The 72089-nt window shown below is 34.4% G+C and overlaps 4 protein-coding genes and 4 long non-coding RNA genes across 8 annotated transcripts; 2 read left to right on the forward strand and 6 right to left on the reverse strand.

Annotated features, from left to right (window-relative positions):
- Positions 1–4584: 4584 nt before the first annotated feature.
- Positions 4585–5323, reverse strand: LOC146733803 (uncharacterized). Its single transcript, XR_014926724.1, has 2 exons — positions 5174–5323; positions 4585–5035 (listed from the first exon to the last, which is right to left on the reverse strand). It is a non-coding gene; the product is annotated as an uncharacterized LOC146733803 (long non-coding RNA).
- Positions 5324–5700: 377 nt separating this feature from the next.
- Positions 5701–6467, reverse strand: LOC144345470 (uncharacterized). Its single transcript, XM_078006899.1, has 3 exons — positions 6333–6467; positions 6091–6219; positions 5701–5877 (listed from the first exon to the last, which is right to left on the reverse strand). The coding sequence occupies exons 1-3, from the start codon at positions 6465–6467 to the stop codon at positions 5701–5703; spliced, it is 441 nt and encodes a 146-aa protein (XP_077863025.1).
- A 3484-nt stretch (positions 6468–9951) lies between these two features.
- LOC146733804 (uncharacterized) lies at positions 9952–10718 on the forward strand. Its single transcript, XM_085490966.1, has 3 exons — positions 9952–10086; positions 10200–10328; positions 10542–10718. The coding sequence occupies exons 1-3, from the start codon at positions 9952–9954 to the stop codon at positions 10716–10718; spliced, it is 441 nt and encodes a 146-aa protein (XP_085347092.1).
- Positions 10719–11085: 367 nt separating this feature from the next.
- LOC146733805 (uncharacterized) lies at positions 11086–11825 on the forward strand. The gene is made up of 2 exons (XR_014926726.1): positions 11086–11235; positions 11375–11825. It is a non-coding gene; the product is annotated as an uncharacterized LOC146733805 (long non-coding RNA).
- A 9858-nt stretch (positions 11826–21683) lies between these two features.
- On the reverse strand, positions 21684–22306 carry LOC146733806 (uncharacterized). The gene is made up of 3 exons (XR_014926743.1): positions 22244–22306; positions 22002–22130; positions 21684–21788 (listed from the first exon to the last, which is right to left on the reverse strand). It is a non-coding gene; the product is annotated as an uncharacterized LOC146733806 (long non-coding RNA).
- A 1757-nt stretch (positions 22307–24063) lies between these two features.
- On the reverse strand, positions 24064–24686 carry LOC144361212 (uncharacterized). The gene is made up of 3 exons (XR_013422362.1): positions 24624–24686; positions 24382–24510; positions 24064–24168 (listed from the first exon to the last, which is right to left on the reverse strand). It is a non-coding gene; the product is annotated as an uncharacterized LOC144361212 (long non-coding RNA).
- Positions 24687–31279: 6593 nt separating this feature from the next.
- LOC144361205 (uncharacterized) lies at positions 31280–33058 on the reverse strand. The gene is made up of 5 exons (XM_085491601.1): positions 32959–33058; positions 32295–32423; positions 32003–32119; positions 31699–31852; positions 31280–31584 (listed from the first exon to the last, which is right to left on the reverse strand). The coding sequence occupies exons 1-5, from the start codon at positions 33040–33042 to the stop codon at positions 31487–31489; spliced, it is 582 nt and encodes a 193-aa protein (XP_085347727.1). The 5' UTR covers positions 33043–33058; the 3' UTR covers positions 31280–31486.
- A 6467-nt stretch (positions 33059–39525) lies between these two features.
- On the reverse strand, positions 39526–41319 carry LOC146733807 (uncharacterized). Its single transcript, XM_085491602.1, has 5 exons — positions 41211–41319; positions 40541–40669; positions 40249–40365; positions 39945–40098; positions 39526–39830 (listed from the first exon to the last, which is right to left on the reverse strand). The coding sequence occupies exons 1-5, from the start codon at positions 41292–41294 to the stop codon at positions 39733–39735; spliced, it is 582 nt and encodes a 193-aa protein (XP_085347728.1). The 5' UTR covers positions 41295–41319; the 3' UTR covers positions 39526–39732.
- Between the last annotated feature and the right edge of the window lie 30770 nt (positions 41320–72089).

Raw genomic sequence — 72089 nt, forward strand, 5'->3', positions numbered from 1 at the left:
CCAGGTAAGTTTAAATTGCTTTAAATTTATGTGATACGGTTTGAAAGTTGTCCATGTATGTAGTAATATGATGGCGGCCATATTTGATTTCTCAGTAAAGAGTAGTAGTCAGTCTTTGAGCTGTAGCGCAAAATTGAACTGATAATGACCTCAAACATATGTGAATGATATGTAGAAAAACATGTGTGAAGGTAATTGACAACCACTCGACTAAACAGATTTGTTATTCCATTTACGTAATGTATGTCCCAGTGTTGATATTGCCATGACCAGAACGCAGCTGTGTTACAATATATGTACTTGCTGATGAGTACATTTATAACTAAGTGCCCCCATAGGACATTCCCATAGCATAACGAATGATCTAGCCATCAGTTTGTTTGATTTTATAACTGCTTACTATGTCTTTAAAGAACTACAACGTAACACGTACTTTGTTTGCACTTGAAGTACATACGACCATAAAGCATTATAACATTTATTGTGGCGTATATTGCCCCGCCTATTAGAGTTGTATCCTCCTTTATATTACTTAAATAATAAATCAGCTCCCACCTTAGTAGGTGATTTGCCGTCCGATGTCGTTTAACACGTATAGGATGCAGACGTAACGTTCACAGCAACAATCGATTGCATTACAACTTGTACATACTTTTGGCGGGCTCCCTGGTCATGTGTACATTTCGAGAAGATATTATTTTTAGCTAATGTTTATGGCAAATATTGGCATTTCCGATAGTTACACTTGGACGGGTTTTACAGATTTGTTCATTTCTTGGCAACATCATTATATGTCATCAGATTGTTTTCAACTGTCAGGTCACCTGTCAATATAGTTTTGTATGTATATAGAGTTGCTATGGCAATGGAAGAGTCTAAAGGATGTAACGCTGCCACTGAGTAACATGCATTATTCAGAAACAGAATCACCTTGTTATTAAAGCTAGTTGATACGAATGATGTCATGGCTAGGACTACTGTGAATCTATGAATAATTGATATTAGGTGTTAACTTTTTTTCATCACATGACCAATTTGAATATCAAAACGATGGGGTAATTGTTAATTTATATATTATTCACATGCAAAATTATGTTTTTCATGTATCCCTATCAACTGCTACCATATTCATAATAGTGAGATTTCATTAGCTTATTGGCACAAGCCGAATATTTCGGCTTGCAGCTGAATTTAAACAAATCGGTGACTGGGAAATAATAACAAGAGGCACATTCTTAGTTAGACACCTAACCGAATTATTCAGTTCAACACAGCGAAATAAGGATGCAGTCACAAAGCAAAATTCACGTTAATTACTTTTATAGAATAAATGCATTAACTAATCTAATTCACTAAATAGTAAAATTACAAAATATAGTGTTACATAAATAGAAAAAAAAAACATTTAAAGAAGTTTTACTATATCCTGCAAACTATTGATTATTATTTTCACATACATGCGTCGTTTATTGCAACCCCAAAATTCGAAAAATCCTTGATTGGTGTTCCATTGACGCTATGATACATTTCCTTACTGCTACCTTTTCCTGTAAATGAAGGAAAAACACTATAAAATATGAGTCCTACAGTTGTATTTACAATATGATGATATGAATTGCAAGCTGTATTAGATATTGAACATTGACTGAGATTATGATTATGAGATTGTGTCCTTGCCATTACAGGTTAAAAGTACATCTCGAATAATAACAAAAATGTGACATGAGGGCACGAGAAACGGCCATCGAGATGAAATAAACGTATATTTCGACTGCCGCGCTTTAACTGGTCGTTGTAGCTATGTGTTCTGCTTGTACCAACTTTTAACTTCTTTCTACAGAAGGTACGGGATAATCGTAAACATACTAAACCTATTGAGCAACCACTCCTGCATGCCGACATCAAACTGAGAATAAATATCGAAGGCTTATTTATATGTATTCATTTAATTGCGCCCCTAAGCTTCAAAATCTATCTTACTACTTCAGAAGTATTCAAACCAACAAATGTGTGTCGCTGTACCAGAAACTACTGTACGTAAATAAAATGCACAACATAATGACTATGAAATATAACACACTGCTGCCTTCATTAAACATTTTACGGTGTGTGTATTTTATACAAATCAACAATAACAACTTCAAACATTTGGTTTATGTCGATATCGTACGGCGTCTGCTACGTGGCGTCTGCTCTTACATGTAGAATCCAATGTAATTTTTGAAGACCCCGATCTGTGAAATAGACTACGAACTTACAGAGAAATAAATGACTAGAAGATGAATGATTTCCTATCATTACTAAAATTACAATTCTGTTTTAATTGTACAGTTATGTTTGATATAATAGAATAAGCACCAAATACGTCGCAGATATAATTTGATATCATAATATCACAAACTTGACTCTGTGTTGGTGACCTTCTAGCCTTGCCTTAAGATATTAAACCCAATTTCCACATAATAAGTTAGTCAGGGCATACGGTCTTAAAATCCTTGCACCAACTCTACCTCACATGTGAGATATTACCTGATAAAAGCAACCTTTACGTTTATTTAAATATGTATATATTTGATTTGGGTAAGATTTTAAACTACATTCGGTTGTGAAGTCTATGGACTTAAGAATAAGGTTATCCTTTGCCACAACAACCTCCAGGTCACCCTTGGGCAAGGTGTAGGTACCTGTCAGCCTTGGATGCCAACTTCCCACATAACAAGTTTGGTTGACGTCAGTAAAGTCATACGGTCGTAAAATTCCTGCACAAACAGATCCGCATAGGTGGACAATATTTCATGTAAATGTGTATATATATGTTTCAGTTTTCCTTAGTATTTGGCAGGGGGGTCGTAACCTCTTGTATTGAAAACCAGTGTGACTGGCCTGCCTACGGGATGCTAAGGTTTTTATAGTAAAAGTTATCAGTCACATCCGTTAATGTAATTTCGTTTTACTTATTCATAAATCAAAAATCACTATAATGTTATACAGCCGAATTGAAGATTGCGGGGAATTTGCTATAAATCTTGTGACATACTGCCAACCTGGTATGTTCACTCGCAATATAAATATTAATATACAACTTAGTGATTGATATGTAAATCACATTTGAAACTCTATGTATTTGAAAGACACATTAACTCTTCGAACTTGGACGTTAATGTTAAATACACGTACTTAATGTCACCATGTCTCACACAGTCGTGATAGATTATAGTGTGACGCGGATTCCCGGCATAAATGAAGAACATCAGTGAAATAATGTATTCTAGATCTAAAATTGTACGTATAACTGTTATTGACTGAGTTACACGACTAACAAATAAGTTGATAATGTCTTTCCAAGACTTTGCAAAATCAAATTTATTACATAACAATTGCACTGTGGCGTTAATTGTTATCCCGAGTTGGTTCACATTGAATCGAATAACTAGAACTAAAACATGATCGGAGCAAATTAAGTGAGTATCAAATATTGGTAAAAGTAGGCGTTTTGATAGCTTCAATCATGATTTGATATACATGATAAGAATAACGATAAAATGTTGGAAATTGAACTAATTATAACTATTCCTCATTATTCCTCATTAAACAATGTACAAATACTGAAAGGCTGAATAATTACAGATATAAATTATAAAAGCAAAAAATAAATATACCACAATGTAACATTACACGCCGTTGCACAGGAAGAGATCTAGACCTGAGTAGAGGAATTTCACTTCCGGTCGCATAGCGTTGCTGGGGAGTCGAGAAGAGAACAGAGGTAGACTACTCTATATGTTACAACTGCAAAGTGGATTATTATAGACAATCTAATTGCAATAAATTTGACATAGTTGATTTGTGTAAAAGAGTTTAGTTTTACTAACGAAAACAAGACAAGAGTGTACAATGAGTGTACAAGGAATAACTCAGTACCGATGCAGAACCTTCGTTATATGGGTATTGAATAAATGATAATAAAAGTGGAGGTCGCCAACTGCTCGTCAGAATAGCCTTTTGATTTTATTAGATTTTATTTGCTGTCTTTATCAGTCGGTATTTTCGTCACTGTAGATTAATAGATCGCCTGGTTAATATCTCCAATCATATTATAGAGTAGGTCACAACCTTTCATACTTAGTGGAACGTGTAGGTGTGCTTTGATTACAAATTTCCTGGGGTCTTTAACAAATTTGGGAACGTAATAATAACAGAAAACCATGTACTCGCCCTGGCAGGTAATTTATATTAATGAGGGAGATATTTTATGCAAGTTATTACATTAAAAATAGTGTGAACATTTGTACTTTTTAAAATTATTTGTGTTGCACAAATCACTTTGAGCGCTATGAAGGTGACAGTACGCTTTAATTTCCTATACGAATTTTGATTGGGTAGAATGAATTTTCCAGCGTAGCTGCCGAGGTGTTTTCAAGAAATAGGCAAGGGATGCGATGTTCACCAAATTATTTATATTCTAAATCCACATAATACTACGCCAAAATTAATTTTGAGTAATCCAATGTAATATCATGTAAAAAGGCTTGTATTTGTCATAATAGTCACTCCCATTGAAGTTAAATAATAAACTGATCCAAGTTATATGTAGTTTATAATATCTTTATTGTGAAATAGATCAAGAAACTATTTTATCTGAACGTGCGTAGCAATGAAATTTACATGTATGCTAATATTTTCAATTGATAACGATGTAAATAGAATTTAAAAAATATTAATGAGGAAATGAATTATAACAAAATAATACATACAGGTCTCTAAAATTCAACAACAAATCTAGTACGAATGGTAGGTGTGCTATATTAACTAGAATTATTCATTGAAAAATGAATACAGTTTTATTCTTGACTATTACAAATAGAGCATCAAATTAATGTGTCTACATTAGCTAATCGGTGACTGACATGGGAACACAACTGCTATGGAGTATTTGATCAGCAAAAGTAAATACACCCACAGCTTCTGACCCAAAAAAACAGGAAACGAGTCCACCAACATGTATACAAATATCTGCAACTCCGCTTCATCATATCTAGAGAAAAAAGTACATAGAAACACATTGACGTAATTTACATTTCATCTTGAAAATAATTAGTTATATTTGCAAAAGAGGGGCGCAATCAACATCTCGAATTTTACATACAAGTAACACCAGAGAATGTTCTCTCACCTCCGTCAGCATGGTTTACAATGTCCAGCCAGTACATTTCCCTTCCTAAACATGCGTCGTTTATTGTAACCCCAAAGCCGGAAAAGTCTTTGATTGGTGCCCCATTGGCACTGTAATGCATTTCCTCTTCGTTTCCATACTCTGCTACTTTTTTCTTTGAAGGAAGTTAAAAAAACAATATACATTATGAATTCTACAGCTGTATTTACGGTTACTGTAGTGATTCGCAAGCCGTATTATGTATTACAGATTGACTGACACTATGACAAAAAAGTGAATTGATGTACACTAGAATCCGAAAATATTTGTGACCATAATCAAATGTACATCATCCATATGTATATTTGCTGTTACAGATTAAAATACATCTCGAATAATAACAAACGAACATCGAGATAAAATAACACATATTTAAATGTAATTAATTTATGAGTATCAACAGTACTTGTGTTTCATTATTAACATTTACAAGAGCCGTAATTAACTAGACAGTCGAAACATAAGGTAGGTAACAAAAGCAACATTTTTCAAGCATGGTTGCAATTGACGTTCGCATAGATATCCAAACATAAATGTATATCACATACCTCTTCTTCCTCTTGTAATATAATTTTCTTCAATTTAGACGGTTCTTGCTCAGTTTCTATGTTCAGTGTGGTAGCATAACACTTGTTCCCAATAGCAGGGGCAATCACTTTAATTCTCTGCAATAAAAAATGTTTTTTGGTGATTGTGTTAGTAGAAGTATGAATAAATCATGAATAAAGTCCATTTGTGAAATGAATAAAAAATGGGCGAAAAAATGAGCGTGGTTTCCTACGTGAGTAAGTTCAATTGGCTGTTTTAAAATCGTTGATGACTATAAATAGAAGAATTAAATACAAATCGTTAGAAACCATGTATATAAAGCACTTTACCAGGTTAAAATTATCGATGATTAAAGCATCGTCAGCGTATGTTGAGTGGAAGACTTCAGTATTTTTCTCTTCGTCAATGACGATGTCCTGCTCATCATCGCCAAGTTGTATCTTGAAATTCACCGCCGACTGTGATGAATTGAAAACAAATACTAGCAGTAAACACATTATATTCTGTACTTAGAAAAGGGAAAAAATGGATTTGAATTGATGATAGATCTGAAAGTGAGGAGCGAACTTACACTCGTTGTTTCGTTAGCAGGAGCTGACGCAACCAAGTTGGCTACCAAACCGAGTAGTAGTATAGTAATCTTCATCTTCAGTGCTTGTGGAGTCTTCGTATTAGAGACAAAGTGAAGAAACATTTGACAGACCATGCTTATATAGGTTTACCATTACCTTCTATGTGTATACATTTCAATAAAATACATCCTTGAAACTTGTCAATACATGCACTTCTAGGGTACTCGAATCCAAATTAGTTTGCAACTCGAATTTTTACTTTATATTTCCTTATGACATATATCAATATCCCAAAGTGGTTTGTGACAGTGAAACAATGGGTACAATAATACATTTGGATAGGAAACTTAAAATTATAGATTGCCTTTTTCATAATTTGAAAACTTATAAATATTTTTGTAAATTCGTTAGTTTTAGGAAAACATTCTCAAAAAACATTAATATTTACAATATAGAATTTGCCACAGACTCGTGTTTTAATTTTTTCCAATATATGTTCCTGGTTCACAGGGTCACGCACAAAGCGTCTTTCCTGGTTCAACATAACTGACATTGTATAATTTATCATATCATATAGTTTGACGGACACTTTGACCAGCCCAAGACGGAAACTCGTGAAACAGATGAGAATTTATTTTGCGAATTTTTAAAATGTACTCTTTACCTATATTCACCTAAATTAAAAAGACAGTCTCGTAAGCGTATTTGCCATGGGTGTATTTCCTACAAATGAACAGTAAAAACATCAAACATTCGATTTATGTCTATATCGTGCTACGCGGCGTCTGCTTTTATGGACATAACCGAATTTAAAGACTACAAATCACAAATAGTCTTAAAATATAGGGGAATGAATGTATAGAAGAAGAATGACTCCCAATTATAAATGAAAATTGCAATTCCACTGTTTTTATATTTGGTTAGAGCTGAAGCATTACTGACAACAATTATACAATCCGCTCCAATGATGAAATATGTCTGTATATGTGTTCTCTGTTCTACAATTATGTACTCAGTACGTCGCAGATTTGTTAGTTGTTGACATCGTACTACAATGATATTACAGCCGTCTTGTACGCTGTGCGGAATTTGGCTGTGGAGTGCAAGTGAATCAACATATTGTCAGTAGATGCATCTGTTTGAATTTCACTACTGTCGTTAGTTATTTCTATCTATAGTGTAACCTCGAGCAAGTTGTTCTCCTGATGAACTCCATGAAAGAGGTTGGCGTCGGCACATTTCCACTGTCGAATAAATATATGATACAATTGTAAACATTCTTGCTGTTATTAGATTTCACTGTTTTTCTTGATACTGGCGCCTGCTCCTACAGGCGGGACCCTATTATATTTTAATGACTGTAAATCTGATAAGGAAATAAATAAAGGAGAAGAAAGGACTATATTTGCAACTCCGTTTTAGTCTATCAGCCTATGGAACCATATTACATTTTTAAATATTTCATAATATCTCTAGTAATATGGAAAAAAACCGTGTCAATTGGTGCTTACTGTTACTAAAGTAATCTTTTCGCTGGTAATTCCGTAGAATATTGAAATATTTGACGATTTATTGCACTGACAAAATCAATATATTCCTATTTGATTGATATCATTTCTTCTCAACTAAATAACAAAATATATGCGAGTAGCCAACATGGTAGCAATTAAAGTGTCGAAGGGGAAGGAGATGGGTTGACATTTTCAATCAGCATGACACTAAGCAAACATTATTTTCATTTAATCAATGTCTATATTTCATGGCGGTCATTCACTTCGACAGTGTGATCTATTGTTATGATAGGGTTATTTATTATATGTATATTTTCGTATTCATGTAATTATCATATTTCCTTGCATGTATGTATGTGTGATATTTAAGAGCATTGACATAAATTATTTTATCAAATCATAAATGGAACAAATAGGCGAGCTTGATGATTTATTTTATAAATCAATACAAATCTAGTACAGACAATTTCATGAAGTTTATTATTAATAATTATGCACTAAATGGTATATATAGCATGAATACCTGGTTTATTGAAACATGCATATCATTAATCACATATGTGTCTTCAGTGTCTGCATACTCTAAATTAAGATAGATGAACTTACTCAGAACCAAAACCAGCCAATACGACTAGACAACAACCTTCCTTCATCATTTCTACCAAAAAATGATATTTAAATAACTCGCATTATGTACTGAGAAATATTGTTAATAATAACAACATCCTAACTATCGAACTCATGTATCACAACAAATGTTTTCTCACGTCCATCTACATGGTTTACACTATTTAGCCAGTACATGACCCTTCCAGTATCAATTGTCACTTGTTAAAACGTCCCATCACCGTCAGTTCTTGAGACTATAGACAAGGTGAACAAAAACTGGAAAGGCCGTGCTTATAGATTTATATTTTGTTTATGTGTACTTGATGGAATGCAGGATTTGTTTCCAAAAATATTCACAACATTGATTGTATAACAGAACACATATACAGATACATTTCGTAATTGGAGCGAATTGTATAATTTTTTTCAGTAATATTTCAACTCTTAAACAAATTATGGTAACCAACTATAAAAGCAGTAGAAATGAAAATTTCATTTATAGTTAGAAATCATTCTTATTTGATACATTCATTTCCCTATATTTTAAGCCTATTTGTGATTTGTAGTCTTTAAATTCGGTTATGTCCATACAAGCAGACGTCACGTAGTACGATATAGACATAAATACAATGTTTGATGTTTTTATTGTTCATTTGAAGGAGATACACCCATGGCAAATACGCACATGTTTTAACGGAAGGCAGAGTTGTGTCTTTTAAAAAAGTCGAGTTTTTTTGTGTGCATGTACATACTAATTGCGTAAAGAAAGTGCAGTTTAAACTAAATAATTACAAGACCTGTTCAAGACCTAATTTTGCCTTTATAAATAAAATTACAAAAAGCCTATGTAAATACACTTTGTTGTAGCAATACAACAGGATTGAGGCATTAGAAAATATAATCAATTCAGGTGACAATCGTTTTGCGAATACGAGAATGCCTTTTGAATTTAAGTGAATATTGGTAATAAATAAATTTTAAAAGTTTGCAAAACAAATTCTCATCTCTTTATTACGAGTTTGCGTCTTCGCCTGTTCAAAGTGTCCTTCAAACTATATGGCCATTGCTATTATAAATTATACAATGCCAATTATGTTGAACCAGGAAAGACGCTCTGTGTGTGACCCTGTGAACCAGGAACATATATTGGAATAAATAAAAACACCTATGCACGAGTCTGTTGTTCGTTTTTTGAGAAAATAGTCCCAAAACTACGAATCCTATAAAATACACAACACCAGTTTTCAAATTATGAAAAAGGCAATCTATAATTTCATGTTTAACGCTATTCAAATGTATTATTGTACCCATTGTTCCACTGTCGCAAACCACTTTGGGATATTGATATATTATATGTCATAAGGAAATATAAAGTAAAAGTTTGGGTTGTAAACTATTTTTGATTCGAGTACCCTAGAAGTGCATGTACTGACAAGTTTCAAGGTTGTTTTTTATTAAGATGTACATACATAGAAAGTGGTGTCAACCCTATATAAGCATGGTCTGTCAAATGTTTCTTCACTTTGTCTCTAATCCGAAGACTCCACAAGAACTGACGATGAAGATTACTATACTACTACTCGGTTTGGTAGCCAACTTGGTTGCGTCAGCTCCTGCTGAAGAAACAACGAGTGTAAGTTCGCTCCTCACTTTCAGATCTATCATCAATTCAAATCCATTTTTTTCCTTTTCTAAGTACAGAATATAATGTGTTTACTGCTAGTATTTGTTTTCAATTCATCACAGTCGGCGGTGAATTTCAAGATACAACTTGGCGATGATGAGCAGGACATCATTATCGACGAAGAGAAGAATACTGAAGTCTTCTACTCAACATACGCTGACGACGCTTTAATCATCGATAATTTTAATCTGGTAAAGTGCTTTATATACATGGTTTATAACGATTTGTATTTAATTTTTCAATTTATATTCATCAATAATCTTACAACAGCCAATTAAACTTAGTCACGTGGGAAATCACGCTCATTTTCTCGCCCATTTTTGATTCATTCCACAAATGGGTTTTCGTCATTATTTATTCATACTTCTACTAACACACTTATTATTTTACAATTATTATTGCAGAGAATTAAAGTGATTGCCCCTGCTATTGGGAACAAGTGTTATGTTACCACACTAAACACAGAATCTGAGCAAGAACCGTCCAAATTGAAGGAAATTCTATTACAAGAGGAAGAAGAGGTATGTAATATACAAGTATGTTTGGATATCTATGCGAACGTCAATTGCAACCGTGCTTGATAAATGTTGCTTTTGTTACCTACCCTACGTTTCGACTGTCTGGTAAAGGCTCTTGTAAAGTTAATAATGAAACATAAATACTGCTGATACTCACAAATTAATTACATTTAAATATGTGTTATTTCATCTCGTTTTCACATGTATTTTTGTTATTATACGATATGTATTTGTTAACTGTAAAGGCAAGAAAACATATGGATGATGTACAGTTGATTATGGTTCTAGATATCTTACATCAATTCACTTTTTTGTCATAGTGTCAGTCAAACTGTAATACATAATACGGCTTGCGAATCACTACAGTAACCGTAAATACAGCTGTAGAATTCATAATGTATATTGTTTTTTAAACTTCCTTCAAAGAAAAAAGTAGCAGAGTATGGAAACGAAGAGGAAATGCATTACAGTGCCAATGGGGCACCAATCAAAGACTTTTCCGGCTTTGGGGTTACAATAAACGACGCATGTTCAGGAAGGGAAATGTACTGGCTGGATATTGTAAATCATGCTGACGGAGGTGAGAACAAATTCTCTAGTGTTACTTGAATCTAAAATTCAAGATGTTGATTGCGCCCCTGTTCTGCTAATATAGCTAACTATTTTCAAGATGAAATATACATTATTTCATTGTGTTTCTATGTTCTTTTTTTCTCTAGATATGATGAAGAGGGGTTGCAGATATTTGCATACTTGTTGGTGGGCTCGTTTCCTGTTTTTTTGGGTCAGAGTCTGTGGTTGGATTTACATTTGCTGATCAAATACTCCATAACAGTTGTTTTCCCATGTCAGTGAACAAATAGCGAATGTAGACACATTAATTTGATGCTCTATTTGTGTTAGTCAAGAAATCAACTGTATTCATTTTTCATAGAATAATTCTAATTAATAGCACACCTTGCCATTCGTACTAGATTTGTTGTTGAATTTTAGTGACATTCATGTATTATTTTATTATAATTCATTTCCTCAATTAATATTCGTAAAATCTATTTACTTCTTTATCAAATGAAAAAATTAGCATACATGTAAATTTCACGTAAATTTCACATTCAGATAAAATAATGTCTTGTTCTATTTCACAATAAAGATATTATAAACTACATATAACTTTGAATCAGTTTATTATTTAACTTCAATGGGAGTGACTATTATGACAAATACATGCCACCTTACATGTTATTACAATGGATTTACTCAAAATTAATCAAGGCGTAGTATTATGTGGATTTAGTCAAAACCCCTCGGCAGCTACGCTAGAAAATTCATTCTACCTACCCTGTATTCGTATAGAAAACTCGAATTAAAGCGTGTTGTCACGTTTATAACGCTGAAAGTGATTTATGCAACCCAATTAATTAAACGAGGTGCAATCAATTATAGCAATAGCACTGCAAATGACTATAATTCTAAAACTACGATTTTGATGGCAATCTCTATTTTGAATAAAATAGCTTTCATAAAATAACTCTCACATTAAATAAATATTATGCAAATATAAAAAATACATAGTTAAGTGCAGATTACTATGACAGAATTCACGGCCTGGCCTGACGTGTGTTGAGTGTGGAAGGTATAAGTTATATCATAAAATGCTGTATGGATACACTGTATCACCCGAATCGAGTTTATCGTTTGTGTTCTTGCACATATTGCCTGACCTGGGGTCAACAAACCGGATGGAAGATCATATTTTGAACGTTCCAAGCGCGCAGAGTCGCAGTGCATAGAACATCACAGTTACCAATTAAAAAATTGCACACTATTCTGCCTAAGCAAGAATAACGAACATGCAAATTATCTTTGGCTATATTTTCATATTTTTTGCGGGTATTTTGGGAGTTGAAAAGCTATGTCACGGTCATATTTTACTCACACGTGTATATTTCATTGTATGTATGTGCTTACGACATTTAAGATCATTGACTTAAGGTAGAAGCCTACTCATAAAACCAAATTGGTCATTAATTGCATAAAAATGTTAATTAGTTTACTATGTAAAATCATTTCAAATACACACGAACCATCTCTATTTCAGTCCATTTTCTCTGAAAAATCATCTTTTTCAACTGGAAATCCACGTTCCCTACCTGTCTTAAATAGCTCTTCTAGCTGCCTTCGTCTGTCTGTACCCACATTCACTCACTCCGTTATCTTTAAAAAAAAAACATGTTTAAAATATGCCGCTAACTTCTTCCGGGCTGCATGTCTACCGGTGCTATTTTGACTTTTTATATTTTAATCCTACCCTCGCCGGTGTTACGCATGCGCAAATATAATAACATCGCGTCTGATTGTAATTCAGGAATCGGAAATTCGTGTGGCAATTGTTTTGCGAGTACGAGATAGATTTATTAATTTAACTATTAAATATTGACAAAGAATACATGTGACATATGCCCATCAATACTTTGCCTCTTGTGCTGGTCAATATGTCCTTCAAACTATATGGTCATTCTCATGATTTATGATACAATGTCAATGTTGAACCAGGAAAGTCGCTATTTGACCCTGCAACATGTGATTAGAATAAATTTACTGTGGTAATTGCAGTTGCTATCTTGTTAATATTAATGTATTTTAAACAATCATCTTAACTAAGGAATCGTGCATACCATAAAACACAAATAAAATCTTGTATCTGGTCACAAATCTATAAGTTTGTCGATGTACAAATTTACGATCATACTTATTGCATCAGTTATACATCGAAATTTCAAACATATAACTTATGCCCTATTTATATAACTATCGATTATATATTATTTTCTCTGTTTTTTTATATTTTATGACACATAAGTGATTATGGCTTTGATTCTCATTACAAAGAGTGTGTATTGACTTTTCGATGTTTTCATTTTTTTAATCGATTTTTTTACTTACCCATATTGTATCTTTCGTCGCGTTAAAAAAAAGAATACTTAACCACGCTTGAACTGTTTACTCCATGTAACTGTTTCATAAATGTAACTTTATTTATCACCGTTTATTATTATTATTTATGTTAATCAGATTTTGTTTGTTAATTGAATTTTTTACTTACTCATATTGTATTTCTCTTAGCATTAAAAAAAGAAATATTTAACTATGCTATAAATGCATACTCCATGTAAGTATTTTATAAATTTTTACTCCCCATAATCTACGCTAATTTATGTACGAATTCTATTGTGGCGTCATAATTATTCAAGTGTCATATTCAAATTATTATATAATGTTCCCTTAACTACTTATGATTTTTGCATAAAAACGAAAACAAATCACAATGTCGAAAATGTAATGTCTTTATCGCAGTGTTATTGTTTAGTGACCCTTTAAATAAACATTACCCGAAATCACCAATTTAATATTCTATGTCGACAAAACATACCTACATACATTTACTGTAAACAAAAAATACTGTAACAAAATTATCATTTTCGTAAATATTTAACTTGTTAAAGAACAGAAACGTGAGAACTAGTGATAAACTACAATTATACTTCATATAGACAGTCCAAACAAAGTTCATTAATTTGATCGTCACCTGATCATTATACCATGACAGAATTCACCGTCGAGGGCGCAAAGGCGCGGACTCTAGTGCGTTGCCATGGTAAAACAAACATGAGGTCAAGTGTTGTATAGCGTGTTCCTGTTAAATCGAACAAGATGTCAAGTGTCGTGACGAGTTTCGATGGGAATTCGAATGCGAAGTTGCGTATTATTTGGTTAAACTATGACATGATGTAAAAAGGCAAAATGTATTGGTTTATTATTGAAATTGATAGAGTTGTTGTTACAGGAATGCAGATGCATAGTAGTAGTGATTCACATAATAAATTAATTATTTAAAATGAAAATGATTTATATGCATAATCGTAGTTAAAATACATACTGCAGAAATGGAACAAGCCCACTATCACAAGCGGGTTGGGGAAACCCCGAAATTCAAAACATAACCTTCTATTCAGTTGTTCGAGGCAAACAAACAAATCAGTGAAATGGGTCTATGCATCCCAGATAACAAGAGGCAGTGTAAATTCATCATTCTAAAGTGGACGAAGTTTGGTAGAAATTGCAACTGAATATTTTTTTATCAAAAACGGTGCAAACAAGATAAGATCAAATATATTTAGTGAGGAAAACATAACTCGTCCAAGCTGTTGTCGCATGACCGATTGTCTTTTGAAGGTATTTTGTTTGGCCGAAATTGAAGAATTTATATTGTTTCTTCCAGTTAGTTTCACGGGCCAGTATACAGCAATATACACTCCCTCAACTATTACCGTTTTGCGAATAGAGTTAACGTTGAACCGAGGCGTTCGGGTCAAGCTTGTTCACCGACACTACCGTGTATACAGCTAACAAAGCTCTATCCGGCTATGACAAACCTAGCACATCTTTCTTTGATATTTAACTATAAACCGAATCATGGCTAATAATTTTGTAAATGCTGAAACCAATCGCGTATTCCTGTAACTTGTCCGAAAAAAAGGAGTTTGTTCAGGTTTCGCGCAGTGTACAGAGTCTAGACTGGGTATACCATCTGTATGTGAATATAAGAATTACTTTTGTTTGGACTTAATGCTATTATAATTAATCACAGTGGACTTAAACAGAATATCTTTACATTTTTTTACATCTGTTCTCAGCACGTTCAAGTAAAGGACGGGGTGTACTTCTAAAAATAAATGGCACACGTCAAGTTGTTTAGATAAACGTTTCAGTTGGTCACGCCTCTGTTTTTATTGCTTGGGTGTCAGTTAGCTGTTTTGAAATTTTGATAGCAAGCCTTCTTGCAAAACTGCAGTTATTCGCACGTTCCACAACAGTAAACTACCACTCGCTGTGGATATATGTCGTGAATTATACAAGGTATTGTGGTATACCCGAGTGCGTCGTGCTCCACACATTTACTAACATGTGAATACAAAGAAAACTTGAAGTTTCAAGATACGATCGTCTCTACAAACTTCAAAATTACATCATTAGAGTAAGCACACGATGATTGTTCAATGCACTTTGACCAGTTCGTGCTTGAGTGTGCTTGAAGTCATTCACCTGTTCAACTGCCATAATTCATACTAACTAAATTACCCACTGACCTTCATAGTGACTAGACGAAATGTGTGTACCATGTGCTCTCAGGAAATGATCATCATGGTTCGGTATACCAAGGTTGTTTTATTCTCCGTAGTCAGCTTTCTTGTAACCGCAACAAAGTATCAGTATTCTCTTTAACTTTAAGGATAGTTATCCAGGTAAGTTTAAATTGCTTTAAATTTATGTGATACGGTTTGAAAGTTGTCCATGTATGTAGTAATATGATGGCGGCCATATTTGATTTCTCAGTAAAGAGTAGTAGTCAGTCTTTGAGCTGTAGCGCAAAATTGAACTGATAATGACCTCAAACATATGTGAATGATATGTAGAAAAACATGTGTGAAGGTAATTGACAACCACTCGACTAAACAGATTTGTTATTCCATTTACGTAATGTATGTCCCAGTGTTGATATTGCCATGACCAGAACGCAGCTGTGTTACAATATATGTACTTGCTGCTGAGTACATTTATAACTAAGTGCCCCCATAGGACATTCCCATAGCATAACGAATGATCTAGCCATCAGTTTGTTTGATTTTATAACTGCTTACTATGTCTTTAAAGAACTACAACGTAACACGTACTTTGTTTGCACTTGAAGTACATACGACCATAAAGCATTATAACATTTATTGTGGCGTATATTGCCCCGCCTATTAGAGTTGTATCCTCCTTTATATTACTTAAATAATAAATCAGCTCCCACCTTAGTAGGTGATTTGCCGTCCGATGTCGTTTAACACGTATAGGATGCAGACGTAACGTTCACAGCAACAATCGATTGCATTACAACTTGTACATACTTTTGGCGGGCTCCCTGGTCATGTGTACATTTCGAGAAGATATTATTTTTAGCTAATGTTTATGGCAAATATTGGCATTTCCGATAGTTACACTTGGACGGGTTTTACAGATTTGTTCATTTCTTGGCAACATCATTATATGTCATCAGATTGTTTTCAACTGTCAGGTCACCTGTCAATATAGTTTTGTATGTATATAGAGTTGCTATGGCAATGGAAGAGTCTAAAGGATGTAACGCTGCCACTGAGTAACATGCATTATTCAGAAACAGAATCACCTTGTTATTAAAGCTAGTTGATACGAATGATGTCATGGCTAGGACTACTGTGAATCTATGAATAATTGATATTAGGTGTTAACTTTTTTTCATCACATGACCAATTTGAATATCAAAACGATGGGGTAATTGTTAATTTATATATTATTCACATGCAAAATTATGTTTTTCATGTATCCCTATCAACTGCTACCATATTCATAATAGTGAGATTTCATTAGCTTATTGGCACAAGCCGAATATTTCGGCTTGCAGCTGAATTTAAACAAATCGGTGACTGGGAAATAATAACAAGAGGCACATTCTTAGTTAGACACCTAACCGAATTATTCAGTTCAACACAGCGAAATAAGGATGCAGTCACAAAGCAAAATTCACGTTAATTACTTTTATAGAATAAATGCATTAACTAATCTAATTCACTAAATAGTAAAATTACAAAATATAGTGTTACATAAATAGAAAAAAAAAACATTTAAAGAAGTTTTACTATATCCTGCAAACTATTGATTATTATTTTCACATACATGCGTCGTTTATTGCAACCCCAAAATTCGAAAAATCCTTGATTGGTGTTCCATTGACGCTATGATACATTTCCTTACTGCTACCTTTTCCTGTAAATGAAGGAAAAACACTATAAAATATGAGTCCTACTGTTGTATTTACAATATGATGATATGAATTGCAAGCTGTATTAGATATTGAACATTGACTGAGATTATGATTATGAGATTGTGTCCTTGCCATTACAGGTTAAAAGTACATCTCGAATAATAACAAAAATGTGACATGAGGGCACGAGAAACGGCCATCGAGATGAAATAAACGTATATTTCGACTGCCGTGCTTTAACTGGTCGTTGTAGCTATGTGTTCTGCTTGTACCAACTTTTAACTTCTTTCTACAGAAGGTACGGGATAATCGTAAACATACTAAACCTATTGAGCAACCACTCTTGCATGCCGACATCAAACTGAGAATAAATATCGAAGGCTTATTTATATGTATTCATTTAATTGCGCCCCTAAGCTTCAAAATCTATCTTACTACTTCAGAAGTATTCAAACCAACAAATGTGTGTCGCTGTACCAGAAACTACTGTACGTAAATAAAATGCACAACATAATGACTATGAAATATAACACACTGCTGCCTTCATTAAACATTTTACGGTGTGTGTATTTTATACAAATCAACAATAACAACTTCAAACATTTGGTTTATGTCGATATCGTACGGCGTCTGCTACGTGGCGTCTGCTCTTACATGTAGAATCCAATGTAATTTTTGAAGACCCCGATCTGTGAAATAGACTACGAACTTACAGAGAAATAAATGACTAGAAGATGAATGATTTCCTATCATTACTAAAATTACAATTCTGTTTTAATTGTACAGTTATGTTTGCTATAATAGAATAAGCACCAAATACGTCGCAGATATAATTTGATATCATAATATCACAAACTTGACTCTGTGTTGGTGACCTTCTAGCCTTGCCTTAAGATATTAAACCCAATTTCCACATAATAAGTTAGTCAGGGCATACGGTCTTAAAATCCTTGCACCAACTCTACCTCACATGTGAGATATTACCTGATAAAGGCAACCTTTACGTTTATTTAAATATGTATATATTTGATTTGGGTAAGATTTTAAACTACATTCGGTTGTGAAGTCTATGGACTTAAGAATAAGGTTATCCTTTGCCACAACAACCTCCAGGTCACCCTTGGGCAAGGTGTAGGTACCTGTCAGCCTTGGATGCCAACTTCCCACATAACAAGTTTGGTTGACGTCAGTAAAGTCATACGGTCGTAAAATTCCTGCACAAACAGATCCGCATAGGTGGACAATATTTCATGTAAATGTGTATATATATGTTTCAGTTTTCCTTAGTATTTGGCAGGGGGGTCGTAACCTCTTGTATTGAAAACCAGTGTGACTGGCCTGCCTACGGGATGCTAAGGTTTTTATAGTAAAAGTTATCAGTCACATCCGTTAATGTAATTTCGTTTTACTTATTCATAAATCAAAAATCACTATAATGTTATACAGCCAAATTGAAGATTGCGGGGAATTTGCTATAAATCTTGTGACATACTGCCAACCTGGTATGTTCACTCGCAATATAAATATTAATATACAACTTAGTGATTGATATGTAAATCACATTTGAAACTCTATGTATTTGAAAGACACATTAACTCTTCGAACTTGGACGTTAATGTTAAATACACGTACTTAATGTCACCATGTTTCACACAGTCGTGATAGATTATAGTGTGACGCGGATTCCCGGCATAAATGAAGAACATCAGTGAAATAATGTATTCTAGATCTAAAATTGTACGTATAACTGTTATTGATTGAGTTACACGACTAACAAATAAGTTGATAATGTCTTTCCATAACTTTGCAAAATCAAATTTATTACATAACAATTGCACTGTGGCGTTAATTGTTATCCCGAGTTGGTTCACATTGAATCGAATAACTAGAACTAAAACATGATCGGAGCAAATTAAATGAGTATCAAATATTGGTAAAAGTAGGCGTTTTGATAGCTTCAATCATGATTTGATATACATGATAAGAATAACGATTAAATGTTGGAAATTGAACTAATTATAACTATTCCTCATTATTCCTCATTAAACAATGTACAAATACTGAAAGGCTGAATAATTACAGATATAAATTATAAAAGCAAAAAATAAATATACCACAGTGTAACATTACACGCCGTTGCGCAGGAAGAGATCTAGACCTGAGTAGAGGAATTTCACTTCCGGTCGCATAGCGTTGCTGGGGAGTCGAGAAGAGAACAGAAGTAGACTACTCTGTATGTTACAACTGCAAAGTGGATTATTATGGACAATCTAATTGCAATAAATTTGCCATAGTTGATTTGTGTAAAAGAGTTTAGTTTTACTAACGAAAACAAGACAAGAGTGTACAATGAGTGTACAAGGAATAACTCAGTACCGATGCAGAACGTTCGTTATATGGGTATTGAATAAATGATAATAAAAGTGGAGGTCGCCAACTGCTCGTCAGAATAGCCTTTTTTCGTCACTGTAGATTAATAGATCGCCTGGTTAATATCTCCAATCATATTATAGAGTAGGTCACAACCTTTCATACTTAGTGGAACGTGTAGGTGTGCTTTGATTACAAATTTCCTGGGGTCTTTAACAAATTTGGGAACGTAATAATAACAGAAAACCATGTACTCGCCCTGGCAGGTAATTTATATTAATGAGGGAGATATTTTATGCAAGTTATTACATTAAAAATAGTGTGAACATTTGTACTTTTTAAAATTATTTGTGTTGCACAAATCACTTTGAGCGCCATGAAGGTGACAGTACGCTTTAATTTCCTATACGAATTTCGATTGGGTAGAATGAATTTTCCAGCGTAGCTGCCGAGGTGTTTTCACGAAATAGGCAAGGGATGCGATGTTCACCAAATTATTTATATTCTAAATCCACATAATACTACGCCAAAATTAATTTTGAGTAATCCAATGTAATATCATGTAAAAAGGCTTGTATTTGTCATAATAGTCACTCCCATTGAAGTTAATAATAAACTGATCCAAGTTATATGTAGTTTATAATATCTTTATTGTGAAATAGAACAAGAAACTATTTTATCTGAACGTGCGTAGCAATGAAATTTACATGTATGCTAATATTTTCAATTGATAACGATGTAAATAGAATTTAAAAAATATTAATGAGGAAATGAATTATAACAAAATAATACATACAGGTCTCTAAAATTCAACAACAAATCTAGTACGAATGGTAGGTGTGCTATATTAACTAGAATTATTCATTGAAAAATGAATACAGTTGTATTCTTGACTATTACATATAGAGCATCAAATTAATGTGTCTACATTAGCTAATCGGTGACTGACATGGGAACACAACTGCTATGGAGTATTTGATCAGCAAAAGTAAATACACCCACAGCTTCTGACCCAAAAAAACAGGAAACGAGTCCACCAACATGTATACAAATATCTGCAACTCCGCTTCATCATATCTAGAGAAAAAAGTACATAGAAACACATTGACGTAATTTACATTTCATCTTGAAAATAATTAGTTATATTTGCAAAAGAGGGGCGCAATCAACATCTCGAATTTTACATACAAGTAACACCAGAGAATGTTCTCTCACCTCCGTCAGCATGGTTTACAATGTCCAGCCAGTACATTTCCCTTCCTAAACATGCGTCGTTTATTGTAACCCCAAAGCCGGAAAAGTCTTTGATTGGTGCCCCATTGGCACTGTAATGCATTTCCTCTTCGTTTCCATACTCTGCTACTTTTTTCTTTGAAGGAAGTTAAAAAAACAATATACATTATGAATTCTACAGCTGTATTTACGGTTACTGTAGTGATTCGCAAGCCGTATTATGTATTACAGATTGACTGACACTATGACAAAAAAGTGAATTGATGTACACTAGAATCCGAAAATATTTGAGACCTTAATCAAATGTACATCATCCATATGTATATTTGCAGTTACAGATTAAAATACATCTCGAATAATAACAAACGAACATCGAGATAAAATAACACATATTTAAATGTAATTAATTTAGGAGTATCAACAGTACTTGTGTTTCATTATTAACATTTACATGCGCCGTAATTAACTAGACAGTCGAAACATAAGGTAGGTAACAAAAGCAACATTTTTCAAGCATGGTTGCAATTGACGTTCGCATAGATATCCAAACATAAATGTATATCACATACTTCTTCTTCCTATTGTAATAGAATTTTCTTCAATTTAGACGGTTCTTGCGCAGTTTCTATATTCAGTGTGGTAGCATAACACTTGTTCCCAATAGCAGGGGCAATCACTTTAATTCTCTGCAATAAAAAATGTTTTTTGGTGATTGTGTTAGTAGAAGTATGAATAAATCATGAATAAAGTCCATTTGTGAAATGAATAAAAAATGGGCGAAAACATGAGCGTGGTTTCCTACGTGAGTAAGTTCAATTGGCTGTTTTAAAATCATTGATGACTATAAATAGAAGAATTAAATACAAATCGTTAGAAACCATGTATATAAAGCACTTTACCAGGTTAAAATTATCGATGATTAAAGCATCGTCAGCGTATGTTGAGTGGAAGACTTCAGTATTTTTCACTTCGTCAATGACGATGTCCTGCTCATCATCGCCAAGTTGTATCTTGAAATTCACCGCCGACTGTGATGAATTGAAAACAAATACTAGCAGTAAACACATTATATTCTGTACTTAGAAAAGGGAAAAAATGGATTTGAATTGATGATAGATCTGAAAGTGAGGAGCGAACTTACACTCGTTGTTTCGTCAGCAGGAGCTGACGCAACCAAGTTGGCTACCAAACCGAGTAGTAGTAGTATAGTAATCTTCATCTTCAGTGCTTGTGGAGTCTTCGTATTAGAGACAAAGTGAAGAAACATTTGACAGACTATGCTTATATAGGTTTACCATTACCTTCTATGTGTATACATTTCAATAAAATACATCCTTGAAACTCGAATACTCGGGTACTCGAATCCAAATTAGTTTGCAACTCGAATTTTTACTTTATATTTCCTTATGACATATAATATGTCCATACAAGCAGACGTCATGTAGTACGATATAGACATAAATCAAATGTTTGATGTTTTTATTGTTCATTTGAAGGAGGTACACCCATGGCAAATACGCACATGTTTTAACGGAAGGCAGAGTTGTGTCTTTTAAAAAAGTCGAGTTTTTGTGTGTCCATGTACATACTAATTGCGTACAGAAAGTGCAGTTTAAACTACCAACAATAATTACAAGATCTGTTCAAGACCTAATTTTGCCTTTATAAATGAAATTACAAAATGCCTATGTAAATACGCTTTGTTGTAGGACTACTACAGGATTGAGGCATTAGAGAATATAATCAATTCAGGTAACAATCGTTTTGCGAATACGAGACTGCTATTTGAATTTAAGTGAATATTGGTAATGAATAAATTTTAAAAGTTCGCAAAACGAATTCCCATCTGTTTATTACGAGTTTGCGTTTTCGCCTGTTCAAAGTGTTCTTCAAACTATATGGCCATTGCTATTATAAATTATACAATGCCAATTATGTTGAACCAGGAAAAACGCTCTGTGTGTGACCCGGCCCTGTGAACCAGGAACATATATTGGAATAAATAAAAACACCTTTGCACGAGTCTGTTGTAAGTTTTTTGAGAAAATAGTCCTAAAACTACGAATCCTATAAAATTCACAACACAAGTTTTCAAATCATGAAAAAGGCAATTCATAAGTTCATGTTTCACGCTGTCCAAATGTATTAGTGTACTCATTGTTCCACTGTCACAAACCACTTTGGGATATTGATATATTATTAGTCATAAGGAAATATAAAGTAAAAGTTTGGGTTGTAAACTATTTTTGATTCGAGTACCCTAGAAGTGCATGTACTGACAAGTTTCAAGGTTGTATTTTATTAAGATTTATATACATAGAAAGTGGTGTCAAACCCATATAAGCATGGTCTGTCAAATGTTTCTTCACTTTGTCTCCGAAGACTCCACAAGAACTGACGATGAAGATTACTATACTACTACTCGGTTTGGTAGCCAACTTGGTTGCGTCAGCTCCTGCTGAAGAAATCTATAACTTTCTCGATGTACAAATTTACGATCATACTTATTGCATCAGTTAACATTGGTAATTGATATATTATATGTCATAAGGAAATAAGTTGAAGCTGAGTTGTAAACTAATTATTGATTCAATTGCCCTAAATGTGCATGCACTGACAAGTTTGAAGGAAATATTTTATTAAGATTTATATTCAAAATGGGTGGTATTATATCTCTATAAGCACAACCTTTTCTATGAATGTTTTCACTTTGTCTCTGATCACACGGCTCCACAAGGACTTATAATGAAGATTACTATACTATTATTCGGTTTGATTGTAAACCTGGTGGCCTCATTTCCTGTTTGAGAAACGATAGATATGCTGCGTGTCAGTCGATACCCCCGCGGTACTGTTTTTTTGCATACTTTTTGGTATTCTCGTAATAACTCATAGTATTAAATACATTAAATATCATTAGATATCCAAACATAAATGTATATCACATACTTCTTCTTCCTATTGTAATAGAATTTTCTTCAATTTAGACGGTTCTTGCGCAGTTTCTATATTCAGTGTGGTAGCATAACACTTGTTCCCAATAGCAGGGGCAATCACTTTAATTCTCTGCAATAAAAAATGTTTTTTGGTGATTGTGTTAGTAGAAGTATGAATAAATCATGAATAAAGTCCATTTGTGAAATGAATAAAAAATGGGCGAAAACATGAGCGTGGTTTCCTACGTGAGTAAGTTCAATTGGCTGTTTTAAAATCATTGATGACTATAAATAGAAGAATTAAATACAAATCGTTAGAAACCATGTATATAAAGCACTTTACCAGGTTAAAATTATCGATGATTAAAGCATCGTCAGCGTATGTTGAGTGGAAGACTTCAGTATTTTTCACTTCGTCAATGACGATGTCCTGCTCATCATCGCCAAGTTGTATCTTGAAATTCACCGCCGACTGTGATGAATTGAAAACAAATACTAGCAGTAAACACATTATATTCTGTACTTAGAAAAGGGAAAAAATGGATTTGAATTGATGATAGATCTGAAAGTGAGGAGCGAACTTACACTCGTTGTTTCGTCAGCAGGAGCTGACGCAACCAAGTTGGCTACCAAACCGAGTAGTAGTAGTATAGTAATCTTCATCTTCAGTGCTTGTGGAGTCTTCGTATTAGAGACAAAGTGAAGAAACATTTGACAGACTATGCTTATATAGGTTTACCATTACCTTCTATGTGTATACATTTCAATAAAATACATCCTTGAAACTCGAATACTCGGGTACTCGAATCCAAATTAGTTTGCAACTCGAATTTTTACTTTATATTTCCTTATGACATATAATATGTCCATACAAGCAGACGTCATGTAGTACGATATAGACATAAATCAAATGTTTGATGTTTTTATTGTTCATTTGAAGGAGGTACACCCATGGCAAATACGCACATGTTTTAACGGAAGGCAGAGTTGTGTCTTTTAAAAAAGTCGAGTTTTTGTGTGTCCATGTACATACTAATTGCGTACAGAAAGTGCAGTTTAAACTACCAACAATAATTACAAGATCTGTTCAAGACCTAATTTTGCCTTTATAAATGAAATTACAAAATGCCTATGTAAATACGCTTTGTTGTAGGACTACTACAGGATTGAGGCATTAGAGAATATAATCAATTCAGGTAACAATCGTTTTGCGAATACGAGACTGCTATTTGAATTTAAGTGAATATTGGTAATGAATAAATTTTAAAAGTTCGCAAAACGAATTCCCATCTGTTTATTACGAGTTTGCGTTTTCGCCTGTTCAAAGTGTTCTTCAAACTATATGGCCATTGCTATTATAAATTATACAATGCCAATTATGTTGAACCAGGAAAAACGCTCTGTGTGTGACCCGGCCCTGTGAACCAGGAACATATATTGGAATAAATAAAAACACCTTTGCACGAGTCTGTTGTAAGTTTTTTGAGAAAATAGTCCTAAAACTACGAATCCTATAAAATTCACAACACAAGTTTTCAAATCATGAAAAAGGCAATTCATAAGTTCATGTTTCACGCTGTCCAAATGTATTAGTGTACTCATTGTTCCACTGTCACAAACCACTTTGGGATATTGATATATTATTAGTCATAAGGAAATATAAAGTAAAAGTTTGGGTTGTAAACTATTTTTGATTCGAGTACCCTAGAAGTGCATGTACTGACAAGTTTCAAGGTTGTATTTTATTAAGATTTATATACATAGAAAGTGGTGTCAAACCCATATAAGCATGGTCTGTCAAATGTTTCTTCACTTTGTCTCCGAAGACTCCACAAGAACTGACGATGAAGATTACTATACTACTACTCGGTTTGGTAGCCAACTTGGTTGCGTCAGCTCCTGCTGAAGAAATCTATAACTTTCTCGATGTACAAATTTACGATCATACTTATTGCATCAGTTAACATTGGTAATTGATATATTATATGTCATAAGGAAATAAGTTGAAGCTGAGTTGTAAACTAATTATTGATTCAATTGCCCTAAATGTGCATGCACTGACAAGTTTGAAGGAAATATTTTATTAAGATTTATATGCAAAATGGGTGGTATTATATCTCTATAAGCACAACCTTTTCTATGAATGTTTTCACTTTGTCTCTGATCACACGGCTCCACAAGGACTTATAATGAAGATTACTATACTATTATTTGGTTTGATTGTAAACCTGGTGGCCTCATTTCCTGTTTGAGAAACGATAGATATGCTGCGTGTCAGTCGATACCCCCGCGGTACTGTTTTTTTGCATACTTTTTGGTATTCTCGTAATAACTCATAGTATTAAATACATTAAATACATGACGGGATAGTCTATCCAGACACATAATTGATGCTGTCCAAGCATTAATGATGTTCATTTAGAATATAATTATTTATAATGAGCTTATTACAAGCTTTAGACGATCGTCTGTACTAGATTTGTATCGACCAATCAATCTCTCATATTTGTTCAATTATTTTGATGAATGTATTTAAGTCTACTCATAAATAATAAATACCCAGAATTTGTTCATTTTCCAATAAACTGTACTTCCGAACAATATAAGGATATTGAGTTACAAAAAAGTTCACCAGCCTAACAACTAGAAAAATATGGTTGAATTTTAGTGGATAGTGGCAATTTTGACAGTATTATAACGCTTTACCATAGGTTTCTATGTAAGAGATATTATGCACATATCCCAAATTGTAGTCTGGTATCATAGGCTGTTTAAAATATTGTGAATGGACTGCTTTTTGTTGCCCTCATTTAGTTCAGAAATCTTGGGTTTAAAAAGTGCCACATGTGCTCTATGGAATTGTTCTTCAAATAGTGATTTTTGGAAAATATTAGGAAAGTTTCTCAAAATACGTCACTGTAGCACACAAAAAATGTATTCATGGTGCTATGGGACAGTAGCTTCATGATTTTACATGTATCTCCCTCAATAGCAATAGACAGGCCTTACACAGATCGCCAGGCTGAATGTGCCATTGTGTATGACAAATATTTAATACGTTAAGTAATAAATACAAATTAATATTGATGAATACCTGATCTTACATAAAAATATAAACTCAAGCCGGTTTTAGATGTTATTTTGTCATATGACGTCCTCCTACCTGCGATCCAATACATCAAACTATTTTGAACTCTTAAAACATTTTTGTTTTATAGGTACAAAGTAAACTATTGTGCTACAGGCAAACAAAATACTTAATGGTGAACTCTTCCGCTTTATGTCTAATTTGGGGGATTTTAAGATCATTACTTTGATTTTATCTGGTAACATGCGAATGACAATTTGGGGCGTAGTAATCTTGAAATGTGTATGGCAATCTATTATTTCCATAATAAGTATGTATCTATCGTGATTCCAATGAATGATGCACTATCCACTTCGTAATTTTCGTGTCATTCTGTGAAAGAACTCCGGATGTTTTTTTCCCACTGCTACGAGTTACTAAATATTGGGTTTTAGCTGCATTTCTAGTCAGTTTATTGATGAGTCCAACAGCACCATTTCCCTGGTCAATTTCGTGAAGTAGATATTGGGCAGGCTAATGAGTGAGATCTTTGTAATGTGTTTTCTTCTAAAACCATATTGATGTTCATAGAACATTTTATGACTATCAAAATATTAAACTAGTTGTTTATTCATACCTTTTACCAATAATTTACTAATTATAGCCTTCCCATTATCCAGTGTTACGATCATATCATGAATGTCATGCTCAGTTACAGATTTGATTATGAATGAACATGGAGGTAAAGTGTGGAAATAGAACGAAAGTCGCTGCTTGACAATGAGGCTTTTGTTTTGAAAAGGTTTTTACTAATATTTACAAAGAATCTTGTACTATGTCCTGCTGATGGGTATCGGTGATTGTCTCATTGCTGCACACTACGTTGTTCTTAATTGCAATGAAAATTTTTATATTTTTTATAATGAGTGTGTAATGGCTCACTACAATTATTACTTTATGGTAAAGTGCAGTTTTCAATTGACTTTATAATTGCTTTAGTTATCCAAGGCAATAGCATTTATTTATACAGTGAAGTGGAGGTTTGGAAACGATTATATTGATTACCAGCTTCAAGCGTTGACCCGTGACCTAGTATCGTTAATCAAATGAAATGCTTCCCCCACAATGTAAGAATGGTCATTTTCGAGAGCATATCAGCTGACAAAATAGTCCACACTACTATTTTGGGCAATGAGGAATGACTACTAATAAACTACTAAAGATGGAGTATATGCATGCATATCTTATGGCAACAACACCAACAAATTCAAACTATTCCACGTTTTATGGCATAATTACATCCCAATTAGCAAATTTATTAATTTGCTGAGTTTATTGAATCAAATGTATGGTTATGAACATGGACATTGATTAGTAATCCTATTCTGTGTATAAAGCAGACTTTGAATACCGACCAAAAATGTCGGTTGTAATTTACGAGCACTGGGTAAATATAAACAAAACAATCACTATGAAAGTATGCAGACAATTTAGTGGCAATTACGGTCATTGAACGTGCAGATGATTTATTACATTTAGCTAATTACGATCTTAACAAAACAATTTCATGCATGCATGCAATAAAAATCTGGAGTACAACATATATAACAGTTAAAGAACAATAAATCAAACAACGTTCCGATTTGTAAGTACAAAGCCTTATTGGAAGTTAACAAATGTCTTCCAAACTTTTGAAACTCATCTTCACTCTCAAATTAGGTCACAATAATTACAATGCGATGTACCAACGAGAGAAATATACACCTCGAAATCACAGTTTCAGGTATGATAAATTTAAGTTATGTGACAGCTCCCATCGGTGCTACTGAAATTTTCAGTAAGGCCAAAAAAAAATTATGTCGCCCTCAAGTCGGAAGATTGAAAAATTGGGTCGGTCGGATTTTTTTTTCAAATCGTGAAAACTAAGGGTATCGTAAATAGTCGAGGTATATGGACTTCATAGTATTCGAAACATGTCAGAGAAATACAGATCAACCCAAGGTTAAAAGTCACAACTTATCCCCCCGGGACCCTGGGGATAAAAAAATGATTCGGGATGGTTAATTTTTGGAGGAAATACTTTTTTACTGCTTAAAATGGGGAGTTTTTAATATTTTGGCCTATTAAAAAAACAAAAAAAAAAACGCTACCCAATATTTCATATTTTTCGGTCGGTCGCTAACGGCAACAAAACTATTTTATTGGCCTAATGTAGCATTTCTTAACAACAATGAATGTAACTGTCACATGCCAGTGTGTTTCCTCGTATGTTTCAGTAGCTGCAACCTCTCCATTTGCTCAAAGCAGTCCATGTTTAGTAGCTTCTTTTTGGTAAAATGTCTGTTCACTAAGAAACAAGCCATGCATGGCAAAGTCCCCGTTAGTTATACATTTTTGTTTATAATAATATAGCTGGAATATAATATGTCAGGAATATGATGATTGTTTAACATTTAAATGATTGACATTTGTATCTTATCGTCAAATGAGTATTGAGAGTCAGCCATTGAGAATCCGATCTAAAAAATAAAACAAGTTTTTTAGCACAAACATAGCCACCATTAGGCCACTTTGAAAAGGATCGTCAAACCAATATATCCGTATATCTGTGACATGATGTATAATGAATATTACAAATTTGAACATAATCAGTCAAAACAAGTCAGACATATGGGTCTGGAAACCCATTCATTAAAACAAAATGGCCACCGGACAGCCATTTGGGTCTGATCTGAAAAACAAAATGACGTGCACCAGGAACCCGTAATGTCTAATGTATGTACCAAGTTTGAACGAAATCCATCCATAAATGCCAGAAATGCTTGAAATATGATGATTTTTTAGCACAAAAATAACAACCATTCGGCCATTTTGAATAGGATCGTCAAACCAATATATCTGTCTATCTATGACATGATGTACAATGAATATTTAAAATTTTAACATAATCAGTCAAAACAAGTTGGAAATATGGGTCTAGAGGCCCATTCATTAAAACAAAATGGCCGCCAGTCGGCCATTTTGAATGTTATCTGAAAAACAAAATTATTTGCATCAAGGTCCCATAATGTATAATGTATATATCAAGTTTGAACAAAATCCATCTGTAAACAGCCAAGAAATGTTTGATTTTTATGATTTGATTAGCACAAAAATGGCCGCCATTCGGCCATCTGAAATCAGATCGTAAAACAAATTGACGTGCATATGTATGATATCATGTATGATGTATGTGTGAAGTTTGATTGTGATTGGTCCAGGCATTTGTAAGATACAGGTCCGGACGAACGCACAGACGCACGCACACACGAACGCACGCACGCACGCACGGACTCACGGAGGTCAAAACATAAGTCCCCGTTTTCGGACTTAGTCCGAACGGGGACTAATAACAGCTTCTATCTACTCATAAGTGAACTGTACCGGGGTCCTAGTGCAGAGTACAATGAACTTCTAACTATTTAAAATTTAAAATTGTTTAAACAGCAACATCCTGGATTTTAATCAAATCAAGAAGCTGTCTAGATGCATAGCCACACAACTAAACCACTATTTATACACACCACGTACGTCATCTACATCTCAAAAGTTTAAGATATACTACTAATATGCACACAAATCGTCAAAATTATTTGCGCCTTCAATTCACTCATAGTCTACAAGCTGGTGAAATGTACAATATGCGTACCAAATGTGGTGGTTTATATTAGTAAACAAAACGTGTTGTTTGATGCTTTTGAAGTGGGCTAAAATAATCTTATCGTAGGGCAATTCCGTAGAATATTGACAATCAATTACTAAATTTGACAAATTTGACGGTTTATATTTATATTATATTTCTAGTCGACCGATTTATTTTCCATAATATAACAACTTATATGAGCGTAGCTAGAGATATAGCAGGGAATATGTTGAAGGGAAAGAGATGGATTGTACAGACAATTATTCATATTTTCAATGGCTATATGGCATGTATCGTGACCAATAGTGGGGATAATACTATGCAAATGGCGGTCATAATAATGATTCAATGTTATATTGCGGTTATCTTATTGTAAATAGTAAAACACAATATTATATGTTAAGTTGCGAAGCCATGTAATTAACATGTTTCTTTGCATGTATATATGTGCAATATTTAATTACAATGACGTAAAAAATATCAAATCACCAATTGAACAGCTAGGCAAATTTATTTTATAAATCAATAAAAATCTGGTACAGGCAATTTCCTGAAACTTATTATTAATAGTTCTGCACAACTAAATAGTATATGTAGCATTAATACTTGGATATTAAAACACACGTAGCATTAATTAACTATGTGTCTTCAGCGTCTGTGTGGACTATCCCTGGAACGCAGTTGTTATGGAACCACTCGTCAGCAAATTAAGACAGATGCACATACTCTGACCCACCACCAGCCTACACGGACACGCCAACAGACGCGTATATACCAACAACCTCGCTTCATCATTTCTACCAAAGAAAAGTATTTAACGAATTTACATTAGGCATTAAGTACTGATAAATATGATTAATAATGACATCATAAATATAAATTTTCAGTATCACAAATAAACGTGTTCTCACCTCCGTCTGTATGGTTTACACTATCTAGCCAGTACATATCTCTTCCTTCACATGCATTGTTTATTGCCTCACCAAAGCCGGAAAAATCTTTGATTTTTGTCCCACTGACGCTATAATACATGTCCTTATCCTCACCATACTGTGCTAACTTTCCCTTCAATGAATGAATACAATATGGAATAATATACAACTTAAATGTGAATAAAATACATTCACAGTAAAAACATTTGAAACACAATAAGCAAATGTGGCGTTAGCGGCGTTTCAACCAAACTTTAAAACAATATAATTGTGCGAAACAAACCTCCTTCTCGTCTTGCAATAGAATTTCCTTCAGTTTGGATGGTTCTTCCTCAGTTTCTGTGTTCAATGTAGCAGCATAGCACTTGTTCCCATTGGTAGGGGCGATCACTTGAATTCTCTACAGTATTAATGATAATATCTTTGATGAGTGCTTCAGTAGACATTGAAACAAGAATATATCGCAAGGAATGAAGCATCCTTTAATATGAATCTATAAATTATAAACAATTATTTAATATAATTCGAAACACACGTGATAAACTCTGTTTATAAACATGTATAATGCACTTTACCAGATTAAAATTATCGATGATTAGAGCATCATCAGAGTCTGTTGAGTGGAAGACTTCAATATTTTTCTCTTCGTCAATAGTGATGTCCTGCACATCATTGCCGAGTTGTATTTTGTAATTCACCGCCGACTGTGATCAAATGGAAACACATAGCAGTACAGTGGTATTAAATTATACTATCATACATGGATCATGTGGTCTGTTTGATCCTACAGTAATGTGTACCCACAAATATGATGGCCCATCACATAAATTGTGCACACAAACAAAAAAATAAATATCACATTCAATTGGAAACAACAATTACGACAATCAAACAACACCTTACTTAGCCGATATGAGCAACATTTGCTTCTGTATGTAACAGCAAATAAACAATTTTTTTAGGCAAACTGAACATTTTTAAAACCAATTACTACAATAATTTATGAAATGTCATAATAATTCATGAAAAACAAAGTTACATTGGAGGTTTAACACGAGAGTATATACGTATCTCGTATCACTTATGAACTGATGGTTCATAATTCTATGTTTCAAAAACTTAGAACAAGACTATGCGTATCTGACAGTATTAGCACGCGCGTGTACAGGAGACGCATCAAGCGTGGTATATCATTCAGAAGGAAAAATCGAAATGATCTAAGTCAGTGAGTTAACTTACATCCGTTGTTTCCCCAGTGGGTGCTGACGCTACTAAATTGGCCACCAAGCCGAATAGTAGTATAGTAATCTTCATCATCATCATTTCTTGTGGTGTCTAGAGAGTGACAGAAACGGAGTGAAAAGCATTGGAAAGTCTATGCTTATATAGGTTTAATATCACCCTCTTTGTATATAAATCTTAATAAAATATGTCCTTGAAACTTGTCAGTGCATGCACATTTAGGACACTCGACTCTAAAATTAGCTCACAACTCAAACTTTTACTTCTTATTTCCTTATGAAATATAATATATCAATATACCAAAGTGGTCTGGTACAGTGGCACAGTTGGTTCGATCATAAATTCGGACAGCGTCAAACTTGGTATTACAGATTGTCTTTTTCAAATTTGAAATATGACACACTTTGATCATGTTTGTATGTATTTGATGGGATGCGGGATTGGTTAGTGACTAATGAATTCACAACCCACACTGAAATAACACAGACTCGGCCATCGATGTTTTACCAGCACTGTAAATTTATTTCCTGGTTAGCATGGTCAATCAACCTATTTCTTGATTCAACATATTTGACACTATATAATTTATCATATGAATTGTTATCTAGATTAAAAGAAACTTTGACCAGCACAAGTGGCAAACGCTCGATGAACTAATGTGTTCAGTAATAATGTTAAATGTAATGTAGACCTTAGATTTCATATCATATTGTGTATGCCATAAATATGATCATTCTCTTCCATGGTAAAATTAAAAACTCTGCCAAGTACGTACAAAAAGATTTATTTGACGTCTGGAAATGAACCCTACTACAAGCTCAGGTGATTTATCCTCGCTAATTCAAACTCACTTGTAAAACAGTCCATACAGTGTGAATTCTAATACCAATCCAGCTAAAATAATTACAATTGTTGACATGTCAGGACCAACTCGTTGTGTGAAATTTATCAAAGGAAAACCACGTGGCCTCCAAAGCGACTGTATAACGTTATAGCACAATATCAACAGTAAGAGGTTTTATTGTTGATTCATAAGACCACACACTGAGAGAGAATACTTACGCCAAACTATGTCTTATTACAGGACGTGATTATGTGTTGCTCGAGAGATGTGTCCTGTGTACCATTCAATGAGTTCAAAAGTGAATTTGACATGTATCTAAACTTGAACATCGCAAAAGTTAGGGAGGACTAGATAGCATCGTCAATTATGGCCGAATCCACCCCATTTATTTAATTAGACAATTTAATTTAGAGCATGCATTTGTCTGACATTTGTTTGCATGAAATTCGTCAAACCGGCTTGAGTTTACTCCTCGGACATAAAAACATTACTACTTTCGATAGAGTGATTCGAACAGATGGATCTACTGATAATATGTTGATTCACTGCCAATCCACAGCAAAATTTCGCACAGCGTACAAGGCGGCTGTATTATCATTGTAGTACGATGTTAACATATAACAAATCTGTAACGTATTTAGTAATTGTATAACAGGAAATACACGTCTAGACATATTTCGTAATTGGCCAGGATCAGATTGTATAGTTGTCTCAAAAATACAATACCATTGAAAACAGCTGTGAAAACAAGAAAAACAGTAAAATTAAAACACAATTGCAAATTTCAGTGATAGTTTGAAATAATTCCTCTTGTATTCATTTATTTCTCTATATTCTACTCCAGAGATTCGTAGTGAAAAAAAATGAAAAGTCGCGATCTGTTATGCCTATCAAAGCAGACCCCACGTCGCTGATCGTACGATATCGACATAAACCAAATGTTTGACGTTTTTATTGTTGATTGGCAGTAAACACAGTACACCCTTGAGACATACTCAGAAGCGGCGACACGACATTTTGTATGAGGGGGCGAGAATTGTTCACTAACTTTGCGCCGAAGGCGCGACCTTACAGGAGGTCCGGGATCATTCTCCCCTTAAACATTTTGAAATACAGACCCTCTGAAACACTATTTCCTGCATTTTGAGGGGTAAATTTTGCTGACAGAAAAGGTTTCAGCTTGATTTTGGAGGGGCGACTCCCACCAATATATTTATTTAGCGAGGGGCGACCGCTCTGCCCCCTGTGCCGCCGCCGCTGACACGCACATCACACGATAAGCATTTGCGTACTAGTTACGTACAGAAAGCGCAGTTTACACTATCGAACAACATTAAAAATAAATATGATGTTCTGTGCAGAGATTAGTCCAAATCAGCATTTGCCGGTACCACGACACACATTTGATGACAAGTGGAGGAGTCAGACTAACCAGTTAGTTATTTTAGTAAAGACGTCAGTATTATTACTATATAAACAGTAGTTTTAAAAAGATTTAAAAACATTGCCTCAGTGACAATCTGTTCAAGACCTTATTTTGTCTTTCTATTAGAAAAGCTAATGTAAATACGTTTCTCCTACGAAATCATAGTAATACAAAGCAGTTATTGAGCATTATTGAGAAGAATCAATTCATGTGACAATTGTTTTGTGAGTACGGGACTTTTTAAATAAAATGTTTATTTCTTGTGCTGGTTCAAAGCGTCGTTCAAACTATGTGGCCATTCCTATGATAATTTATACAGTGTCAGTTATGTTGAACCAGAAGAAAAGACGATTTTTGCAGTATTTGTTTCGTAATTGCAGTTTCTATGATGTGAATATTAATGTACTTTTGTTTTAAAACTAACGAATATCGCATCGTATCAAATACACACAAACAAAATCAAAAATGGCGCTGTCCGAATTCACAATCGAGCCGATTGTCCCACTGTTACAGGCCTATTTTGTATATTGATATGTTATATGCTATAAGGAAATATAAAGTAAATGTTTGAGTTGTAAAGTAATTTTGGTTCGCGTGCCCTACATGTGCATGCACTGACAAGTTTCAAGGTTCTGTTTTATTAAAATTTATATACAAGAAAGGTGATATTTAACCCTTGTATATTCGGCTTTTCCAAAGTTGATCACTTCATCTAATCCCATGACGATGACACAAGGACTGATGATGGAGATTAATATACTATTATTCGGTGGTGTGAGCTCCTCCGGGGAGGGGGGGGGGAAACTATGTGACATTGGTGCTACTGGCATTTTCAGTAATGCCAGGGTGTTTCCTCGTATGTTTTAGTAGCTGCAACCTCGCCTTTGTCTAACTGTCCACGTTTATTAGCTTCTTTGTGGTAAAATATCCGTTCACTAAGAAATAACTGTTTCTATCTACTGGTAAGTGAACTGTTTTGAAAAGTGTTTTCTCCCATGATCAAAGTGAAGTACAATGAACTCCTAAATATTTAATTTTTTGAATTGTTTAAACAGCAACATCCTGGAATTAAAACCAAACTAAACATGTAGTGTATACACACCAGGTGTCATCTACATACCATTGTTCTCCATACAAATACAGTTACGTACTCATGTATGATAACTACCAATTATTAGTAGTAAATGATGCTCACCACATATTTCTGACGTTTCTTTTACGTTTTCAAAAATTTTAGATATAGTACTAATGTGCACACACATCATAAAAATTATTTGCGCCTAGCTAGATTGTTTGTATTGTTCAATTCACATCTAGCGGGGAAAGTGTTGAGGGGAAGAAGATGGATTTTACAAACAATTATTCATATTTTAAATCCGCGTGATACTATGGCAATATTATATTCAAGGAATCAATAGCTATATATTATGTATTGTGACCGGTAGTGGTGATGATACCATGGAAATGGTGGTCATTACTTCAAACGTTAAACAATAAAAATAATAATGATTCAATGTTATAGTATTGTAATCTTCATCATCATCATCATTTCTTGTGTTGTCTAGAGAGTGACAGACGGAGTGAAAAGCATTGGGAAGTCGGTGCTTATATACATTTAATATCACCCTCTTTGATGATTTATTACATTTAGCTAATTAGGATCTTAACAAAACAATTTCATGCATGCATTCAATACAAATCTGGAGTACAACATATATAACAGTTAAAGTACAATAAATCAAACAACGTTCCGATTTATAAGTACAAAGCCTTATTGGAAGTTAACAAATGTCTTCCAAACTATTGAAACTCATCTTCACTCTCAAAAAAGGTCACAATAATTACAATGCGATGTACCAACGAGAGAAATATACACCTCGAAATCACAGTTTCAGGTATGATAAATTTAAGTTATGTGACAGCTCCCATCGGTGCTACTGAAATTTTCAGTAAGGCCAAAAAAAAAACTTATGTCGCCCTCAAGTCGGAAGATTGAAAAATTGGGTCGGTCGGATTTTTTTTTCAAATCGTGAAAACTAAGGGTATCGTAAATAGTAGAGGTATATGGACTTCATAGTATTCGAAACATGTCAGAGAAATACAGATCAACCCAAGGTTAAAAGTCACAACTTATCCCCCCGGGACCCTGGGGATAAAAAAATGATTCGGGATGGTTAATTTTTGGAGGAAATACTTTTTTACTGCTTAAAATGGGGAGTATTTAATATTTTGGCCTATTAAAAAAACAAAAAAAAAACGCGACCCGATATTTCATATTTTTCGGTCGGTCGCTAACGGCAACAAAACTATTTTTATTGGCCTAATGTAGCATTTCTTAACAACAATGAATGTAACTGTCACATGCCAGTGTGTTTCCTCGTATGTTTCAGTAGCTGCAACCTCTCCATTTGCTCAAAGCAGTCCATGTTTAGTAGCTTCTTTTTGGTAAAATGTCTGTTCACTAAGAAACAAGCCATGCATGGCAAAGTCCCCGTTAGTTATACATTTTTGTTTATAATAATATAGCTGGAATATAATATGTCAGGAATATGATGATTGTTTAACATTTAAATGATTGACATTTGTATCTGATCGTCAAATGAGTATTGAGAGTCAGCCATTGAGAATCCGATCTAAAAAATAAAACAAGTTTTTTAGCACAAACATAGCCACCATTAGGCCACTTTGAAAAGGATCGTCAAACCAATATATCCGTATATCTGTGACATGATGTATAATGAATATTACAAATTTGAACATAATCAGTCAAAACAAGTCAGACATATGGGTCTGGAAACCCATTCATTAAAACAAAATGGCCACTGGACAGCCATTTGGGTCTGATCTGAAAAACAAAATGACGTGCACCAGGAATCCGTAATGTCTAATGTATGTACCAAGTTTGAACGAAATCCATCCATAAAATTAAATGCCAGAAATGCTTGAAATGTGATGATTTTTTAGCACAAAAATGACAACCATTCGGCCATTTTGAATAGGATCGTCAAACCAATATATCTGTCTATCTTTGACATGATGTACAATGAATATTTAAAATTTTAACATAATCAGTCAAAACAAGTTGGAAATATGGGTCTAGAGGCCCATTCATTAAAACAAAATGGCCGCCAGTCGGCCATTTTGAATGTTATCTGAAAAACAAAATTATTTGCATCAAGGTCCCATAATGTATAATGTATATATCAAGTTTGAACAAAATCCATCTGTAAACAGCCAAGAAATGTTTGATTTTTATGATTTGATTAGCACAAAAATGGCCGCCATTCGGCCATCTGAAATCAGATCGTAAAACAAATTGACGTGCATATGTATGATATCATGTATGATGTATGTGTGAAGTTTGATTGTGATTGGTCCAGGCATTTGTAAGATACAGGTCCGGACGAACGCACAGACGCACGCACACACGCACGCACGCACGCACGCACGGACTCACGGAGGTCAAAACATAAGTCCCCGTTTTCGGACTTAGTCCGAACGGGGACTAATAACAGCTTCTATCTACTCATAAGTGAACTGTACCGGGGTCCTAGTGCAGAGTACAATGAACTTCTAACTATTTAAAATTTAGAATTGTTTAAACAGCAACATCCTGGATTTTAATCAAATCAAGAAGCTGTCTAGATGCATAGCCACACAACTAAACCACTATTTATACACACCACGTACGTCATCTACATCTCAAAAGTTTAAGATATACTACTAATATGCACACAAATCGTCAAAATTATTTGCGCCTTCAATTCACTCATAGTCTACAAGCTGGTAAAATGTACAATATGCGTACCAAATGTGGTGGTTTATATTAGTAAACAAAACGTGTTGTTTGATGCTTTTGAAGTGGGCTAAAATAATCTTTTCGTAGGGCAATTCCGTAGAATATTGACAATCAATTACTAAATTTGACAAATGTGACGGTTTATATTTATATTATATTTCTAGTCGACCGATTTATTTTCCATAATATAACAACTTATATGAGCGTAGCTAGAGATATAGCAGGGAATATGTTGAAGGGAAAGAGATGGATTGTACAGACAATTATTCATATTTTCAATGGCTATATGGCATGTATCGTGACCAATAGTGGGGATAATACTATGCAAATGGCGGTCATAATAATGATTCAATGTTATATTGCGGTTATCTTATTGTAAATAGTAAAACACAATATTATATGTTAAGTTGCGAAGCCATGTAATTAACATGTTTCTTTGCATGTATATATGTGCAATATTTAATTACAATGACGTAAAAAATATCAAATCACCAATTGAACAGCTAGGCAAATTTATTTTATAAATCAATAAAAATCTGGTACAGGCAATTTCCTGAAACTTATTATTAATAGTTCTGCACAACTAAATAGTATATGTAGCATTAATACTTGGATATTAAAACACACGTAGCATTAATTAACTTTGTGTCTTCAGCGTCTGTGTGGACTATCCCTGGAACGCAGTTGTTATGGGACCACTCGTCAGCAAATTAAGACAGATGCACATACTCTGACCCACCACCAGCCTACACGGACACGCCAACAGACGCGTATATACCAACAACCTCGCTTCATCATTTCTACCAAAGAAAAGAATTTAACGAATTTACATTAGGCATTAAGTACTGATAAATATGATTAATAATGACATCATAAATATAAATTTTCAGTATCACAAATAAACGTGTTCTCACCTCCGTCTGTATGGTTTACACTATCTAGCCAGTACATATCTCTTCCTTCACATGCATTGTTTATTGCCTCACCAAAGCCGGAAAAATCTTTGATTTTTGTCCCACTGACGCTATAATACATGTCCTTATCCTCACCATACTGTGCTAACTTTCCCTTCAATGAATGAATACAATATGGAATAATATACAACTTAAATGTGAATAAAATACATTCACAGTAAAAACATTTGAAACACAATAAGCAAATGTGGCGTTAGCGGCGTTTAAACCAAACTTTAAAACAATATAATTGTGCGAAACAAACCTCCTTCTCGTCTTGCAATAGAATTTCCTTCAGTTTGGATGGTTCTTCCTCAGTTTCTGTGTTCAATGTAGCAGCATAGCACTTGTTCCCATTGGTAGGGGCGATCACTTGAATTCTCTACAGTATTAATGATAATATCTTTGATGAGTGCTTCAGTAGACATTGAAACAAGAATATATCGCAAGGAATGAAGTATCCTTTAATATGAATCTATAAATTATAAACAATTATTTAATATAATTCGAAACACACGTGATGAACTTTGTTTATAAACATGTATAATGCACTTTACCAGATTAAAATTATCGATGATTAGAGCATCATCAGAGTCTGTTGAGTGGAAGACTTCAATATTTTTCTCTTCGTCAATAGTGATGTCCTGCACATCATCGCCGAGTTGTATTTTGTAATTCACCGCCGACTGTGATCAAATGGAAACACATAGCAGTACAGTGGTATTAAATTATACTATGATACAAATATCATGTGGCCTATTTTATCCTACAGTAATGTGTACCCACAAATATGATGGCCCATCAAATAAATTGTGCACACAAACAAAAAAATAAATATCACATTCAATTGGAAACAGCAATTACGGCAATCAAACAACACCTTACTTAGCCGATATGAGCAACATGTTCACATTTGCTTCTGTATGTAACAGCAAATAAACATTTTTTAGGCAAACTGAACATTTTTAAAACCAATTACTACAATAATTTATGAAATGTCATAATAATTCATGAAAAACAAAGTTACATTGGAGGTTTAACACGAGAGTATATACGTATCTCGTATCACTTATGAACTGATGGTTCATAATTCTATGTTTCAAAAACTTAGAACAATACTATGCGTATCTGATCGTATTAGCAAGCGCGTGTACAGGAGACGCATCAAGCGTGGTATATCATTCAGAAGGAAAAATCGAAATGATCTAAGTGAGTGAGTTAACTTACATCCGTTGTTTCCCCAGCAGGTGCTGACGCTACTAAATTTGCCACCAAGCCGAATAGTAGTATAGTAATCTTCATCATCATCATTTCTTGTGGTGTCTAGAGAGTGACAGAAACGGAGTGAAAAGCATTGGAAAGTCTGTGCTTATATAGGTTTAATATCACCCTCTTTGTATATAAATCTTAATAAAATATGTCCTTGAAACTTGTCAGTGCATGCACATTTAGGACACTCGACTCTAAAATTAGCTCACAACTCAAACTTTTACTTCTTATTTCCTTATGAAATATAATATATCAATATACCAAAGTGGTCTGGTACAGTGGCACAGTTGGTTCGATCATAAATTCGGACAGCGTCAAACTTGGTATTACAGATTGTCTTTTTCAAATTTGAAATATGACACGCTTTGATCATGTTTGTATGTATTTGATGGGATGCGGGATTGGTTAGTGACTAATAAATTCACAACCCACACTGAAATAACACAGACTCGGCCATCGATGTTTTACCAGCACTGTAAATTTATTTCCTGATTAGCATGGTCAAACAACCTATTTCCTGATTCAACATATTTGACACTATATAATTTATCATATGAATTGTTATCTGGATTAAAGGAAACTTTGACCAGCACAAGTGGCAAACGCTCGATGAACTAATGTGTTCAGTAATAATGTTAAATGTAATGTAGACCTTAGATTTCATATCATATTGTGTATGCCATAAAAATGATCATTCTCTTCCATGGTGAAATTAAAAACTCTGCCAAGTACGTACAAAAAGATTTATTTGACGTCTGGAAATGAACCCTACTACAAGCTCAGGTGATTTATCCTCGCTAATTCAAACTCACTTGTAAAACAGTCCACACAGTGTGAATTCTAATACCAATCCAGCTAAAATTATTACAATTGTTGACGTGTCAGGACCAACTCGTTGTGTGAAATTTATCAAAGGAAAACCACGTGGCCTCCAAAGCGACTGTATAACGTTATAGCACAATATCAACAGTAAGACGTTTTATTGTTGATTCATAAGACCACACACTGAGAGAGAATACTTACGCCAAACTATGTCTTATTACAGGACGTGATTATGTGTTGCTCGAGAGACGTGTCCTGTGTACAATTCAATGAGTTCGAAAGTGAATTAGACATGTATCTAAACTTGAACATCGCAAAAGTTAGGGAGAACTAGATAGCATCGTCAAGTATGGCCGAATCCACCCCATTTATTTAATTAGAAAATTTAATTTAGAGCATGTATTTGTTTGACATTGCTTTGCATGAAATTCTTCAAACCAGTTTGAGTTTATTCCTCGGACATAAAAAGTTCACTACTTTCGGTAGAGTGATTCGAACGGATGGATCTACTGATAATATGTTGATTCACTTTCCAATCCACAGCAAAATTTCGCACAGCGTACAAGGCGACTGTAATATCATTGTAGTACGATGTTAACATATAACAAATCTGTAACGTATTTAGTAATTGTATAACAGAAAATACACGTCTAGACATATTTCGTAATTGGCCAGGATCAGATTGTATAATTGTCTCAAAAATACAATACCATTGAAATCAGCTGCGAAAACAAGAAAAACAGTAAAATTAAAACACAATTGCAAATTTCAGTGATAGTTTGAAATCATTCCTCTTGTATTCATTTATTTCCCTCTATATTCTACTCCAGAGATTCGTAGTGAAAAAGAAATGAAAAGTCGCGATCGGTTATGCCTATCAAAGCAGACCCCACGTCGCTGATCGTACGATATCGACATAAACCAAATGTTTGACGTTTTTATTGTTGATTGGCAGTAAACACAGTACACCCTTGAGACATACTCAGAAGCGGCGACACGACATTTTGTATGAGGGGTCGAGATCTGTTTACTAACCTTGCGCCGAAGGCGCGACCTTACAGGAGGTCCGGGATCATTCTCCCCTTAAACATTTTGAATTATAGACCCTCTGAAACACTATTTCCTCCATTTTGAGGGTAAATTTTGCTGACAGAAAAGGTTTTTTTTTTCGAGGGGGCGACCGCTCTGTCCCTCTGTGCCGCCGCCGCTGATACGCACATCACACGATGAGCATTTGCGTACTAGTTACGTACAGAAAGCGCAGTTTACATTATCGAACAGAATTACAAATAAATATGATGTTCTGTGCAGAGATTAGTCCAAATCAGCATTTGCTGGTACCACGACACTCATTTGATGACAAGTGGAGGAGTCAGACTAACCAGTTAGTTATTTTAGTAGAGACGTCAGTATTATTACTATATAAACAGTAGTTTTAAAAAGATTTAAAAACATTGCCAGAGTGACAATCTGTTCAAGACTTTATTTTGTCTTTCTATTAATAAAGCTAATGTAAATACGTTTTTTCCTACGAAATCATAGTAATACAAAGTAGTTATTGAGCATTATTGAGAAGAATCAATTCATGTGACAATTGTTTTGTGAGTACGGGACTTTTTCAATAAAATGTTTGTTTCTTGTGCTGGTTCAAAGTGTCGTTCAAACTACGTGGCCATTCCTATGATATTTTTTACAGTGTCAGTTATATTGAACCAGGAAGAAAGACGATTTTGCTGTATTATTTCGTAATTGCAGTTTCTAAGATGAGAATATTAATGTGCTTTTGACAGAATTGTTTTAAAACTAACGAATCCCGCATCTTATCAAATACACACAAAATCAATTGTGCCTTGACTCAATTTTTAAAATGACTATCTATAATTTCAGGTTTGGCGCTGTCCGAATTCACGATCGAGCTGATTGTTCCACTGTTACAGGCCTATTTTGGATATTGATATATTATATGCTATAAGGAAATATAAAGTAAATGTTTGAGTTGTAAATTAATTTTGAGTCGAGTGCCGTACATGTGCATGCCCTGACAAGTTTCAAGGATGTGTTTTATTATACAAAAAAGTGGATATTAAACTTTTATAAGCACGGCATTTTCAATGTTTTTTACTTCCTCTCTAGTCCCAGACTGGAGTCCGATAAAGAAGATTCCTATGCTACTAGCCAATTTGGTGGAGTCAGCTCCTGCCTGGGGAATTATCGGATATAACTCACTCACTCACTCACTCACTCACTCACTCACTCACTCACTCACTCACTCACTCACTCACTCACTCACTCACTCACTCACTCACTCTCACACTCACTCTCACACTCAATTACATTGATAATGCGGCTATTTGCGTTAAAATGCAAAGTGCACGGTAAAACGCCTCTATAATACATGGTTGTCTTATACCAGCCTCGAAATACAATACGGCTACTGTTAAGTTACTAAGTGGATTCTAATTTGTGTACTCACTATGACGGTTAGTAGGAAATTTCAAGTAAATTAGCCTATTGAATAAGGAGATAAGTTATTGCACTCTACACCATACCAACATGCAACATAATCAACACTACTAGTTGTAATGGTCAAAAGTCGTCCAGCTCTTGAATATTCATGATCAAACTGATTATTCCACTATTACAGACTACTTTGGTATATTGATATGTTTTATGTCAAAGGGACATAAGAGGTAAATATTTGAATTGTGAGCTGATTTTGATCCGAGTGTCCAGCATGTACATGCACTGACAAGTTACAAGGCAGTAATAATGTCCATAAAACATATGCGAAGTTCACAAAGATGTTGAAAAGTGGTCATACAAAGTTGCAATAATGTTTTACTAAAACAAAATAAATTTTATTTTGTCCAATTTAATTTGAATATATGAATGTAAAACACATTTTCGATATTCTGTGTAATGCTTATATGGAAGTATAAGCAGGTTCACGTCGATGGTTTGTATATATATATTGCGAACTTCCTCATACTTTGCTTGAGTTGTGAAGTTGAAATAAATAAAGTTAATATTGCAAGAAAATATACCGGCCGTTCTTAACAAAATCATCTGATCTGCATTCAGTTTAGAGTATCATTTGTGACACGATACTATTGTTAGTTATACTATAATTTCCAGAAATAACAACACGGGTAATGCAATTGCCTTGTACTAAATTCACTTCTACACAGTCATTTATTCACACATGACCTTTATCTCAATCAATTCAATCAAAGTTTTTGTCAGTTATTTCTCTACCCTGCTTGACTCAATTAGATAAGATATGAAGTAAATGCAACAGACACTGTATGATCTACAGGGAAAGCAAACGATTTTGCGTTACTGAAACGCGAATACCACAATTTTTCAGTTTTTTTTTTGTTCGAGACAAAAATCATAAAGCAATCCATAAAGAAATTGGACTCAGGACAATGGTACACAGAGAAACATTATTGGGGACAATAACTCATAAACACAATTTTCTTATTTTATTTTGTACGTATTGTAAACAAGACCTCATTCTATTATGAATAAATCCTTTACCACAATACATATGCAATACAAATCTAGACATGACCAAAATATAAAATAACTCAATTGTGCAAAGTTTCAACAGTCGCGGGCGCTTGTTTAGCTCTCACAAAATAGTATTCAACTTAGAGGGCGCAATTGCGAACTTTAAAACCATGAAACGTCAAACGCGATAAAACACAAGAGGGCGCTACTATTTTAGCTCATGAAATCCTTAGGTGTTTGTGTTATTTATCTGACTAATCTACACTGTCAGCTATCCACTTTTAACCTTACAAGACCACCAATAATAACAAAACTAAAATAGCCCAACATGATCAATTACTAAACTAAATTAACACAACAGGACCTTGAGGAGCACTGCACTAGGATAAATGCCCCTGTGTTATCCTAACAGTAGAGGCGGTCACATCCGCAACGTTGTTTGTGTTGAACACACTCGGCAATGAATGCTGCCACCGCTGATGTAAATTCACAGACAATGTGGATTAAATGAAATGTTTGACCTGTGAAAGTATAGGTAATACCTCACACACTTAAATAAAAAAATAGTGTATTTGTATACAAGTATCAATAAAGGTAGCGTTTTAAAACATAAATTCACAACACTAGAGTGTTAGTTATAGGGTGTGGCAAATTATACTTTGTGGCTATAATTAACCGGCTATAATTAACCTGAGCGCGTTTGCTATAACACGAGGTAAATTAGTTGTAGTTTCAAACGAAAGGCCAAAATGAGATTCAGCAAAAAACAGCCAAATTAACACAATATATGGGCCTGAAACTAAATACAAATACAGCAGCACTTTTTGTTTAATAATTGCCATGAACGATCATCATAACAGCCCACAGAATAGAACGCAAGAAAAAATTGTGAAAATTCACAGAAGCGTGCTGTAAGTCATAGCGCGCTCCCAATGGATATGCATATAATATACGCAGAAGAAAGAAGTTTCCTGCTCTCCACTATATTTTGATGTAACAGCTGTTCACGTGATGATAATTCAACATTCGATTGCAGTCAACTCATTTCAGAGCTCCTTTCTATGCAGAATTATGGCGTTTAGTATACCAGTTACACCAAGTTCTCAAAAGTTCACTCTGGTCGATCTGGCAGTCTAGCGATGTACTTCAAGAACAGTGACACCAATATACTTGCTTCAAGAATCCTACAATGCAAGTCTTTTTTCCCCAAGCTCAGAGGTTCAGGCTTCCAATAGCTTTGATATGATGCAAGGCCACCACATCAAACAGAGAAAGTGAGACAGAGAGTGAGTTTTTCTCTCCTCCAGTGCATATTTATAATGCAAAGCGCGCCATGGAATAAAAAAGTATGATAATGCACGCTAAATGCATGCAAATAAATAATAAATTAAATATAACACTAGCTATCAAAAATCACATAAGATTTACGTAAGTGTGCCACAAGAGAGTGCAACATCACAACATTTCTCCTAATCCTAAAATACATCCACTTTTCAAACCTCAGGTCATCCCAGACCTATCAACCCCCTAGTCATATGCTTCGGTATCAATCTCCATGACCCATCTTGGCATGGTAGCAGTGCTTCTGCCCACTGCCGAGGGCCCCTACCACAATCACTTCCTACAATCTATATTCAATTTTCCATATTGGCCCAACCCAGTAACCAAATATATGAATTACAAGGTTATGTGTGCTTACAATCCACAAGTATAATGTACAAGGAATAGCGAATCTCTGGAAAGATACTCTCTTGGATAAAACATATATATGACAGACTGACGTCCAGTTGCATTAACATCAAACTCCATGCATGTAATTACCCACCAAAAGCTTAATGATTACTACAATGGCAAACACTATGTAAAATAAACCAAGGGAAGAACCTCTAAAAAGTCGCATCCAGTACCAACACCATTATCAACTTCATTTGCTTTTTCAGGTACCCGACATGATAGATGTACCTGAAATGCAACAACACGAAAGGTGTTAACGAGAAGTGTTCCACAAACAAAACCTCAACGAAGCACCATAAAATGCAAGAAAAAGAAAATATATCTCTTGCTCTATACTATCATGCTGCAAGGCCATACTAACGTATTCATCAAGCAGAACTATACGATTAAACTCAGATATATCAACTTAACAAAGGCATTTGACTTTAGGCTATTTGCTGAAGATTTCAATTTATCAAAATCATTTAATCTTGAAAACATAACTTATGACTACCGAAAGTTTTGTGAAAAATTCAGTATTAATAAACATAAAATTACTACCGATAATTACATGTTTATTAAATCACGAAAAACAAATCAGTCGATCTGGAATACTCTTTAGAATGGATTGGTCGCCAATAGAGGGCTTTTCATCTACTAAATACTTTATATCGATCACCATTTCGCTTGAAAGATTGTACTAAAGTACTTGTGATTGAATTATCATTAGATTCGTGGCTAATGGCGGCCAAGTGAATTACTATTTTTTTTTTCTGGAATCTTACATTTTGGTTTTTGCCGTATTTTCAATTGATGAAATTGCGGTATGTAATCACAATTAACATTCTCGCTGTGATTCCCGAAGTGTTGCCTGTTGTGGCGACATTTATTTCAATAATAGAATTGTGAAATGAACGACAAAAATCAATAATCCTATTTTCAATTTTGGACTTTTCATTTTCAAAATTTCACTTTCAAAAGTCTCATATTGAAAGTAGGATTTTGATTTTCGTCTTTCATTTCAAAATCCTGTTGTTGAGAAATAAGTGTCACCATCGAAGTTACAACTTCGAGAATCACAGCTAAAATATATATTGCGATTATATACCGCCAATTCATCAATTGAAATTACGTTAAAAACAAACTCTCTGCAGCCATGTACCCTTTGATCCTCACCATTCACATCATCATTATTGTATGTATTAATTGAACTGCATTCATATCATTGTTACATGTACAAAGTACTAAAAATAGGGGACGCAGACGCGACTAGTTTTAACAAACTATATTTGCTCTCAACACCGCAGAACTACTTGTAAATTGGTAAAATAGGTTTCAATTACATTTCATGCATTCATATGCTTGGCATGCGACCTTTTTATTTTGTATCATTTTGATACAATTAATGGTAGGTTTTTTTACGTATGCGCACGTTGCGTAACTTTGTGCCTAGTAAATGTTTGCGTTAATTATTTTAACGTGCTCCATTGATGTATGAGCTGACCATGTGCCGTGACAGCGTACGAGTGTTACCTATCACCATTTGTAAAGAATGACAATAGGCAAATGACTTTCAGACATCGTAACTAATTCATATATCTACTACATTCAATTACATAATGCATTCAATAATAAATTTCAAATATTCACACAGTTCGTCGATCTAGGAGTCGTTAGTACTGCTTTATGAATCTAGTGCTCAAAAACAAGCATTTTTAGCACAATAGTACACGACTATCAGTATGTAATATTTACACATGATTATTTCCCGATAATGAGATTTGCGTGCTCAAGAGACTGTGGCCATGATCATAATTATGAAAGCAGAATATACAAGGCGCGACATTGACTGATATTATAAAAAAATCCCAACGTGCCCAATTACCAAGATTATTTTTGATTAATTAAAAGTTCATAGCACACTGGTAATATAACCAGTGATGTGAACTTCCATCCAGCACACTTTTCTGTGTATAATGAGCATAAATTGTAAGCGAGATACCAAATTCGCCCCAAGACTTAACAGATGAGTTGGATGTTGTGTGGTGTGGTTGATTTCCATAGATTTTGACGTTCTAGCTGACACCTCAAATATCAAGTTTTACAATACATCAATGCACCAAAAAGAAAGTTGCTTTTTTATATAGATGACAGGCACGTTGGGTGTTGTTTTCAGTATCACCATCTAGGATTGGCATTCAATTATTGTTTCACAGTATCACCTCTCGCCGACAAAAATCCAGGAGACGATATTCAATAAACAAAATTACCCTTCTGTTTTAACAGTGGCATCTAAACTTACAGAGTATTGTTAAATTGTTGTATCGATTGTATTTCTAATACTTATTATCAGTTACATATTTTGAGTGTAGTAATTTCAAGTTAGTGGATGTTTCAAAAGCTTTTGATTATGTTCGCCATGTTGATCCTCCTGGGTAATCACGTTTTTACTTTAATTTCCCCAATTTTGTATTAATGTCAACATTGGTGTTGAACGAAGTGTTATGTTTGACTTGATATAAAGATATAAAATGTTATAAAGAGATTTAAAGACAAACAGATTTTAATATATTTGGGATTATAAATTAAATGTAATAGCTTCCTTCCAAGTGTCTTGTCTAAATGTGTTTTGGACGAATGATGGCGCTTTATTTCTCACAATGCGTTTTCTTGTTTTCTTGTGATTGAGTTAACGATAATCACTCTCATTCAAAGTTTTTCTTAGGTGTTGAGTTTTTCTTCAGTTTGAATTCCTGCCTGTGGTCCGTGAAATATAATAGTGCTGATAGTTCCTGTACGCAAAATCAAGCCAAAGAAAAGTATCTTATACAGCAAAGACAGTCCACGTGGAGAAGACTCATTCGACATTCAGACCAGATTGGAATGTACTTGATATGTATTTGATTAGTAGACAACCATTATTCCAATATTTAAAGCATATCCTTGTAGTGTGAATTTATTTTTATATTTCGGTAGTGTCAATTCATTTGTATATTTTTGTATTTATAAAACATTAATATATATATGGTCATACTGTTGGTTTATTCAAACTTACAGTAAATGAATATATATGTTCATATACATTTGTGTCATTATTTAACCCGGGAAACATAAGGCAATTTGTCCTTAGATTTTAATACGTAATACGCAGCCAATTTAACGAGATTTTTGTTAACAAGTTTTAATTAAAAAAGATGTTATTGCTAACAGACTATAAATATATATCTCTTTATAATATTGACGTGTAATCTAGAATCTTTTTAATGAACAGGATGAAAAACATTTTCCCAAATTTATGAGTTTGCATGGATAAAGGAAAAAAGGGTAAATACATATTTAAGAATTTCTGCAAATAAACCACTTCGTCCAAGAAATTTGTTATGGAAATATTTCATGGTTGAAAACAAATTTTCAATAAAATATTTTTGTTCGCCGATCTGGATGGTTTTCAGTTCACACTAAACATTCATTGTCATATTTATATTAATACAAAAGTCTTGATAGTCAAATTCTGTGTCGCCCATTAGAGTTTCAAAATAATTAAAAACCATTTGTCTTGTAATTTCTATTGTATTTCACAACACGCTATATTTTCATTGTATGTATTTAAATAATACTAAATAATTTCGATTTACGTGTGGTATCACTACGTGTTTCCTCCTAGATTCTCAAGCAGAATTCAGTTTCCACCTTTTCAAAACAATCAAACCATTTTTCACGCGTAAATTAGTATCCCCTCTTCTTTCCACAAATTTTATCAGTGCTTGACTACGTTGTTTATACACTACAATTTGTTTCATCATTCCCGTCAGTATTCCTATCATCCCACCTTGCCTTTTTATCCACTCTTCTCCTCCTGCGTTTTGTGTCATTCTACAGGCGTCCACGTGATCCATGATTCTTGGAACTTTGCTGCCCGACTTTTTGCACATTGGTTTGCGTGCAAGTGGTTCTCACTATAATAATACTGTAGGTTTCTGTAGGAATTTTAGTAATGTGATTTTGTCTTTTTCATCTTATCAATCTTAAGTTAGATGTATGTTAGCTTTATTGTAGGGCTTTTACAAATGTATCTTTGTATCATAGACTATTGTACTTGATATACCCATATTTATGAACAAGTTTAATATACGTTTATTGACGCAGCAGCACGTGGAAAACTACATTACAAAAAATCGTGTCAATTAGGGAAGAAAGCATTTACCTTGTGATTTACCTCCACCAAAAACATGTCTTCAGTATTTAAAAGATTCCCGACATATTCAGGAAACATTGCATGGGGCCTAATAACGCTCATACTTTCCACCCAGAATGCATCATTTGCCCTACAACTTGTTTGTGCCATGATTCTTGTTTGGCAATGCATCTGACTCAGAACACCTATTTAAGCAATCAACTAACATTCTTTTTATACCCGATATTAGAAAGTATGTCGAATACATGTTTTGAATGAAATAACAGAATGATGTAATAATTAATAAAATCTTTCTCACTAATCGATCTTAGGCACTTCGTCATAATAAATATATCTGCACATTTCACCATATGCGGAGTCTTCTTGTATGATATTGTTGTGGTCGAACATGCGAATCTTCTCCTTTGTTGCCCCAGACAGCCTACTCGATCTTTTAAATGTCTGGACAGTATAATGATCCTGCCATTTAAAGTGTCCTTCAAATGTTGCATGAACATCCGTCTGATGTAAATTATCTTTTTCAAGTCGGATTAGATTTGGAAACCGAAAAGCTAATGCATTCGGAAAGCGCATTGAGTCACACGAAAAACAGCTGGGATTATAAAACTCGTATGCACGATAAAGAGCGTTCAGAAACTGAGAATCAGTTTTAGCAAGAATCACACCATTATTTATTTGATCGGGTTTTCCTTTTCCTTCATGTCCCATCACCATGTCATAATGACGCAAGGGTTCGAGTGAGCGGACAACAATAACATCTGCGTCAAAATATACCCCTCCATATTCTAATAGAACTTCAAGTCTTGCAACGTTAGCTTCGTGAAGTATATTGGCAAATGTAACATTTTTACCAAAAACATTTCTCGGACGTTCCCTGTATACCACTCTAAGGGTACTAATAACTCGTCTGGCTTCATTCCAGTATTGTCCCGCTGGGCTACTATCAGTGTGAATCATTATTACGTCCGGTTTCATCTTTTTATACACGCTGAGAATTGAAATATATGGATTAAAATCAAAAAGCATCAATTTGTCTTCAGGAAGATCTGGAAGAAATATTACTCACTGTCGATTTTCGTCTTTAGATTCATAATGCAGCCTCTTGTTATTGTAGGCATTCGACCAAGGGGCATCAGTTAGGCTGAATTGATTGGTAAAATAGTACCATATACACAGTGATGAAATCATACCAACAACACACCATATGTACAGGTTACAGTGAGCGATTTTCTGTAAGGAAATATATTGGTTGTTAGATGTATTGGTAGATTAAACTATCACCACGTTTATCATGTTAATTATTGCTGATGTATCGGGCACAATATTAATTTATAACTACTTTTTCTGGTCATCTATGTTGTTGTTTTTTAAACGACATGTACAATTGTAATTCCTAAATAAATACTACTAATGCAAAAATACTTGCATGAGGAGATATACACTACCAGCTGGCAGAACAGCAATATGCTAAAAACAGTTTTATTATTTACATAATTGTAAATTTACATTCTCCTTGATTGGCTGTTTAAATTGAGCCTTCGTTTGAAAACACGTTTTATTATAGGTCACCGATAAGTGCATGAGAACATTACTGTGTTTCTTCCCATAGTAAACATATATTTTGAATTGTCAGGTTTATGATGAGGTAACATTTTGTTTCCTCTCTTCGTCGCACTATGTATTATTGATTTTGGCGAATCTAAAATGTGTGCATAGCCTTTATATGCCGATAATCTATTATTTCCATAGAATTTCTTAAATGATTTTTTGAAAGTTGGATTGAATTATAATTATTTTCGCCCTAATTTTATTGCAAATATGTACAGACTGAATTTGGCCGGCCGGGTCGTTCCCCGGGTCCTGCCAGCGGTACCCTAGGATTCGCCGCATGGTTGTCACAAAGGTGTTTAATCTTTGCCCCAGCCCCTTAGTAAGTGTCCAGGCTTCAAGTTAGTCAGTTTGTCTTTAAATCTTAATTTATCATGCAGTATTGTGACATTAATAGTATTTTTATTATTTCTTTATTCAAATATTAATTCCACATGCAAAGTTTACTGAATTTCTAGTCTATGGTATATTATAGAATTTGTAAAATATGATATAGCATTTTATGTTTACCGACCTCACACTATTTTAGTCAGGACCGTGCACCTCGTATGAATTACTTGTGACTAATTTTTGAATATTGTAAGCAATGAATTATAGAGTACATGAAGTTTTCACATTTAGCGAACTAGTAGGGCATGTGTAAAGCTAAAATTAGGAACATAAAATAGAAAGGGTTTGCACATTAGATACAGGCTAGATCAATGAAATGTTATTTCTGTAATTTACATATGTACATGCGCTTTTAATAGATATCTGTTTTATCACTGAAACCACCACAGCTCAAAACAACATTAAACAAAAAACTCTAACTAATAAAACATTTCAACTACTTATTTCATCTCAGTAAATTGTCAGAACCGAAAGACCAATGTACTACATCTCCCCGGCTAAGGAACAAGTTCGGTGTGTTGCTGGAAGATAAAGAAAAAGCCATGTACTGAGGATACCTGCAGAAGGAATGGGTCTGAATACAAATCTAACAAAACAAGTAACCTGTAGAATGCTGTGTGGGTAATATTTTTATATTGATTTTTGTTGCATTTGCAGCAAATAGTTACCAAACAATGAGAAATCTATAGGATTGGATATTCCTCTCAGCTGGCTTCACATGCATAGTTCAAGACTGCCTAACCGGTGCTTATACCAGGATTTAGTTGCAGCACTGTGGTCTGTGGTTACAGCTTCATTTTCCGAGTAATCACAAGAAATTGACATTACAATAGAAAATAAAAGACTGGCACTCCCATACAATTAATAGCAAGTGAAATTCCTGGAATTGAAACATAGATTTTGAAGTCACTGGTGTAGGCATTGAATAACTTCAAGTTGGCATAAAGACGAGGTAGTTTATTTAATCAGTGCTGAACTAGAGGTTGAAATTATAATTAAGTTCGTTGTCATATAATTTCTCCTGAATTCAAATAGAATACACTGGCGAAAGGATGTTTTTGAGGTGTGGTTACATTGTGTATGGAGTGGTAGGGTTGGGTGTCATATAATTTTTTCATTTTCAACTCTCATGAAATCACACAGAATTTCACTTAATTTATTTTCGATGAAAAGTTTTCAAGCATACGGTGTGAATCAAATTTTCACTGTGCTGTGTCAAGTCTCAATAGAGTATGAGGGAAATGGCATTTTCACTGGAATTTATTTTAGCGGAAAAATGTTCACAGTGAAAGGAAGTATTCCACATTATTACATATATACTGCGGTTTATTTTGATTCGTCCCTGAAATCAAAATCGGTACTTCCACACCCCATATGCAAATGAGGTCTGAGAGCGAATAAAGTAGTCCGTTCAAGAGTAGCGTTTTTCGAAACATAGCAGAAATAAACAATATTTAGAAGTACGATACTTTACGTTTGGGTACATGAATATATTTGCCGAGTGAAATGAAATTTGAACAACAGTAATGGTACTTCTAAGCAGTAACTTATTTTGACTAAAACTAATTTGCATATCACCCATGCAATGATGTTTTTGGTATTTTCACGGTCAATATGCAAATGAACATGGTATTGGCGATTCGCTCCACTTGGATTGCCCTTAAAATCACTTTAATTTTGTGTATCTGTGTGTGTGTGTGTGATTTCTAGTGTTTTCACGTATTAATTCTTCTGTGATTTGTTTGGCTTGGCCGATTTCGCTCAAACTTAGCAGGTAGGTCACACCTTCACCCTAGTTATCAGGAAATGTATCTCCTACAAATTGTGGATACAACACCTCAGACATAGCTCATTTTGCTCAGCTTGAGTGTGGGCACAAAGTTACTATTGGTAAAATCTGAAAACAAATTCTGACCACCGTTTCCATGGAAACAGCCAACAACTGAATTTTTTAATACCTTCACGTCAAATGTATCACACCCTACATTTCTATGATTAAAAAGCATGGACGTAGCTCATTCTAATCCGCTTGAGTGTGGGCAACAATTTACTGAGATTTTTTTTGGCTTGGCTAATTTTGTTTATAATTGACAGGCAGGTCGTACCGTCACTAATTGGCAAAACAATCCTAGTCCACAGCTACCATGGCAACAGCCAACAACTGTTTTTTGAATACTTTCGACGCCAAATTTATTACCTCCCACTAGTCTTGTATTCATGCCTTTTATTTTGGCTACGTTGCACACCGGTAAGAGATCACCGACGCCGACATTGTTACACTGTATCAACGTAATCCCGACGCAACTTTGAACTTTGAATGAACTGTAAATGCTGCCTGCAATCTAAAAAATACTATCGGTTGGAAATAATAAATTTAAGGGATTGTTCAGTTACTCTGGCCTGGGGGGGGGGGGGGTCGGCAGATTCCATTTTGTCAGCTGTAAATCTCAGTTGACCCACCCCTATCAACAACAAAAAGTGGGCGACCCCTATCATTATATTTTAAAACATGCTGACCCCCCCGAAAAACAAAGAAACATTAACAGTTTTGGCTCTGACATGATTACAAAATGTATGATGTGCATTGAAAATATCGTGGTTTGCCGTAATTTTTAGTGTTTGCATTTAATAGACCAGTCACCTTAGGAGGGGAGGGGAAGCATAAAGCCAAAAAACGACTACAGAAAAGGCTGCAGGAAGTAGGGAAATCTATGCTGCTAAAGATAGTAAATAAAAACAAAGCTGTGGAGTACTCACTTGATAAACGCCCTTATAAGATAGGAAAAGAGGATTTGAATCTAGGCGGTTTGAAAACTAATTTGGATTTAATATATCTTTCATATCTTATAGACCAGGAAAGCTTTACACCTGAAGCACAGTCTGTGCTTATGAAAACAATTTGATTTTTGTTTAAATTTGTGTTGGATTTTGGTATTTTACAGAGCAAAATATGCATATTTAAAAGTTAAAAAAACAAAAAAAACTATTTATTCATATACATGAATCCATTTAACTTTTTTGATTTGCTGAACAAAAACTGTCACTGCTCTTTGTACTAATTGCTGTGTTTTTCTGTCTCCAGCTACAATTGGTTAAATCCAGTAAATATCTTATACAATGGTGACTTCAGACTTTAAATAAAATAATCTGATATCACATGGACTTGGGATGTGTTCAAAACTTAACTGTATAATTGCATGGGGCTCTGTCGCATTGCATAATCTGTTAGTTATTTGTCAACTTCAACCCCAAAATATTTAGCCTATGACATTTTTTGCATCAACAAATTTATAGGCAATATGGGTAATAGTTATTATCAAGAACACATTTGTACGATTAACTTTTTAATCTATTGTTCTGAAATAAAATTTTAAAAAATATATGCATAAGCGCGTGTGTGAATTGTGAAAAACAGGGTGACCCCCCCCCCCATTCGCAAAATCAAAATCAGGGTAACCCCCCTACTGATCCACCCCCAGGCCGAAGTAACTGACCAATCCCTAACAACAGCATACGTCCTAGCAATAAAATAAAATGACTTCTAAGGACTGAATGTTTTTTTGCGAACTTTGTATACGGTGCCCGGTTTTAGTTATAAACCGACGTTAGCTTCACGTTCATGTCCTACCATGGCAACAGCCGAAAACATATTGCTAGTTTTTTTTAGTGGAGTGGATCGCCAACCGGCTTGTTTTCATTGGCAAAATCGTTCAGCAACATGTTTGGCATATTAACTGTACATCACATGGACTACTACGATTGAGAGAACTTTATGTATGTTGAATGAGTTTTATAAACCCCGAAGGGCTCTTGGAAGATCCACCCGCAGTAAAATTAGCGATTGCCATGGAGGCGCAACCATCAACATCATAATCGCAGGAGGTTTCTGCTGGCGACGTTACCCAGTTCCAAATAAAGATCACCAACGCCAAATAAGCAACATTTTAACCGGTAATCAAGATTAATTCAATCCACGGCTAACAAGCAACATCACAAGTGAAGTTGTAGCGTGAAGCTCAGCGACTACTGCTGACAACGTAAGTCATGCTTGCATGCCTTCACCATTGTATTCAAACGAATCACGTGGTGTGCCGTTCTCTTTCAAACCCGGGATTCGATCAATAGGGGAGTTTCAGTAAAAAAACACATTGCAAATCATGCAAATTCAACATTTTCAAACCAGTATACTAAAACAGAAATGCTCAGCGATGCAAAAGAAGGATAGATGTTACTTTTCATTATACACATCTCTGTTGATACAATCCCTCACATATTCTATTCCCAGTTATACCTGCGTAAATGGATTAGTAAATGGATGTTGACAATCAGACTAAAATCACGTGACAGGCTGTTAACATTGGCTGTTGCATACACTTTCGCATGTCTGGAAAATGTGTTTAGTTAGCTCTCATTCAAGTAACAATGCAGATTTCCCAGTGGGAGTGAAACTATTCGACTCTCCCATTAAAAAATAGGGGTGTTTTGAGCAAAAAAAAAACGAATAACCCTGGAGTGCACACAACACACTGAATTTCGGAACAAATCTTGCATTATTTACAGCAGCAGAATACCACAGAAATATCAGACGAAACATGGAAACACTATATATATGTATTTCGGCCTGAACCCTCTCTATTGCAATTCCAGGAATTACCCCCCATATGTGCAACCATTTTCCACCTTGGTACCACCCAAGCCTGAAAACAAAATCTTAATACCACGCTGAAGCGTTTGGTAATAAACCATGAGTCTATTATAGATCATTCCAGAAGTGTCCTCATCATGGGAGACTCCATGTTACTTAGTGATAATGATGGTCAGCTATTAGACACATTAGTAATGACACTGAGAGAAGCAATGGTTACAGATATCAAACGAGAGATTGGTATGACCTCATACAGCGTCATCATTCACTGTGGTACCAATGATACCAAAAGTTCGAAACCATATCACTAGAATCCGTAGCACAAGAATACCAGGCTAGTGAAGACTCCCCCACCTAATGCTAATATTTGCATATTCAGTATCTGTCCCAGACTAGATTACAAGAACTCCGATATTGGCAGTATTAACATTAAACTGGTGTCATTAGCTGGCGATACTGAATGTAACGCCACTGACAATAACCGTTTCTTCAAAATGGGTAGAAATGTCAAATGTCTATCTACACTATGACATAGTTCAGTTCAACTCCAAAGGCACAATGAAACTTTACAGGAGTTGCATGCATATTCAAGAAACCACAGTTGTGCTCAACTAGGTCACAAGTCACAAGGGTAAATTGTGCAGGCACTGCATCGGCTAAAGGTTTGGCCAAGAAGACTGTGTCAAACCTAGGGTACAATATAAAAATAATAATGTCTCTTTAATACACATGCATGTTGAGCTAAATAATGTGTTTACTGTAAACTCTTGTTATACACACAGTGTGAAGTATGTAAAGATGAATACACAGTATGAACATGTTAAGGAGACGTCAGATACTTCTTATGATAAATTATGACATAATGTTAGGCGTAGCAAGAAGGAGAGGTACATAAATATTGGTGATATTTGGGTAGGTTCCTAGATTTTCCGAGTTCTTAAAAAAATTGAAATGAAGTCCTTACTTAGAGAGCTGATATTTTTTGAGGTACTGAAACACCATTTCTGACAAATACAAGTAGTTTAAAATAAATCGTTAACTAAATGTCAAGAAAGGGGTGGAGTATTGAGATTTTAATTAGAAATAATTTCGAAATAAAAAAAGACAATTGTTTCAAACGTCGAATCTCTTTTTGTTGCCATTTCCTTTCGGGTCTCCACCATATGTTATGAACACTGCGTTGAGGTGCGGGGACTCCGGTGAGCGTGCAGATAACTCTGCATTTTAAGGATACCAGATTTAATTATTTTTAGCTTCTCTTGTGTATGGTTAGGACGTGCAATATGGTTGTCGATCATGTCTATAAATACGTAGTAATGTAGGAAAGGTTGGGACGAAGAATGAAAATGTTACTGCTGACTCATGAATGAACAGGCCAGCAATTTTTTTTCATGTTTTAGGGATTAGTATTTGTGGTCAAAATGTTTCTGTTGAGCTTTTTGTTCGCTCCCCAACATGAGTTATTTTATCTATGATTCCATCATTTTCATATCTATTATTTATTTAAAGGTTGTGAGTGCAGTTCGAGCGATACCACTAGGGCGTAAACATCGCACATTCATACACGTGTAATCGTTCAGAAGACTAGTTTATACCTATTCAAACAAATGTTACATCAATTATTTGTAAAGTATACCAACACCTAAATATGTAGAAATGTACATGGCTTATGTTCGATATTAAGATGGGTGCAAACATGACACCTTCAGGCATTTTTTGTAATTTGCATAAATTCAAAATGGCCGTTCAGAAATTTAATCATATTCTCATACGATTTACTGAGCAGCAAACTAAATACCAGCATGTATTTTTTTCGTTAAAATAGGCGTCGTCTTTGGTGACCTGTCTGGCACAACAAAAATTATGCAAACGTTGCATTCAGACGAGTTGTTTTAAATATACCAGTGGCAACACAACACAACAGCTTATTAATAACATTGTATTGGTGTTTGTATAAACAAGTGGACAACTTCAAATTCATATTTAACATCCGCATAGCAATCCCTTTACCAGTGACCTGCCTGGGGATTTTTACATTTGTAATACTGATTGTTCGACTGGATCTCAAAATTACTTGTATTTATGCATTTTCGATGTGAATTAACGCATACAACAATTCTGGATCATTTTAAAATGTCTTAATTGTTTATGGCCATAGCATATTGATATACGTTGAATTTTATATTTGAATTGTATTTGCGGTTAGTAGTAAAACAATGTAGAACATTTTAGCTCAATTGTTGAATTTAATATGTGTCTCACTTGCAATTTGCTGTCAGTAGTTAGTATCGAAGCAACATGGCACATATTTTAATTCAATTGTTGAATTTGTTATGTGCTCTACATTTTGTTAGTATTAAAAGAAATGACATTTGCTCAACTGAAACGAATAGCATAACCACATGAAAAACAAAATAATTTAAGTAGAAAATTCATGAAAACAAATCACATATGCAATCAAAATTATGATAAAATCCCTGACATTGCTGCAATCAAGTAGTCTCAAAGCTATTCCATGGAACCTTTTATTCAATCCGATTAAACTCTGAATAAATGTATATTAACGAATGGCAACTTACAAAATTTCGTAACGAAACATTCTGGCATACTGCTAAAAAAGAGTTTTTGATCATTTTCGAAGAACATTTCTCGTACGTTAGGTATTTGAGCAGATAAATCATACAGCTACAGAAGTATCGTGCCCAGCCGAAATGTCTACTCTACATTTCATCAAATACTCGACTTCCGCAATTACTGCTCGAACAGTTAGTTGCATTTAGAATTGAATGAAATGAATTGATTGAAACAACTAAAAATATGTAATTGTATGTTCAACCTGCAGTATAATGTGTAAGATGTACGCATGCAGATTTTTCTAAAATCATTTACCCATTTCCTTGAATGGTTAATAATTCCATAACTTCTACACACTCGTGGACTATAACCCCGTCTACGGTTCAATCCATGTCCACAATTTAGGACACTCTGACATTTCTTGTGCAATGTAAGCTCGCAGCAACTGTTCGCCATTTCGATCACACGTGTCGATCACACATTTACTTGCATATAGTATGTCTCCGGTAGGAGAGTAAATCAGAAAAGGCTTCTAGAGTGACTTGTTTTGCTGCATGTACAAATAACATACTAGTACATAGTAAACCAGTCAAAAGAGTTGAATTGAATATGTTTTAATTCAATTAAAAAAAATTCAATTCAACTCAAAAGAATGACAGATTTTATATTCTTTTGAAATTAACACATCATTGTGTACATAGAATCTACTTTCTAGTAGTGAATGGCTAATCTAAAGCAAACGTGTACTCTTCTTGTTGATGAGGCTTCAATTCTACACCAAATACTGGAAATGATAATTAGAATAGAAACAAAATAGGATTAGAAAACTCTTAACTGTTAAAGTCAAATATATTCTCTAAAACATTGTAACAAACAAGTCAAACACTTAGTCGACCCCACTATATTTAAGGTAGCGAGACTATTATCTGTGTTGAAAATTACGATTTTCACATTTATTTATTAATTGATGAAATGCACTATAACTTTCATCTGATAAAGTCAACATAGCCTAGAATGTCATGTAAGTTGGTTAAAATGTAAATTTTCTGAAGGGAAGCAAGGCAGCTTCAGTAGTGTTTTCTAAAATCAACAACACATGTTTAATTTGTGTGCCTATAAGTTTCAAAGATTAACTCAAGACAAAACATTGTTAGGATGTGTTATCAGTAGCTATCTGACACACAATGAGTGTTTCCAAACATTTGAGTGGTTTGTCTCCGACCCTGTTTATTTCACAGATTAGTCATTTGCATATGAATGTGTCAGACACAAGGTCACGCAGCCACTGAAAAAAATCATTGGATTTAGTGTTTTCAACTGCCGATTTTATCGAACTATAGCTATCCCATTCCTTTATTTTGTTGGTTTCCAGTAGCCTTACACATTTGGATTCCCCTACACATGTTAAAACAGACCTTGGTGGGAAAACAAATCGCTTGTGCAGATAAACAAGCTTGGAAATCTTTGCTGTGACTTCATAAATGTTTTCTAGGAGTTTATGTTTTTCAACATACAAGGTCTTTAACAAAAAATAACGTATATTTATTGTCGTCGGATTAACACCACATTTTCACAGCTTTAAGGTGACAATGAGAGGAACTTGAATGTGTCCAGACAAACTATTTCATGGATTATTTACCAATGTGTTGTGGTTTGAGTTGGTGTCAATACGACTAAAACAGAAATTAAAATTCAGGACACTACTTTTCAAAACGCGTTACTTGAATAAAACTGACCAGACACATTCAATTTACCAGACTATTGAACAACTAGGAAAAGTGAAAACAAAACTTCTTATCACAAGCATAAAAGCGTAATTATTTTTTTTACAAAAAAAGTAATTTTTCACTTTTGATTAAGTAACGCACCGTAGATACGGGCATGGCAAGTCTAGCGATTCCAAAAATATATACTTTCCTGGGTCTATTTGTAGTCGTTTGGTCACAATTAGAAGATGAAAACAAGTATGCAAATAATAGTCCCGCTACCTTAAACTGCATAATAGTCATCAACTTGCAATTACACTGAATCAATCTCAAAAGTATCACTTCTGTCATAATCTATCGCATTGCCACTATTGCGTTCAAGATACGGACACATATCTTTGAATATTTTATTCCAAACAAGAACAGCTTAAAGTGGCATTCAACCTTCCTAATGTTGTTAGAACTCACTATATAGAGTCTATTGAGAGGTATTTAAGCTTATGAAAATGCGCGGATAGCAAGAAAACAGTCCGTAACCAGCGGAATCACCAGCGGTACACAACTAACCGACGCCTCCCGATCATAACCGATTCAACCCGCGTCCTTCCGGTGGTTGGTTATGGGAGTCAGTTCCCATCAGCCTAGGAAGTTCACAAAAGCAACTCATGGTCAATAGCTGACAGACTCGGTCGCGTTGTTACGAAATGTCTACCACTGTAAATCCACTGCTGACTACAGGTGATTTTTCGGTGATATTAGTAGCTTTGTAGACCCCAGAGTATGCTAAAGTTTTAGATTGACCACGATTAGTTTTTGGCATTTTCTATGGATCCTACTTATACTGAAAGAAACATGGCTTCTATCAGTTCACGAAACGAAACGAGATGATCATCGAGCTGCCGAAAATGCCTCCAACTTAGGTTAGTTTCATGATTTGTTTGAGTTCATATATTCATTTAGTCATACAAAATGATTTTGATCATAGTTTAGAAGATTGTAATTCTGAATAGATGGAAATGTAAATATAAAATGCGATCAAAGTTACAATGTTTTCATTCCACGTTGATAAAGAGTATAATTGCGTTTGCGGTGTGCATTTTCACCTACTAGAAATGCATATTTGTAATATTTGTAGGGAAATACAAGACGGTAAAATGTTAAAATAGCGAAAGTGCAATTGCCAGTGAATTGTACATTTGGGGTCTCAGTTCTAACACTCGAGTAACTGCAGTCGTAGAACTTGAATTTTATCGTGATTTAAAAAATATATATTATAAAGTATGTGTTTGAAAATCAATGTATATTTATTTTTTGTATTTCAAAAGCGAAAAAACATAGAACTGATCGACTTTTAAACAAACTATGTAATACCTATTATTTACAACTAACAGGAAACCCCACAGTCAGATGGTGTTCACAGTCTTACAACTAACTTGTGTCATCAGTTCTAAATTTTGAAATTGATTTTCATTTTTGTATACATAACAAAGACAGTGAAGAGAGTACTACAAGGGCTCTCGTACTTGTTTAATATTTTGTTTTCATATATTCATAGTAAAATCAAAGTACATGATATAATAATCGAAATGTTTGTCTTTACCTTCCTATGCTTTATGATGATATAGTTGAGATGTTATCTTCAATGTCAATCTCAATTTCTTGATAATGGCCATGTTTTGAAGGTGTTGATGAATGTATTCTGTTGAAGGAAATGAATAAACACAAATTACAGTCATTTAACAAGATGTACAATACAATGGAAGTCTACTGCAACAACTGCAAATGAAGTGAATTGAATTAAAAAAAAAATATGGCCATAAACTCTCAAGACAACGATGTCTGCGAGAAGAGAGACAAATAATTGAAACTGCTAAATATTGGTTATAAAAAGTGCACAACACTCGACGGCACAACAACACGTGATGATGTGAATTACTTTCGTAATGTGAACCATTTCGTCACAATGTGTTAGAAATCCAAATCTTTCCCTAAAAAATTCCCATCCCTCATACTGCTCATCCAGAATCAACAAGTTTCCGTGGCCGTTTTTTTTGCTAAATCACTAACTGTAGGTCGGCCACGACGAACTCAAAAAAACAAACACCCGATAAAAACAAAAAAATCATGGTGTCTGCCGTGAGCCTTGCTTTCACATTAGCTCCAGACTCTTAGGTCAACTGATTTCAATAACAAAGCCGAGTAGCCGATGTTTGGGTTTACGGGTGGCCCACCGAAAAACAAAACTGTCTCCAGTCGCTGTCTGTTTCTGGCCGATTTCTCGCTATCCGCGCATTTTCACAAGCCCAAATACCTCTCAATAGAGTCTATATAGTGAGTTCTAACAACAAATACGAAGGCTGAATGCCACTTTAATAAATCAAGTAAATAAATGAAGAGATACCAAACATCCCCATTTGATTTACATTGAGAGGGCTTTAGATCATGTTTTGGCGTTTTCGTCAACAAATGACCTAAATTTTCTTAAAATAGCCGAAAATTTCAAAATTGGGGAGCAAAAGAATCGGTGCATACCTCAACTATTTTATTACCCCTTCATCCCGAAAATCACCTGTTTACAGATCATCTTCCACCGTGTGAACGACCTCCTCAAGTTACCAATGAACTCAATTCTCAATTTTCTGGATTATAGCAAGGTTTTGCTTACCTATTTCTTAGCGTTGATGAAATAGCACATTTGCTTATTTATCAAATCCTCGATTTACAAAATTGCTGACCGTAAATATTTGCTGTTTCACGTTGCTTTGCCGCTGTAAACATCGGACGACTGACGTTATAGCTAGCACTGATTTAAATACAAGCAACTATTTCCCAATAATGAAAGAGAATTATAGTAGATCTTTACAAAATCTCTGCAAAATCTGGGTCAAAATACACGTCAGCAAGTTTCTAAGTTTCTATGACCACATTCGTCGATTACAAGTTCGTTATAGATAAACATATAACAAACGAAGAATGTTTTCATTATATTATTTGCAGGTTAGTGACAACTAGAAACTGTTTACATGGATAAGTATGTTTATGTGTTCAATATTAGGAATTGATGTCAGTAAATTGTCATAACTTCGCATTCTACAAATATTCTCAGCTATAATTAAAGTAACAAAAAAAGAGAAGAAAGCATTGTTTTTGTGATTTCAGTAGTACCTCCACCAAAACTATGTCTTCAGTATTTATAAAGATTCCCGACATATTCATGACACATTGCATCGGGTCTAATAACGCCCATACGTATTTGTGCCATGATTTTTGTTTGGCAATGCATCTGACTCACAACAGCTATGTAAGCAATTAACTAACAATTCCCTTTATACCTGGTAATAGAAAGTACGTCGAATACATGTTTTGAACGAAATAACATTTAACAGAATGGTGTAATAAGAAATCTTTCCTACTAATCGATCTTAGGCACTTCGTCATAATAAATATATCTGCACATTTCACCATATGCGGAGTCTTCTCTTATTATATTGTCGTGGTCGAACATGCGAATCTTCTCTTTTGTTGCCCCAGACAGCCTACTCGATCTTTTAAATGTCTGGACAGTATAAAGATCCTGCCATTTAAAGTGTCCTTCAAATGTTGCATGAACATCCGTCTGATGAAAATTGTCTTTTTCAACTCGGATCAGATTTGGAAACTGGAAAGCTAATGCACACGGAAAGCGCATTGAGTCACATGAAAAACAGCTGGAATTATAAAACTCGTATGCCCGATGAAGAGCGTTCAGAAACTGAGAACCATTTTTAGCAAGAATCACACCATTATTTATTTGATCGGGTTTTCTTTTTCCTTCATGTCCCATCACCATGTCATAATGACGCAAGGGTTCGAGTGAGCGGACAACAATAACATCTGTGTCAAAATATACACCTCCATATTCTAATAGAATTTCAAGTCTTGCAACGTCAGCTTCGTGAAGTATATTGGCAAATGTAACATTTCTACCAAAAACATTTCTCGGACGTTCCCTGTACACCACTTTAAGGGTACTAATAACTCGTCTAGCTTCTTCCCAGTATTTGCCCGCTGGGGTACTATCAGTGTGAATCATTATTACGTCTGGCTTCATCTTTTTATACACGCTGAGAATTGAAATATATCGATTGAAGTCAAAAAGCATGCTATTGTTCCCAAACCAGACAAAGTGTGCAATATTTGGTATTACTGTTTCGATATGATGAACAGGCTCTTTCCTTGTTGTAGCACCCATGCTGCAAGCTGGAAGCATCAATTCGTCTTCAGGAAGATCTGGAAGAAATAATGCTCCACTGTCGATTTTTGCCTTCAGACTCATAATGCAGCCTCTAGTTATTTCAGGCATTTGACCAGAAGCATCAGATGGGCTGAATTGATTGGTAAAGTAGTACGATATACACAGTGATGAAACCATACCAACAACACACCATATGTACAAGTTACAGTGCACGATTTGCTGTAAAGAAATAAATTGATTGTTAGATTTTGAATAGGTGTGTCACATTCAACTATCACAACGTTTATCATGTTAATCGTCGCTGATGTATCGAGCACAATTTACAAATACTTTTACTGGTCATCTAAACAATACAATATGCAGAGAAATTCATAGGATTAAGTTGTTTATACAAAAGTAATATTCTTCACGTTCAATGAAGTTGTTATTGATATTCCATAATAGTACTTAAATCTGTGCACAATATGTGTTTTGATACTACAGCCCACGGGACAACCTTTGGACATAAATTATGAAATTGAGCTGCATGCTGTTCGTGAATGCGTGGGGGTGTGTTCTCTATACGTCAGCCTGTCTGTTTCATATTTGTCTGTTTTTTAAATGACATGTATAATTTTAATTCCACGCAAATGCAATGCAACAATTGAATTGGAAGTTTTGTATTTCGATTAAATACATTTTTTTACTTTTATAATTAGTTTGATAATTTGATACAATTTTATAAACACACATCCATTCGGTATATTTTGTTTTACCAGACAACATTTCGGAAAGTTTGGCGGAGAAAAACATAACTGGTAACCGATTCCTAGAATACATGACATTTGGCAAGACACATGAAATTTAACATATTATTTTAAAAAACAGTTAGTCTGATTTTCGCAAAAAATACATGGTATTTGAGAATGTTTTAATGTTTAAATATTTGTCACAAGTGTTTTGGTAGTAGTATTGCAGTACCTATTGTTCAAACCATCGTGGTTGAGATTCTATTAGATTAATACTTTGTTCACATATATGTAGGTAATCTATCAGTATATATGTAGGTAATTATACAGTCCAGATCTAGATTCAAAAAAATATAAATCACCTGGAGTCGATTTTAATCTTTCAGAAATTTTTAAAAACATGCTACTATTTACTTTCATTCGTATTTCAGCGTGCTTTCCAGATAAGTAAGTATTAGGGTTAATAATTCAGTTAAATAAAAAACTAAATTAAATGTAAATACTAAAAAAGATATTGTGTAACAGAATAATTGCATGCGAGGATATGCACTACCAGCTGACAGAACAGCAAGATGCTAAAAACTGTTAAAAGCATTTTATTATTTACATATTTGTAAATTTACATTCTCTATGATTGGCTGTTCAAATTGAGCCTTCGTTTTAAAACACGTTTGATGAGGTGACTGTCCCCTATTTTACAACTAGTATAGGTCACTGATATGTGAATGCGAACGTTGCTGCGTTTCTCACCATAGTTAACAGATATTTTGAATTGTCAGTTCTACGATGAGGTAACATTTCGTTTCCTCTTAAAGCTTCTTGTCACACTATATATTATTGATTTGGGCGAATATAAAATGAGTGTACATCTATTATTTCTATATAATTTCTTAAATGACTTTTTAAATTTGGATTGAATTATAATTTTTATTCACCCTATTTTCATTGAAAATATGTGTATATTAACACAGTATTATGACACTAATATCATTTCTATTGATTGATTCAACATTATCTCCACATCCCAAGCTACAAAACACTTTTTAAATGTGGAAATGTCGTATAGTTATTTATAAATCTTAATTTATCATACAGTATCATGACAGCAAATTATTTTTATTATTTCATTACTCAAAAATTAATTTCACGTCCAAAGTTTACAGAATTCCTAGCGCATGGCATATTATAGAATTTTTTTTTTAAATTTGTAAAATATGTTTAGAATTCAACATGATATAGCATTTTATGTTTACCGACCTCACACTATTTTACAGTTAAATGCAGGACCGTGCAGCTAACACATTGTGTGAATTACTTGTGACTAATTTTTGAATATTGTAAGCCATGAATTAAAGAGTACATGATGTTTTCAAATTTAGCGGATTAGTAGGGCATGTGCAAGCCTCACAGAGCTAAAATTAGAAGCTCACAGAGCTAAAATTAGAAACATAAAAGAGAAAGCGTCCGTACATTAGATACGGACATATTAACTCTTAATTGAACATATCACGTAAAATCAGTCAGCGTACAATAATAATTTCGTCTATTGAAAATGTGATACGCACCTCTAATCAGAGAATAATAAACTAAACACTGTTTCATTGAAATGTTATTTCTGTTATTTACATAAGTACATGCGCTTTTAATAGATGTCAGTGCAGTCAAACGTTACTCAAAATACATAGCCAAGTTGGATATAGTAGACAATAAACTAGAGTTATATCATCAGAAATTTCTGGATTGAAACAAGATTAATAATGCATAATTATCATTATTTACAATCTAAGTAAAGTAATATCAGATCAGAGAACAACCAAAAGAACAGTTGAAGACATTACAACGTTTCATCACTAAAACCACCACAGCTCCTAACAACACCAAGCAAAAACACACTAACTAATAAAACATTCCATCCACCCATTTCATCTCAGTAAATTGCCAAAGGACCAATGTACACAGTGTGTTCACCTCTCCAGCTATTAAAGAAACAAGTTCAATATGTTGCAGAAAGATAAAGAACCAGAGCCATGTACAGAGGATACCTGCAGAAGGATTGGATCCGAATCCAAATCTAACAAAGTAAATCATGAGTCTATTATAGATCATTCCAGAAGTGTCCTCATCATAGGAGACTCCAACATATTAGTAATGACACTGAAGGAAGCAATAGCACATTCTGATCCTCCTTTCATTCAATTACGCATACTTGATTTTCCCAAACTTTGTAAATTACAAACCTGTCTTCGACCTTAAACACAACAGATAGGCACATAGCCTCAATACGTATGTTAATGATTACCCACATTGCTATCCCACAAGGTCAGTGTTTCACAACATAATTTTAATCACTTCCAGACTCCCTTAAAAATATCAACAACAGAAACAATCTGATTGAAATAAGATATATTTGTATATTTATTTTATTGTGATCTAGTATTTATTTTTTGGAGTTTTGGTAATTGGGAAAGCCAACAAGGATCTGATCCAATGCCTATGTAAATCTCGCGTAAGTAACAGCCAATCTCAGCCCCCCTTTTATACAGGCTGTCGGTTGCTTACTTTTTAGTGTAGCGATACTTACGGGCATTATTTCTGTACATTATATTTCGCCCACTTGAATAAACCATTAATAGAAAATTACTAGTATATTTGTTATTCACAAAAGAGAATCCACAGCATTTTACATTTTTTTTCATTACATTGAATATTCTTTTCACTTCCAACAAATGTGTACACTTCCTGATGCATCTTCGCCAGTTCATTTCAAGTTTCGTTTATTCAATCATCACTTCAATCAAACACTGAGCATAATTATCTAGAATGGAAGCAAAAAATAAGTAAATCGAGATGATTAGAACACTGTAAACAGCTAAAGTAGCAATGCAAACTGATTGTAAATTGTATAACGGTCACCGGCCCACGGTATCGACGCAGAAAATAGAGCAAAGATTTTTCATGATCTGTGTCAAATAAACAATATTTTATTCTAGTCCAAATCATCTTTACTTTAGTAAAGAGTTATTGTATAATGTACAACATGTTGATACATTTTGATGAATATTTACAGCTACGGCTTCAACTTCAAGACGTATCTAGACGAGTTTGGCCCCATAGTCGACAAAACATCACCAGTCTCCAGGGCAAGCGACTGGAAAAAGATACCGGTGTTCGGTTGAACCGGTGGAAAAAAATCGTCACTCCCGGAAGAACTACGCAAAATAACGAGCTAAACTGGAACCATTCAAGCCACGGAATGAACATAAAAAAGATGACTTCGTTGCATTTGACAATGATGAACTTACCGGAAAGCCGTGTTTTTCCCGATCGGTTTTATTGCTAACGTCGGTATTGTAATGTATTCACACAAGTCCAACCAGTGAGGCAGAAACAGCTTTTATTCATTCACACGATGTTTCATACAGGCCGCCATTACAAGAATGTCGTCATACCAGAGAATAACTTACATCACGTGTTAGGGGTCATCTCCAATGACCTACAAGTAAGGGGCGTCTCACAAATATATATAACATGAGTACAAGTATACATTACACTTCCCCCTTTTTAAGCTGAGAACTTGTACAATAGAATCTCAAAGTTTAAATTCAAATGTTCTTTGCCTACTTTAACAAAATCACAATAAACGTTAAATCCTATCATCAGAGGGGAGAGGTTACTCGCACAAATCACCCTCAAATGGATCCTCAGCATCCATTTTCCCTACTCTACAGTTTTGGTTTCACAATAGTCATCCACATCATGGATATGGGTATATTCTTTGAACTTTGAAAACATCAAAAATACATAACAGTAAAAACTCACAAATCTAAACGAACTGGTGGTTTTCTTATGCGTGTAGAAACCCTCAACATTGGTTTGGGTGTAGCAGGTACAGGCAACAACGGTTTACTAGGAGAAGCAAGTGGTTCGATCGGAATCTGTTTACTTACTAAATTTCCCCCTGAACTAAATGGTAAAACTGCTGGAACATGCATCTCTCTGTCATCATCATGTGTAGAAAGGGAACTATACATGTCGCAACCTGTACTAAACCCTACTTTAGATAATCTAACATGATCAGTGTGGCGTCTCACCTCACGACCATCTTCTAATCTCACTATATAAGAAGAAGCATTCTTCTCTACTACTCTACCATTTAACCAACGTGGACCTGGCCTAAAGTTGTAGACAAACACAGTCATTCCAACTTCAAACTCTCTGGACTCTGTATGCGTGTCATGCCCAGATTTTTGCTTTGCTTGAGCACGAAGTACAGTTGATCGCTCATTTGGTTGTAGTAAGTCCAAATGTGTCCTTAATTTTCGTCCCATAAGTAGCTCTGCAGGCGTTTTACCTGTCGTAGAGTGTGGCGTCACTCTATATTTGAACAGAAATCTTGACAACTTTGTTTCCACACTCCCACTACAAGGCTTTTTCATTCCTACTTTGAACGTCTGCACCGATCGTTCTGCCAGGCCATTTGATCCCGGATGATATGGTGGAGACGTTAAATGGATAATACCATTTGCATTCATAAATGCTTGAAATTCACTGCTTGTGAATTGGGAACCGTTGTCCGATACCAGTGTAGTTGGTAATCCCAGCGATGAGAACAGTCCTCTCAGTTTATTTATTGTAGCTTCTGATGTTGTACTAACCATTGGAATTACCTCCATCCACTTGGAATAAGCGTCAGTCACAATGAGAAACAT

This window comes from Saccoglossus kowalevskii, chromosome 16, assembly GCF_978046115.1.
Source record: "Saccoglossus kowalevskii chromosome 16, keSacKowa6.1, whole genome shotgun sequence".
In the NCBI taxonomy this organism is placed as follows: domain Eukaryota; kingdom Metazoa; phylum Hemichordata; class Enteropneusta; family Harrimaniidae; genus Saccoglossus; species Saccoglossus kowalevskii.

Coding starts and splice junctions, on each gene's coding strand:
- LOC144345470 (XM_078006899.1), bottom strand. CDS start 6,467: ATGGTCTGTCAAATGTTTCTTCACTTTGTCTCTAATACGAAGACTCCA. Junction 6,220..6,332: donor CTGCTAACGAAACAACGAGT/GTAAGTTCGCTC, acceptor AATTCATCACAG/TCGGCGGTGAATTTCAAGAT. Junction 5,878..6,090: donor TCATCGATAATTTTAACCTG/GTAAAGTGCTTT, acceptor TTTTTATTGCAG/AGAATTAAAGTGATTGCCCC.
- LOC144361205 (XM_085491601.1), bottom strand. CDS start 33,042: ATGATGATGATGAAGATTACTATACTACTATTCGGCTTGGTGGCCAAT. Junction 32,424..32,958: donor CCACTGGGGAAACAACGGAT/GTAAGTTAACTC, acceptor ATTTGATCACAG/TCGGCGGTGAATTACAAAAT. Junction 32,120..32,294: donor TCATCGATAATTTTAATCTG/GTAAAGTGCATT, acceptor TTAATACTGTAG/AGAATTCAAGTGATCGCCCC.
- LOC146733807 (XM_085491602.1), bottom strand. CDS start 41,294: ATGATGATGATGAAGATTACTATACTACTATTCGGCTTGGTGGCAAAT. Junction 40,099..40,248: donor TATTGCAAGACGAGAAGGAG/GTTTGTTTCGCA, acceptor CATTCATTGAAG/GGAAAGTTAGCACAGTATGG. Junction 39,831..39,944: donor TGTAAACCATACAGACGGAG/GTGAGAACACGT, acceptor TTTCTTTGGTAG/AAATGATGAAGCGAGGTTGT.
- LOC146733804 (XM_085490966.1), top strand. CDS start 9,952: ATGGTCTGTCAAATGTTTCTTCACTTTGTCTCTAATCCGAAGACTCCA. Junction 10,087..10,199: donor CTGCTGAAGAAACAACGAGT/GTAAGTTCGCTC, acceptor AATTCATCACAG/TCGGCGGTGAATTTCAAGAT. Junction 10,329..10,541: donor TCATCGATAATTTTAATCTG/GTAAAGTGCTTT, acceptor TTATTATTGCAG/AGAATTAAAGTGATTGCCCC.